Raw genomic sequence first — 72,089 nt, forward strand, 5'->3', positions numbered from 1 at the left:
TCGTTAGCAATGGTGATTTAATCTAAAGATTGGTTAGTGCATATCACATTAAACCGTGCAAATTATTATTAATTTTACACTTTTTCTCAAATTATTAACTTGTTAAATTATTAACAAGTTAACAACATCAGCATTGCGTGACTATGAGTATAGTGTGTATTAGCACATAGATTTCAATTTCTGTACAGTCTAATCTAATTGTCATGCCATTCGATTTTGATATTAATAAATTATTTTACCCCCAAAAGCAAATTATGCTCCCTTCAAACTGGTTTTCTTTAAAATACAAGTCTTGTGTAATAAGGCTATCTGTAATCAGATATATATCTTAATTTCATTCACATGTGTTTCATAAACACATAATCCTTTCAGGATTACAATCCGCCATCAAAATGATACATTTAGTTATTCTAGCTGCTCTGAGAAAAGGCTATAAACAATCCGCCACCTGCAGGATCCTCGCATGTGATAGCCTACTAGCTGGGACAACTTCTTTATGTTTACAGAAGTGACGTAATGACACAGTGCCATGCTCAAATTTCCCGCGAAAACCTACCCGTACCACTCAAATTAGAAAACATTATTATAAACTAACCATTGTGAATCGGGCTAAAATAAGTTTTGAATACTGGCTGGTTATGTACTTGCTCAAATATTGATTTTGGATAATTTTTAAGTTACGGACTGCAGCTTTAACTACATTAGTAAATTAACAATGAAAAATACTTCTAAAGCATTTATTAATCTTAGTTTATGTTGATTCCAACATGAGTCAATTATCCATTCATTCATTATTCATTGACTCATTCATAAAGATATTCACCTGCTTTGATACTGAAAGAATCAGACATTTTGAATGACTCGGTTAAATGAATGAATCAGTGGCTAAAACAGTGGCTTTTTTTCTATCATTTCATATTTCTATATTAGTGCTGTCAATCAATTAAAAAATGAACTAATTAATCACACATTTTTTCTGAAATTATTCACGGTTATTTGTGATCAATTGCGATTAATCACGATTAAATGTGATTAATCCGTTAAACATTAAAGTTGTTAAATGTACTTTTATATTGCAATAATTTCCCATTCAATCTCTAAATTAATGTAGAAACAACATAAAGACAGTATATTTTTAATATTTGTTTAATGGCATATTTTTTATGACTGAAAGCGAGTATCACTGATAACAATACTACTAATGTCTCTAGGAAATTTTTCCTAATATTTAACCACTGACTACCATCATTCAACATTACAGTATAATTGAGAGCTACCAATTTGAACATTTATTAAACTTTAAAAAATAACAACTTTAATACGAAATGATACAGCCTACAGAGTGAGCTGCAGTATTTGTGCATGCAATTGAAGAGCATGCACTTTGAGCACAGTATACCGGCTGACAGGAGAGGAAAATTAGTTATTACTGACCTGACAACATCTCAACATCTCAACCGCAGTTCACTGAAGCTCCTTATCATCTGTACCTTTTCCGCTCGACTAGTTCGACTAGCGCCTATACTGAGGCGAAGTGAAGTGCGTGTCTGAAAAGTATTCTGTTTGATGTGCTCGTAAAGATGTTCTGCATCTAAATAAACCCAATTCTTGTCAAGAAAAAAAGACACAGAAGCAGCAGTTGTGAGTGTGGTGACCAACCCTAACCCCGCCCCTGCGTTAACTGCATTACATATTTTTAACGCCGTTAAACTGGAAAAATGAATCACCTGCGTTAACTTGTTCATTTTGACAACACTATTCTATATTCAATAATTGTTATGTATTTCAATCTTTAATCTCATTACATTGTTTGTGCAATTGTAAACTGTAATGTAAATGCATTCATGGCATCTCTGAGCTGCATCAACCAGTCTGAATGGATTTTTTGTTTATACTGATTTATTTTGATTAGTAACAGCCCTATAGTGTTATTATATTATTCTAATTACATTTATTGAATAAATGTACTAATTTATATTCCAAAAAAAAGAACGCATTAATTTAGAAAGTTAGAAAGATTAATAAAAAGGGGGAAAATATCCCTCCCTGATGGAAAAGTTCATTTCTATCACTGCTTATATTCGTTTGTGATTATTGTTTAGCTTTTATCCTGGCTTCACTGAATATTGCAAAGTTTCCTCCTTTTTGTTGTTATTGAAATGACCACCCTCGGAGGAAGAGAGAAAGAACTAACAGCAGAAAAAGAGAGAAGTTTAAGAGCTCAAAAAAGCTTTCTCACCTCCTGCAGTCAGTGACGCACCTGAGACGGAGGTTGATCTATGGCGCTTTGGAGTCTGACAGTTAAACTATCAGAGAGACTTGGCATCTCTGATGGAGAAGAGCGTTTCCTGCAGATACTCGGTTATCTTCTCAGGGAGTGAAAGGAACAGCAGGCTTTACCTCTGCAAACTTTAAAATGGCAGTTCTTCTCCTTATCGATGCTAATTCATCTTTTTTATACTCTTTCTTTACGACGCTGCCTCAGGCTATTGGTGGCGGGAACAGAACGATCTGAGTGACAGGCAGTGGTGTAATGTAACAAAGTAATAATACTTTATTACAGTACTAAAGTATTTTTGGGAGTATCTGTACTTTACTTGAGTTTTTATATTTCAGCCAACTTTTACTTTTACTTCACTACTTTCCTAATTAAAATGTATACATTTACTCCGATACATTTCCCCGAAGCATATTCGTTACTTACTACAAAATAGTAAGAAGTCAGAAGAACACGGACTGCAGGAAAGCATGTTTGACGAATCAGTGGTCTGGCACTTGCAAGTTAGACTTCTAAAAACACCTTGGCTCATGTGCAAATAAGTGCGCACACAGCCGCGGATGATTCATTTCCCACTCAAGTCGAGGCTGGGGTGTGCGATATACAGCATTGTCTGCGATAATATGGTAAGTGTTGTAATGATGTGCGATCTGACATTATCAAGTAGGCTATATCACCAAATCACACACAGAGTGCACGCACGTTGATTTATTAGTCTGTTAAAACTCAAAATGCCAGGCATTCTAAATTGTAGACGGCAAAAATGGTTCTGTAAGCTTTTTATATTTATGCAATTTAATATAGTTAACTTAATCTATACCACACAAAGAGTAGGCCTACTGTTTTTCTGCAGATATCAGCATGATAACACATTTAATAATCATTTTATACAAGTTACATAAAGCAATAAGTGACTGATATTTTAGACATATTGCTTGTTTTTGCTCAATTTTGCCAACGAAAATAGTTCCAAACAAAGATCACAGCACTGTTTTGCATCTCTGAGCAATGGACGGTGTTTACTTATTGAATTAATCAGCCGTTTGAATGAATCGGTTGAATCTCAATGACTCACTGTTTGTTTGTTTATTATTTGACAAAATGTAAAATTTTGCTACTGCCGGTTTTAATTTCACATTTCAACTGTTTTATTTTTTTTTTTTCATGTTTTAAATTATTTCAAATATCAATATTCAGCATTTTTTGTTAACAAAAAAAAAAAACATTAGGCCTATTCACGCATCTGTAACTGCAGTTTAAATGCATCCATGAGATACATAAACTGTGTACATACATCTAAATGCTATTTCAGATGCAGATTCCAGAAATGGTTTCTTATGTTGGAATGAAAGACACCAAGTACCGGATGAAGTGCTTCTTATTCTTACCCAAAAATACAAAATGGAAGAAAGTTAAAACTGAACACAATCTTGCTACTCAAGCTGTGTATGAACATATACATATATAATTTGCTTCTCTTCCATTTTGCATTTACTTGTACTTTTTCTTTTAATACTTAAGTACATTTAAGATTAAAATAGATATGTTTCGTACTTAAGTACAACAAATATCACATACTTTAAAACTTTTACTCAAGTAATATTCTAAACGGTGACTTCAACTTCTACCAAAGTCATTTTCTGGTAAGATATCATACTTTTACTTGAGTATGGCTTCCAGGTACTTTAAGTACCTGGAAGCCATACTCAAGACAGGTTTGACTGTTGACAGGTTTAGGTGAAGGTGGAGATTTGTAAACAAATAATTCACCTAAAATGAAAGTTCTATCATTATTTTTTCACTATGATGTTGTTCAGATATGATAAGATATTTTTTTTTTTTAAAAAGATATTATAGTTTTGTTTGTTTTTGTTTGTTTTTGTTTCGTGCTGTTTTGTTTTCCAGCAGGGTATGTATGCAAAAATGTCCAGCATTAAAAGTAAACATTATCACTTTGAAAATGAAAATTGTCTGCTTAATAAGTGTAGACTAAATTGTAACCCCTCAGCTAACAAAGTTCATCCACACACAAAGTTGGCTCAGCTTCAGTGTTTCAGACTCATATAGAAATTCAAGTTCTACACACATCTTCATCCAGGCTCCATCTAAAGCATGTGTTCATAACCTCTGGCCTGCTACTGCCCCCTGCTGTTTGCAATTTAAACTTTGCTTAGGCTCTCACAGCAGTCATGTACTTGCATTTCTTAGCAACTGGCTGTCAAAAATGCAGAACGGAAGAGAAAAAAATAAATTAATAATAATAAAGAATACAGATTGAAGAGAATGTGTATAAAAGATTCATGTAGTATGACAAAACGCAATCTGAAATCTGATTTAAAAGCATTTTGTAAAGCTATTGCTGGAGTTATTGAAGGAGAGAATTATAGCATCTGACAGACCAAATACAGTCATTTAAAACCACTTGCATCTGGTCAAAGCATCACTTCCAAGAGACTGAAATTGCAAGAGATTACTGAAAAAGAGAAACATATAATGCCAATCAATCTCCAAAACCGAAAAGACAGAATTGCTTTTGTGCCAGCCTGAAGTATTTCTGTCATCTCGTGCCTGGAAGAAGAAGAACAAAACAGAATCTTTCAAATACTGGCTAAATGAAACTTCATAAGCAAATTTCAAACTGTTGTAATAGCTGTAGATGTAGTGAGATGCGTATGGATTAATGTGCTGATTCTGGCGTCATTGTGGGTGTTACAGAAGGTCATATGCTCTGAATGTGTACATCATGAATGCTCTTGAAATAAACAATTCATAATATTATGTATAACATCAAGAGAAGGAATCATTTCTGATGCTTCTATTTTACACTAGAAACCGGCCGTATGTAAACCACCACAAGTATTCAAATTTGGACAAAAGGTCTAAATTCACAGTTTATTAAGCAGTGCAATGAGACATTTAGCTTCAGTTATGGTATTTGACAAAGGTCAAAATAAATGAGAAGCGCTGTGATAATATATAGCACAATTACAGATATTCTTCTCTGGACAGGATTCCGTTTCTCTGATGATACCCAAGTGAACTGAACAAAAGCAGGTAATTTGTTCAATAAATTTGATTGAGATATGTGAGGAAAAACACAGACATGTTTGATTCAGACAAGATTAAAATCACAGAGTACATCTGTGAAGCACAAATTTACCTGACCTCCTCAATCGAGCTATTTAGAAAAAAAAAATAGCATATTTCAAGGACAAGCACTTTCAGATCTAAAATAAGAAGAACGACATTCTGCCGGACAGAAAAATGCCATGGCAAATACTGAAAACTTGACATTTCGTGATCTGTCTAGTCATTCCATAGGGTTCGAGCTGCTGCCATGCTATTGGCCTTTCAAGAGTCAAAATTAGAAGCATTTATGTAAGGCCACTATTATATTTGCCAGTAGCTAGCTGATTGTCATAAGGTCACATATCACTGTCTGCCGCCCCTTTCAATCTATCACTTTATGTCCAATTATGTGGGCATGGAAATGTGCCCACGAACAATAACAAAGCATTTCAAACTCTAAAGTCAGAATTCTAATGGCCGGTTTGTCACCGTTGGAAACTTCAAACAGCATGTGTCATGAGTGAGTTCCTGGATTTAGACTAAATCTGGACTATAAGTGGTTTCTTTGAGCATTGTTTAATAGTGGAATAAAGCAAGAGTCTTCAACTTTAAGTCAAGAACCCCTTGCTGGATTGTGAGACTTTCTTTCTTTTTCTTTCTTTCTTTGAGATCAAACAATACAGTTATGGGCATAAATTGCCAGTAACCATAATTATGATAAAACTTGTCTTTTAGAATCATGTGTTATGTTAAGGGAAGCAGAAACAATCATACTGGTAACACTTTACGTACAGCCTTTATGTATAATGCAAATAAATAAAAAAGTATTCATAATGTACGTTGTAATGCATTATATCTTTTCATAAATAACTGTAACCTAAGTTAAAATGCATTATAATACTTGAAAGTTTGTCATGTCTTTGAATGCATTGTATTTCCCAAAGGCGTAAGAATGAAATGTCATTATCAATGGGCTGATAATGTTTTCTCAGAAAACGTAAATGTTTGTGATCTCTCTTCTCTGTACATATCTATAATCTTTTAAAGCAATGTTTAAGGGTGAATCTCACAAAGAAATGCTGGGGTCATTTATTTTGTTTGCATTAAAGTAATAAGCATAGCATTTTTTTTTTATTTTTTTTTTCTCATTACAGTAATGAGAATGTGGGGGATTTTGTGGTAATGCTTTAGATTACAACCTGCAGAGAACTACGGAAGTATACTGAATCTACAGTGTAATTTCTGTAATTATAGTGTACCTATAAAGAACATACGGTATAAGGGAACAATGTGTTACGTTTGGATAATAAGGGGGTAACAACCAGAAGTGCAACCTGCAAAAAACTGCGTAAGTAAACTGAAGTTACAGCGTAACCTTTTTTGTAATTATAGTGTACCTCCGTGTAGGCATAGAGGAATAATATGGCGACGTTTGGGGAATAAAGGGGTAACAACCTGTAAAATTACAAATCATTTATACTGTAAGTATTTTGAAATATTACGTGGTATGGCCTAAACAATAATCTTGTGTTTGGGAGTGATTTAGAAAGACGATTCTTTTAATAATTTTATACTGGTATTGTATTATAGGTCTAGGTATTTTTAACTATTCTATTACATGAAACATGATGGAGATTACTGAACAATAAAACTGGACATCTAGTAAAATGAGTTAATGAGTTGCAGCTATAATTTATAATTCACAAGTCAGTTTACCTTATGAAAGCTTATTCGCCGATCTCAGCAGCTTCCCAACACCGCTATCACCAAATAACTTTGCATGATGTACCATCAAGATTCATAAAACAAGCTTACCTCTTTCCAGCTGTTCACAGAAAAATACATGATACAACATTTGTATTTCAGTGGATGTATACTGTGATGTTTTTATAGCAGAAAAAAAAATAAATAAATAAAAAAAGAGGGTTTGATTTGGCCATCAAACAATTAAAACTAGTTACTGGTTACTAAAACTAGATAGAGGGTAAATACAACATTTGCGGGCTGTAAATTAAAGTGGTGTTTGTTCCCCCCTTATTCCATGTAGTTACAGGGTAAGTGGCTACAACAAATTGCTCTATAATATATAGGCCTATAATGCATGACCTACTGTATAAACAATAGTAAGTATACTGAATCTACAGTGTAATTATATATATATAATTATATATATATATCAATAAACATGGTGACTGTTTTATTTAATTCAAATATTGTTTGAAATTTGTGTTTTTAAATTAAAATCACACACAATATTAAAACAGTAACAACACAGGCAACAGTTAATAAAAGATAAAAATGTATTACACCAGTTCAGAAAAAAGCAAAGCAACTCCATACTTATATAGATTATACAGTTGAACCAGATTCTTTAGAAAAGCTTGTTTAAGAACAAATTTAAGATTTTGTCTTAAGATGTTTTTCACCCACTGACAAGTTAAACTATTATGACCAAACCATCACGCCAATAAATACACAGTAATAAACACTGAAAGTCCAGATTAAACTGTGTATTATAGCAAATTGACAGGATTTTACCATCTCTGATTTTACCGTTTTGATTTTACCGTTTTGATCCAAGTCCTCAAGCACCATTTTGACTAGTTTGCAGTTCCCGGTTTCAATCGCCGCTCAATGTTGTGAGAACATACTCGGACTAAACCCTCCAGTTTTAAAAGAAGACATTCCAATCAGTTTCAAAAATCTCTCTCCTCTTCGCTTCGATTAGTTTTCTTGTATTTTCGACACATATTCCTGTCATGAGCACCGCAAACTCGTCTCAGGCGCCAGTTCCCGATCAGCAATGAACACACTCCAGACAGTTTCAAAGTTGTCCCTCATCTGCGCTTCGATAATTTTTTCCTATTTTCCACATGTTTCCATCTTAAGCACCGCAGACACAGATTTCACACAAAACCGTTAGCGTTTGAACCTCCACATTCCTAACCAGGGGTGCCAGGTTTTCACAATAAAACCCGCCCAATTGCTACTCAAAACTAGCACAATCGTGTTTTGAGGGGGGTTCCCTGGGAAAACCGCGGACTTGGCAACACTGTTCCTAACCCAGCACCGTTCTGTTACTTATGGTGCATTCAAGTCATGTTGGATACATCGTATTTACGAGTTGAACACACATGAACGCTACCACAAAGTCGAAACTCGAAGTGGGAAACTCGAAATTTTCTTTAAGCCCGAGTTTCCGAGTTGGGGGCATGTCAGTGAAAAAACGGATGCAATGCAGACAAAGACTAAAAATATGCAGCGTCGGTAAAGTTGTTGAAATGAATAAAATTATTATTATTTTTTGTAATATACAATAAAACTATATAAGTTACATATAAAAAATATTATATTATTGTATTATTATAATAGAATATATAATTATTCGGTTTATATCACCTCATAAATTAAAAACAGAAAAAAGAAAACACACAATGATGCACATTCTTCATTCATCATTTTGTAGATGTAGAGTTTAAAAAGAATTGTTGAATTTTATGTAGAAAAGTTAAATCGCCATCTTGACTTGAATGCACCCGACGCCTTGTCAGCTCGTAAGTACGAACGTCCCAGGAGGACTTGAACGCAGCATTATTGCTGATATCAACCCAAATTGTGTCAAATCAAGTCAGTTTCCTAACCCAACAGTCTCAACCGAGCGTTTGGATTGAAACAACAGGCTGGGTGCCTGTTTAAAAAGTAGGCCTATGTTTTTGCTAAATCGCTTGCAAATATAAGATTGTTGTATAGCCTACATACCACGTAATATTAGAATAGGTATATTAGTTTCAAAATATTAACAGTAGAAATTATTTGTAATTGTATTACCCCTTTATTCCCCAAACTTCACATATTATTCCCTTATACCTACACGGAGGTACTGAATAGGTACACTATAATAACAAAAAGGTTACACTGTAAATTCTGTATTCACGCAGTACGTTGCGGGTTGTAATCTAAAGCGTTACCAATTTTGTTATTTTATTTTCTTCTTTTGATTTTGTCCCAGTCGTTTCTTGATGATGTTTGTGAGATTCAACCTTAAATTCCTGCTACAGTATATTTGTGGTTCAGGTAACATTCCTGCATCAATTAACTGTATTTTTAACAGAGGATAAATTGACCAAACAAACTCTGTTTGAGGAGAGAAGCCAAACTGTTTAGATGTGAATGAGTCAGGTCAGAGAGGACAAATGCTCCTCGACACACTGACAGGTGCTTCACCGGGATTTCAAAAGCGCTCTATCTTTTTTTTTTTTCTGTCTGAGTTAGATGGCCTGAGGGTGTGGGTTCAGACATAGAGGCACAGGAGGCTTGGATGGGGAGAGCTCAAAGTCGGCGAGATCCCACATCGACTGCTTGAACGTATGCATTCATTTTAAACTTCACTTCTGGCTCTGCAGTCTCCCAGACCTAGTGGACATCTGAAAAACTCATTCTGAACTCTGAGAACTGTGTAAAACGACCAAGGCTGGCCAATTTTCAGTAATAAGCTTAATTTACATAGTGGTTGGAAATCAGAGCGAGCCGGTTCACTCGGCCGCGTGTTAACAGCCCCAGTGACTGCGCTCAGTGCTGAGTTAATGGCCCTGCTGACTCTCGCACAACTTCCAACATGCTAGAAATTATTGCTGGCAGTTGGTGGGATGGACTCTCATAGGCCTTAGTCAGGGCAGACGCCATATTCAATGATATGCAGGCTGTGATGGATAGACTGCAGTCTTTACAATGGTACTGAACGAACTGTGTAAAGGTCTACTGTCTACTAAAAGTGTCTTTGGAAAGATGTTTTGTCAACTGAACAACTGGCATTTTGTTAAACCATAGTACAAATCCACTGAACACAGTATACATCTATTCCTCACAGACTCATTTTCAGATATATAAAATCGATTTATCAATAATAAATGTGATGAAGACGAGCCCACCGGCTCGCCTTTGGGGAAAAATGTGAGTCCGTGAAGGGATCTCAAAGAACACAGTATTAATTATATTATATATAATATAATGGTCCCACTTTTAAGGTGGCCTTAACTACTATGTACTTAAAAATATAATTAATACTGTGTTCTTTGAGTTGCTATCCCTCCAAGGAAATGTTGTTGCCTCTACCAAGTCATGCGATTTAGGGCATAATCTTAATATTTTAAAGGCCAAGAAGTTTGATATGTTATGTGAAAGAGAATAATTTAATGTATATAGTTGAGAAATCCACTTATTACTTAAACTAAGCATTAGGAAGTTGGAATTGACCTATGGTATGTTTTTTTTTTTTTTTCATGCAAAAAAAAAAAAAAAAAGCTGCTGTTTTGCTCGTTTCTGGCATAAACATTTTCTTAACAAATGCATATAAAGCAAATGTAGACTGTTATCCATGGTGATTGTGTAACCAAGCATTTTTCTTAGGATCTTCTACTACACTTAAACATAAATAAATAAAATTCAATAAATCAAATATCAATGTGGAGGAAGTTGTCCATACCCATTCACTCTCTTTGTAGAGGATTTGTGCAGTGTTGAAAGCAACCAGAATACATAATACACACAATAAACTTTTATAAATAGATATATACATAATAAAAAAATTATCAAAGTTTATTTTGTGTATTATGTAGTCTGGTTGCTTTCAACTCTGCACAGATTCTCTACAATGCTTGGAAAGACAGACATCTTGTTTTATCTCAAACAAGAGAAACCAGTTGTTTTGCAAATCAGGAAAAATGACTTCCTTATGATTGTAAAAATGTCTATGCTCTGTGAACTGTGGGCAGCCTGGTTTTGATAAATGTTAGACATGAAATGCACTCTGGTGTAAATGTCATTGTGAAAGCATACACCGTTGGAAGTGTGAGAAGTGAGTGAAGTGCTGTATGTCTGTGTGACAGAATGAGGAGAAAAAACACTGGTAATTACTCTGGGCTGAAAAAAAAAAAGAAAAAGTACAAATTACCATATTAGCATACCCACTGCAGCTGCTTGTCTACAAATGCATTATCTGACTAATTAGCATCGAACACTGGTTCTCAAACTTTTCAGGCCAAGCACCATCTAAGTAAGTGCCCACTAGTCACTGGCACTGCTAGTGTTCACTCTCCATTTTCAACATTAGGAAAACAGAAATCTATTTGACTGCATGTGAAAAACACACACAATGCCACATTTTAATTATTTTAATTGGAACAGCAGTGATTTCTCTAATCATTCCACCCCAGCTCCACTCCAGACAGTATATGTGGACGCTCATTAGTCATTCATTTTCCCATAAGACTTTGTATATTTTGCATAATTATTTGCATTATTATTGACTTGACTGCAGAGACACTATTAAATGAGAATTGAACTGAGCTGGATGTACACCGTTCTCTCCAGAGCTGCTTTATAGATGAATTAAACTCAGACTGACAGACTTTACAGATATTAAACCGAATTGACTCAGCAATGAACTGATATAAAATTAATTTTCTTTGCATTATTGACACTATTTCCTTGTTTATCACGGTAAAGCTGCTTTGAAACAATCAGTATTGTATAAAGTGCTATGTAAGTAAAAGTGACATTGACATTACTTGTTGTGATGGGGCAATATGTAAGCAATTTAGGAGCAAGCATTTTGATGCTGCAGAAACGTTCCTTATTGAAATCACGCTCCTCTGGATGCCTGATGCGGTTAAGGTTGATGAAGAAACTGAAGAAGCAAAATAAGGAGTTTTTCCAGACAGTGATCTTGTGTACCCATCTCAGCTCACAGAAAAACATTACTGATTGCAGTTATCAGCCCCAGGCAATATTCCAATAAAACTGAACACATGAGTTGCTTATAGAACTAGATTTGCATTTCCTGAAGGAAATAACAGTGTTTGTAAGGCACAAAAAAAACAATAATGTTAAAGGTTAAGTGTGTAATTTTGCTATAAAGATGCAAATTTACCAAAAGAGATTTGTACGGCTTCAAATTTGTTACTGCAGTTATTGATTTTAATATGTATTCTAATATTATAATAATGATGTATCCGTTTTTTTAATTACATTTTATAGTTAATAAGGTAAAATAAGAGTTTGATTGCCACAAAATTATGAGAAAATGCTGTGAATAAATGACACAAATGTAAACAAGCAATGTGTTATGCTGCTCATTTCATATTTGTTAATATTGTAGTTAAGGTAATCGGAAATTGCAGTTTAGAAAATAATTTCTCATTTATATTCTTGTTTTAGCAGGGCAGCCAGAATAGCCAAGTTCCTAAATTGACACTCAACAGCGATGTTACACAGTTTTAGTGTTCAATCCAGCTCCTACATAAATAACGACAGCATTTTAGGATATGTAAAGGCATCTACGTTAGTGATAGATACATATTGTCTGTGTTCTTCTCACACAAGCAAAGAAATTCATTCAGATAGGGACATCTGTGTCTTCAGTTTATTATCAGACAGAACAAGCACATCACATTCTGACCTAAACACTTACATACAAAGAAACACTTGTGCTAGTGTTGGAAATGTTCTACCTTGAAGAAGAGGGGGAAAATAATTGCGGCTGAGCAAATAGAAATTTGTCCACTGCTCATTCTTTACAGCAAATTCAGGGTCGTTCCGACAGTACAAACACTAATACATAAATATCAGAAAAGTATCTGTTGAAAAATAAGGTCCCACTTTATATTAGGTGGCCTTAACTACTATGTACTTACATTTGAATTAATCATTTGGTACAATGCACTTATTGTGTACATGTTTTTACATTGTACTTGTATTGTTAATAATACATTTATGTAATTACATCTGTAATTAATTTATGTTATTACATTTGTAATTACACTGGTGACCCATCCCTTACACCTTAACCCACCCTTAAACCTACCCATACCACCAAACCTGTCTCTAACCTTACCCGCATCCCACCGCAATAGCTGCAGAAGTGTTTTGCAATAAAATATGAACACAATAACTGCATTGTACTTATTTTTGATGTAAGTACATAGTAGTTAAGGCCACCTAATATAAAGTGGGACCAAAAATAATTCCAAAAACAGAAATTAGTTTTGATGAAGAAAAAAAAAAGATGTTCATCCACCAAAAAATACGAGTAAACAGACAACATATTAAGGATAAATTCACGTGATTTAGCACACATGTGACCCTGGACCACAAAACCAGTCTTAAGTGTCATTTTTTTTCGAAATTGAGATTTATACATCATCTGAAAGCTGAATAAATAAGCTTTCCATTGATGCATGGTTTGTTAGGATCAGCAAAAAAATCTAAATATTGAGAAAATCGCCTTTAAAGTTGTCCAAATGAAGTTCTTAGCAAAGCATATTACTAATCAAAAATGAAGTTTTGATATATTTACGGTAAGAAATTTACAAAATATTTTCATGGAACATGATCTTCACTTAATATCTAATGATTTTTGGCATAAAATAAAAATTTATCATTTTGACCCATACAATGTATTTTTGGCTATTGCTACAAATATACCCCAGCGACTTAAGAATGTTTTGTGGTCCAGGGTCACAAATATGAGAACATGAACATATGTCTGCCTTGTACACCTCTAATGTCCAATGTATCCCCATTTTAAGTGATTGCTATTACTTAAAAACAAATGAGGGATGAGTCCAAATATTTTTTTGTGGTAATCACCATTATGTTAGAAAGACTGTTGATTGACCCCAACTTTTGTAGTGAATCTGGAACATTCTTTTAAAATAAAGGAGACTCTCTCTGTCTGTAATTCTTGTAAGGAAAGATTGGCAGTGTTGCTCCAAACCTGCATGCTGATGGATAGGAAATGAGTATGTTAATGAGCTATTGTTTTAAGATCCCTAGTGGCTCAAAGTTTTGTTTTCATTAAGGTCTGTATTGCTCTTCCATCAATTTGTCATGTCAAAGTCAAAAGGTTGAGTACCTTTCTCAACTCTTAATATCATTGCTGTGCACTGATCTGTCTGACATTTTGGACAGTATGATGTATGTGATGGAAAACGGGGGTTTTTTTGTTTGTTTTTTTGTTTTTTCTTGCCTTTCTCATTTAGGCAATGGGCATTAATCTAAGATGCAAATTTCGCCCTCAAGATTCACTTTTAGCTATAAAGTATATTGGCTCGCACTGCGCTACAAATCCAACGACATGATCAAAACTGACCCTTACATCAGTGTTTCTCAAATTTATTTTGACTATAAACTTCAGAACTTACATTAAGTTAACTACTCAATTGCACAGGGTCCCACTTTATATTAAGTGGCCTTAACAACTATGTATTTACATTTAAATTAATAATTTGATACAATGCACTTATTGTGTACATACATGTTTTTATGTTGTACTTATATTTTTTTTAAAAATACCTTCATGTAATTACATCTGTAATTAATTTCTGTAAATACATGTTTAATTACACTGTTGGCCCATCCCTTACACATTAACCCACCCTTAAACCTACCCATACCACCAAACCTGCCCCTAAACTACCCGTATCACACCTCATTAGCAGCAGAAGTGTTTGCAATACAATATGAACACAAAAAGTACATTGTACTTATTTATTGGTGTAAGTATATACAGTAGTAGTCAAGGCCACTTAATATAGCCTAAAGTGGGACCAAAAAAATCTAATCAAATTAAATGAAAATTGTAAATTCCTTTCCTACACTCTAAAAATGTTGGATTATTTTTTCTACCCAAATGTTGGGTTAATCTGGGTTTTCTTTCTCTTTTTTTTTCAGTATTGGCTAGTTAGGTTAGTGGCTGTCAATCTTTGTGTAATGCTGGCGGTCTCAGAGACAGGGGAGGAGAGTAGGATCCAAATGCAACTTTATTCAAAGAAAACAATAATCCAAAAACAAGGAGCAAAAACCAAGAATCACACACTGTTAAAAATTGTCCTGTTAAAAAACAGTAAATAACTGGCAGCTTGGTTGCCAGCAAGGAACTGTAAAATTAACAGTATCTTACTGTTGGGTAAAATTACAGTTGGTTACTGTTTATTAAAAAACAGTAAAGAACTGGCAGCTTGGTTGCCAGCAAGGAACTGTAAAATTAACTGTGTCTTACTGTTGGTGAAATTTACAGTTGACTACTGTTTTCGCAAATAATCGCTTTTTTTGCTCTTCTTCACAACTAAACAAACAATGTGTAAACTACAATACAAATATACTATGCCATTGTGTACGCTATTGAATAATGGCCTGCTAGTAAAAAGGACAACATTTTCTTCTTGGTTTTAATATATATTTGTACCCTTTGAAATAGTGACTTGAAATGTAACACAAGTAAAGCAGCTTTAAAGTGTTGATTCAAAACTTGTTTTGCTTTATTAAAAAAAAAAAAAAAACTTTCTTAGAAAAAACATTAAAGACAATAATTGAAATTTAAGGGGAAGAAGTGGTCATAACAGAAATAAACTCAACATATTCCCCAAATCAGATTCTGACTTACAGAACATTGGTACAAAATGAAAACAAATTGTAAAATAAAGCCCAAAGCTTATTACATTTATGACAATAAATGTACATTTCAGCTGTATAAATGATAAATAAATTGCTTTAACTCTTTAACAATTAATTCTAATAGGTAATGCAGGCTGTCCAAAAAAATAACTCTGGACACAAAGATTAAGTGAAAAACTTAGAGAACACCTGAGTAAATGTTTTTGAGTGAATAGAAATTAATGAATACTACATTTTTGTGACAAATGAGGACATAAATTTGTGTAATGACAGGTATTACAAGGAGCAGGTGACTTTTCAGGACATTACCCCATGTCCCCACTTTTCAAAAGGCTTATAAATCACACAAAATGGAGTGTATTGAAAATCTGAAATAGCACAAAGTTCGCCGTAAAGGGTAGGTTTAGGTGTAGGGCAATAGCACATACAGTTTTTACAGTATAAAAACCATTACGCTTATGGGATGTCCCCACTTTTCACAAAACAAACGTGTGTGTGTGATGTGAGTGTGTGTGTGGTCTGTGGTGTGTAATATTTGTATAAAGTCCAACTCAAAATCCATACATTTTTTTAAGTAGACTGCAGACACGAGGGTTCACGGTTTTCTTTTTCTGGGTGACCTTCCCCATCAGCTTTGATATGACTCCTCCAGCCCTGGTCCCTTTTCCGGATTTATCTCGATGAACCACCTGAAAAACAAATGTGTGTGTTTAGAATTAGTGTGGAGGGAAAAAAAAGATGGTAACACTTTATCTTAGGGTCTCTTAACTAGTTGCTTATTAGCTAGCATATTACTAGACTATTAGCCATTTATTAGCACTAATTAATCCTACCCAATACCTAAACTTAACAACTACCTTACTAACTATTAATAAGCAGCAAATTAGGAATTTATTGAGGGAAAAGTCGTAGTTAATGGTGAATAAGTGTTCCCTATTCTAAAGTGTTGCCAAAAAGGGTACTCACGGATAACATATAAATATTAAAAGTATATAAAATTATATTCTTGTATCAAGAACACTTCACTTTACTTTGTCAGGAAAGGAAAGCTTTCTTTAGAAGCTCCAACACTCAGATCTTTTGGACTGAATGATGTGTTTCAGTCTAGATTAAAGATATCTCTTTGTTCAAGCATTGACATAACACATCTTATACCCTACTATTTTAGCCATGTCTGACAGAACTGTAACATGCACATGATCATCATTTTAATGATGAAGGATGGGTCCTAGATGAATCTGCTTCCTTTCAAGGTTTCCACCGACACCTCACCACCGATAGACATTTTATTTCCTTGACATTCACCTACTGCTCACTGGGGCTCAAATATTTGACAGGAAATTTCTCTATTTGATGCTATTCCCTGTTTATTAGGGCCAAATGTTTCAATGAAACATACATTTTCTGTATAGCTGCTTTAAAAATATATGTATTGTAAAAAGTGATATAGAAATAAAATGTGAAGTGAATTGAATGTATGCATCCAAGTATCTAACCTTTGAATAATTTCCAACATGCATGCGTCTTCAGCTTGGTATTGAAGATTGAAATTGTTGTAAGTAGAAAAATCAGCTGCAAGCCCAGACAGAAAAGGCGGCTGGATGCCCTCACAAATGATGTGCTCCTCAAGGCTGATCATCCAGTGCTGGATTCTTCTTCCTGGTGTTTCACCTGAACCTTTAAAAAGAAAAACACATTTAATGTTTTAATTTAATTCACATTTAATTTCAGCATTGACATAACATTAATTTGACATTGGCAGATTACAATTGAATGCAAAGAAAACTAAAATCATTGTAAACAGTCACAGAGTTCAGCACTTCTAACATAAGAAAAGCATTTCAACATGGACTGGTCTGGACAGACCTTTAAGCCAAAATGTGTATACTGTAAATTGTGTATTGTAAAATTTATTTTCATTTATATTCAGACAACAAAGAAAGCCCATCCACTGAAAGTCCACACAAGTGCATGGTAAATAAAAACTCAATTTCAAACATGCTAGCTTTACACATGAAAACATTGGTTCTCATACTTAGCTTTCGTGTTTACATTTTTAAGTGCTCCAAGCATATGATTTCCGATTCAGAAATCCAGCTAATAAGTATTCTATCACTTTAAATACAAAACCAACATGGATTGATGCAAAAACATAACCAACATAAAAACAATATAAGCACAACAGTAAAAATCCCCCTTAGAATAAACATGTCATACTAGAACATGCTTACCCAAATTTGCAATCACAATGACACCGAAATTTTGAGTTTGTTTGTTTGTTTTTTTCAAACAGTGGAGGTTTAACGCGTTAGCAAATTCTGCAAACTGATAGCCTATTAGCCTATTAGCAAACAACACCGGCCATTTCAGCATGTTACAGAGACATCGATGTGATTTCAATGCAACAGTGTTTGAAAACTTAACTTTGCATAGGAATTATCTCATAACGAATGAAACTCACCCTGTAATTGGGAATAATATAATCCGAGTCACAGAGTCAGAAATCCAGTTGCACTCGATGATGTCGTATTTGGCGCGTTTATCACTGAAAAGAGCAAATAAAAGATAGTGTCACTTCCGATATCCACTATACAGATTAGTTGCAGTAGCAAATGTAATGTATTTTGTCTATGAAATCGCGCAAAGCAAAGGGGAATTTACCTGTTAACAAGACGGATGAAAGTCCCGGCGTGCTCACTGCAGTTTACAAAAATACTGGATAGTAATGTTTTATTTCCTTCGAGTTATAAATACAGTAGAATGCCGTTATATTGTGTCTATGTCATTTCACAAAAACGAAAAAAACAGTAATGTACTGCTTTTGAACATAACAGGATTATACTGTTGAAATTCTGCCGTAAATTAACAGCAATTTTTAACAGTGCAGGTGCAGATCTGAGGATGCTAACAATACACTCACAATCGTAATAACAATACACTCACATAGTAATGCCTTATTCTACATGACCTTATTCTACATTCCTTATCCTACCCAATACCTAAACTTAACAACTACCTTACTAACTATTAATAAGCAGCAAATTAGGAATTTATTGAAGGAAAAGTTGTAGTTAATAGTGAATAAGTGTTCCTTATTCTAAAGTGTTACCATTTCTACTAACACATTGGGTTGTAAACTTAAGTAAAAGATCCCCATGAGGTGAAGTAACACTTTCTACTTGAAAGTTAAACAAGAAGACTTTTTTGATGCGCTTGGAGGAATTTATTCGCAAAATGCATTTCCATCTCCTATTATTCGCATTAACCATTTTTCGCACAAGTCAAAAACCACCTCAAGGGAGCGTAAAAACTTTTTTGCGAATTAAGGGATTTTTATTCAAAATTTGGCGTTTCCATCACTCGTTTCTCATGCAATACTTCAAAATGCGCATTAAAACAGGGTAATGGAAACCCAGCTACTGTTAGAATGCAAAAACAGAGAGCAAATGCTTCTGACATTATGCCTCTGATAGACTCTGAAGAGGTTACTAAACAAAGAAGCCAACGGTGACCACAGAGGTGAAACAACACAGAATCAGTACTAGAATATAAACACATAAAGAACATGAAGTCCAGCAACACTGATCAAATATAGCGTCTCTCTCTCTCTGATGTGTATAATTTACTGGACACACAGATATGATAGAACTGCAAATAGGTTAAAGCTCAGTCTAACATAATTATGAATTATCATTATTTTGTCAGCCGGCCAGCACTAGTCAACAAGCAAAATAGTGGATCTAGACATTTAAATACAAAACTTAATAGATTTGCAAATAAGCAGACCAAAATATTGACCTTGATAATTAGAGTTTTTGGCTGGTCCTTTTCAGCGGTCTACGAGTGCTTGTTGATGTCTTTAGCTGTATCAAAAATTGCATACTTCCTTACAATGAAGTAGGTGAAAAACTGTATGTGAACAGAGGAGTATGTCAAATTCACAGCATTCATAAAACAGCAGACAAGATTCTAAAGTGCATATCAAGTAGACACTTTCCTATCTTGTGAGGCCAGAGGAGAGGATTTATGAATGGCAGTGAAGAAACATAATGGATCACATGACATTGACAACATGGCAAATGTAGTACAACCAGATTACTTATTTAAAAGAAGTACAGTACCTAGTTTCGGTAAACAGCCATAATGATTAAGATGGCCAGTCAAATCAGAGAAGGTGGCCTTAAATGTTCACAGAAGAACTAAGCTAAGCTTTAAAAGGTGTATGGTCTACACTACAGTCTCCAGGCTCACAGTATCCAATGTTTTCAAAACTCATAAAAGATGAATCACTGCCTGGCCAACTGAGATTCCAGTAAAGATTAAGATCTTGATTTCTCTGTAGTACCACAGCACATTGTGACTTGTGTTAACACTGTTAAAGTTAACATTAGCAAAAGTAAACTGTATATATTCCAACATTGGAATCCAGTGGCCTTTTATTTGCTCTTTTCTAAAATGCACTTAATTTATTGGAATTTAGCTTCATTTTGATTCTAGCTGTGTGCTTATTAATCTGATTCCAGTTTCAAATAATTATCATATGATTTGAATGGTGTTCTTATCTTTAGAAGCTGATCATAATGTTAGTTGTGTTTTATATATTTGAATATTCACTAACACTTTAGTATAGGGACCAATTCTCACTATTAACTAGTTGTTTATTAGCATGCCTACACTGTAAAAAAAAAAAAAAAAAAATCTGCTGAAGCTGTTTGCCTTAAAATTTTAAGTTGGCTCAACTTTTTTTTCTTTTTTTTTTTACAGTGTATTATTAACATATTGGCTGTTTATTAGTACTTATAAAGCACATATTCTGCATGACCATATTCTACATCCCTAATCCTACCCAATAGCTAAACTTAACAACTACCTTACTAACTATTAATAAGCAGAAAATTAGGAGTTTAATGAGGCAAAAGTCGTAGTTATTGGTTTGTTAATGGCAAGAATTGGACCTTAAAATGAAGTGTGACCAAATATTCTAGTATTCTCTTGTTAATTTATTAAGTTGATTGACATATCATTGCAAAGTTACTTACAGTTAGCTGAATGTCTAAAGCGGACTATCAAAATAAAGTGTAACTGTGACAACATTCCATGAAACCCTGAAACTGAGACATTCTTATCTCTCACTTGTGAAGATAAATATCCTTTGAAACCACATAACCTAAGGATTAAACAACAATAAAAAAAACACTGCAAAACTAACAAAAATATAATAAATGGATAAATAACAGCATGTTTGTCCTTCCATACTTCATCTTTAAGTTTCTCAAGAGTGATCGGATGCGATCACACATTTCACAAGATCCATTTCAGCTGTCACAAGCTGAGGACAAATATTAAGGCTTGTGTATATGCTTATAGAGGACTGATGCTGTTTTAGTCACAACTGAATACTGCATCACATGCCACACTCACGGCCATCGCTTCATGTGAAAAACACCCGTCAAATTCAGCCAGCAGTGACTCAGTCCACCACATTTTTATTAGCAGGTTTATTAAAGAAAAAAAAAAACAATATCCACTTTTCAGTTAACTTGCTAAAGCGGAAAAAAAGAATGTAGAGTTCTCTCGTATCGCAACAAGCTTTCATTTCCTTTCCTTCCCTTCCTTTTCCTTTCCTTTAAACAGGCTGTCTGAACCATTCATCAGCGCAGCCCTTAACCTTGAGTCATGGTGTCAGGTTGCTTGAAAAAATATACCCCATAGTTTATTCTGATTTCTCGTTTCTTGAGTTAACATGTCATGTAACTAAAGTCAAAAATTTTCTGTAAAATATTTGTATGATCTGGCAAGCCTAGTGCAAGTACTATACACACAAATACTGTTTCAATTCCTCAAAAACTGTTCTAGCCTCAGGGGTCCAGGCACTGAACTTGAGCTGCTTTAACAATTTATTTAAAGCTACATTTCATGCATCGTTTAACACTATATATGTGTGTGTGATTGAATTCCATTTTACATACAAATACCTACAAATAGGGTACAACGGGGCTAAAGGCCCATCTTAAGAAAAAATGTGCTATTCACTGCGCCTAAAATGTATAATTGCAGGAAAAATATATCCATTGTATTGAACATTAATGGAGCAGCAGATTTTGTGTGAAAATAAATAATTCAAGTTGTTTATTTTGTTCGTATCGTACCAAAATCGTATAAATGTATGAAGTGGCAAGAGCAGCCTTTTACCCCACACACGGTATTGATACTTCAGCTACAATAATGTTTTTTTAAAATAATGTCTAAGTTAATACTTGTTCAAAACAATCACTTTAGCAAAGTTTGTACTATTTTCTGCATATTTTGAAAAATAAAATAATTAATTTTTGTTCAATAAATATACTGTCATTAAAATATGTTAATATAAAAAATATATTTTAAAATACAGAAACAAAATCATTTTAATTAGTAAAGATTTTGAAAGCATTGAAGGAGATCCAATAATAATGGAATATATATTTACAGTAGCAACAACAAATTATATTTTTATTATATGATATGATTAATATCATGTTTTTAAATATGATGATTTCATTCTAAACATGCTGATAATTTCTAATATGGACACCCAACATAATATATGATTTACCATATGAATCTAACCATGTCATCCCACAGGACAAAATACTATAGTAATTTATAATGAATACTGTAGTGTTTTTGAACCATACTATAGTAAAGTTCTTGAATTAATTTGTTGTGGTAATTCTACAGATGCTGTGGTAATATAACAACTATTGTAATATAAACAAATAAAAAGATCAGACAAATATACACGTGCATCTTGAAAAGCGAATGTTTTGGAAAGTGTTAAGCCATGTTTTTGTGAAAATAATAATAATATCAAAGGCGCCTTTTACCCTGGGGCGCCTTTAGCCCCATTGTACCCTACTAATGAGATCACATTGGTCTGTGAGCAAAACAAGAAACAAAGATATCATAATCACCAAATAAAAAGACAGAAACACCAAAAATCTGCGGTACTGTGTACTTGTGAATTGCATATTGAAATTGTACGCAGAGCTCAAACCGTACAGCACTGAATCAAAAGTGCGGTGAGCTGTATGACTACAGGCCAGACTAAACGTCCCAGCGTGGCTGATAAACGTCGCCCTGCAGTCACACTTCTCTGACTTTAGCTGGGTGTTTTGTCTTTGCTGTGACAGTGAAGTTTTAGGCCCCTCAAGTGTTCACATTGTCTCAAGACAGCCTCTCATTTGCCATGACAGAACTGTATCAGTGGAACAGGGAGTACATTAGGAAAAGTGCATCTCTGCTGTCATTCACTGTCCTACAGGGCTTTTCCACCCCAAATCTATTCCATCACCACCTGTCCCTTTACCCTCAGCTCCAGCCATGTGTAAAAGTTAACTTATATCTGGATTACAGCATTCTTACAGAACTCAAAACCAAACTTTTAGAGATTGCCATTATGAACTGTATACTTGTCGTGTGTGTGTATTTATATGCAGTATAGTGTATATTTATATATGTGACCCTGGACCACAAAACCAGTCTTAAGTGTCAATTTTTTTCGAAATTGAGATGCATGCATCATCTGAAAGCTGAATAAATAAGCTTTCCATTGATGCATGGTTTGTTAGGATCGGATAATATTTGGCTGAGATACAACTGGAATCTGAGGGTGCACAAAAATCTAAATATTGAGAAAATCGCCTTTATAGTTGTCCAAATGAATTCTTAGCAATGCATATTACTAATCAAAAATTAAGTTTTGATACATTTACGGTAAGAAATTTACAAAATATCTTCATGGAACATGATCTTTATATCCTAATGATTTTTGGCATAAAAGAAATATTTTTATGACCCATACAATGTATTTTTGGCTATTGCTACAAATATCCCTGTGCTACTTAAGACTGGTTTTGTGGTCCAGGGTCACATATAGTTGTTTGTTTTTGTGATTTTGTCATATTTAGAACATGACTAAAAATCACAAATAGACATATAAAAAATTACTAAAATTCAAATGTAAATAATAAAAATGATTCAAGATATTAATAATATTAATAATATTAATAAAACTATAATATTGTCTTGCTGGAAATACTAGAACACTGCTCGACACTCAATTATGCATCCACTGTTGGTTAATTTTACATTAACTTAAACTTTCTTAAATGTCAATTCAGTTTTATAGTGCTTTTCAAAATACACATTGTTTCAAAGCAACTTTACAGAAAATCATGATGCTAATGTTTATAACAGTTTAATATCTTCATGCCTTATAGTCACATTTAGCAGATTAGATCTGGGCAATACAAATCATTTTACATTTTGTGTCAATTTAAGCAATAAAGCAGTTTAAATTTGCTATATAGTATATTTATCACTTTGTGTAAGTATAGGGTTTGTGGATAAAGTTGAATATACTGGCAGTAGTTGTAAGTTGGAGATGAAGATCATGAAGGTTTTGTTTAATTTATAACAATTTGGTGTAGTGGCAAGCCTAATTACTATTTTGGTGAAATGCTATTTAAAATTTACATTATTAAATTAAAACTTTGTCTTAATTAAATTAAGACATGGTTATAATTTTGATCATATCCCTAAACAGCCCACCCCTAAACAGTTTAAATGAGAAGTTAATGCCAAAATATTTATATATTGCACACTACATAATATATTTAGTCCCCTAGTGTGCAAACCAAGCTACTGGAGTATTCGAGCCACTCCAGTAAGATTTTGTATGAACAGGACAATTCAAGAATCAAACCTGCTACTAATGGTTGCAAGTCTCAAACACTGATTGTGTGAACAAACAGTATCTTGTAATATATTTAGAGTGAGGTCTGCTAGAGCCAGCTAGAGCGGCTGATGCAATTTGTCTTGTTTAATTTGTCTTATTTGAAGCATTTGGGTCACACACAGCCACAAAACTAATGGCAGCACTGAGCAACTTTCTAAAACTTCAGATACTCCACATAAAATAATAACAACAACAACAACAGGTTTACAGTACCAAACTAACTATCAAAAATTATGTTTGGGATATTCAACAGTTTCCAGCAAGAAATGGTCAAAGAATAAACCTGTCACAAATTTAGATTGGCTTATTTATTCACTCATTTTGCAGAAGAGGAAAAGTTTGGTGTGTAAGGAGGAAAAAAATAAATGTTTGCGTATTCAATAGTTCAGTTAACCTGCATTGAAACTGAAAAGCTACTGTGTCTAGATGCACATATTTACTGTGTTTGAGTGATGTTTGCCTGTGCAAAAGTCGGTCCCATGCCACTCGGTATTGCCAGACTATTGCTGTGCAGTTTCTTCTGAGTAGGAGGTACCTGCCATATTTAACTGCCAATAATAGACCTTTATGAGCAATCATTGGCATGCTTGAGCATGTAGTTCAAGAAAAGCACTAAACCTCTATTTCTAGCTGTTTTGGGTTGCCATATTTTTACTGAATCTCCTCTCCGAATTTGACCAAGTACACCCCTTTTTATTGACCACAGACAGTCTGGACCACAACTTCTCACCTGAAGAACAGCACCGTTTTTACAGTACAGCGTCACTGTAAAAGGAACAGGAAAATCCCCCCCGTATCTTTTTATTCAGGACCCGATCATGTTCAACCCTGCACAGTTTCAGTAGTTATACACTTGTGAAGGCCAGTCATTCTTCAACTATGCTCATTTGTCATCCTTTGTCCTCATACACTGGCTTCATTGTTGCAATAAATTTGTCAAATATTCAAACTGGATGAAATACTTATACTTGAGGTTACAAGTCCATGTTAATTTAACCAAACAAAAGGCAAGTTGAAGAACCCTTTAAATTTTTAGGTTACAATTAGGCCAGAAACATACTTGACGCAAGTACAAGTGAGTGCTTCACCGACGCAATGCAAGCATGTGGTCCTGTTATGAACTGGGAAAACTAGGAAAAGCAACAACGCATGAAATCCATTTTGCATAGCTAAGTGCTTTCATTGACGTGTAGAGTATTTATGACCTTAGTTGATTATAATTTTTCATTAATCAGCTTCCATTTCTGTTGAGGTATATAAGGACAACATAATGATAGTAAGCAATAACAATAAACAGCGATTAGTGTAATAAAAATTAGCTTGATGAAACTGACCACAACTTCTGTCCTCACCTACAGCTCTGTTAATGATAACACCCACTATTTTTGCAACAAGAACGTCTGGATCTGATGAATGTTTTACTAGTGTGTTATTATCATTAGCCTCTGTTTGCTTGTGTGTAATAACCCTCCATCCTTCATTTTACCCCCTACCATGACTAAATCTGAACACAACATCAGTAGCTCGTTTCCATGACTTGGTGAATAATCTCTGAGCGAAAATTAAGAGAAAACTGAACATGAACCTTTACATTATCTTGCACAATGAAACACTTAAGAGCAATTAAAATATTGTATGTTTAGTTTTATAAATATACTCTTAATTATGCATTTACTAATCCCTAATTGGTGCACAACACAAGATTAAAAATGTCCTTACAGGCTAAACATTCAGAGACATGGCATATATTGAATCCACAATGCATATAAAGTAATTCTACACTCTTTATGTTATTTATTTATTTATTTATTTATTTATTTATTTATTTATTTTTGCAAGGATGCCATAGAAGAAACATTTTGGGTTCCCAAAATAACATTTCAGTGATTAGTTCTTAAAAGAAACATTCTTTGCACATTGTGCAATTAAAAAAAAAAAAAAAAAAAAAACTTCCATGGATGTTAAAGGGTCTTTATGGAACCATATGCAAATAAACAACATTTAATTTACAGAGTGTAGTGGAAAAAATAAAACCTTGATGCTACACCATACAATGAAACTTTGGAGAATTCTGTCCCATTCAGACACGTAAGCATTATTTAGGCACTAACAGCAGGTGATGAGGCCTGGTCTTCTGTCCCAGTTCATCTCAGAGGTGTTAAATGGGTTTAGATCTGGACCAGTCAAGTTCTTACATATCAGACTCAACGAGTAAGTTCCATATGGACCTTGCTCAGGTGCTCAGGGGTTCTGGAAAAGGGCCCTCCTCAAACTTTCGCAATAAAGTTATAAATACAGAAATAAAGAAAAATACAATTCTCTAGAATGTTATTAATTTGCCATATACTGCATATTTTCCATCCATTCTTTCAAACTTCATCCTGAGACACTTTTTCTAAAAGCCAAAGTGTGTGTTTTTATGTCACATTTATTTATTTTTTGGTTGGTTGTTTTTGTTTTTTTTTACCCTGAATATTGGCTGCATTTCCCAAAAGCATTGCATCATATGGAAAAGTGGTGAACCAATGAACCAACCCAGCCTCATTAGAAAAACATGTCTGCAATATCATTACTGCACAATGATATTATTTTGCTTCTTGACCATTTTGTGACACTTTCAAAGTGATAAGACCAGTAAGCGGTACTAAAAGCATATTCAGTTTTATTTAAAATAGATGAACATGGCTGTATAGTTTATGGCTGAACGGTTCATTCTCTATTGCGTTTAAAAATAACATACCACCTACACTAACGTCTACCCTGAACCTAACATATAGTGTTAAAAGCATGCCAATTTAGTTTGCTTCTACAGTACAAGTGTTTAAGCACTTTTATCTTAAGTCATGTTCCACGGAACTCGCACCTGAGCATTGCAAATGCTTGTACCAGGTGCACTACTGAGCAAGTTCGCTGTGGAAGAAAAGTCACATATATGAAGTTGATTGTTTGTTAAAATGACAAATCTTTGGACTTGGTAAAAGTGTTTTGAGATCATTATAACATAGTGTTGTGCAAGTAACTGCATGGAAACTGGTAATAAATCAATAACCTGCCCCTGTAATCATAATTCACATAAAAAGGAATAAAAGTTGTTGTTTTACTGCCTCTAGTGTTCATTTCAGCCGGAAACTGTGATCTGTGAAAACTGAATTGTATGTATTTTACTGGCAAAATGGTATACTGTAGCTATAGGCATCATTTTTCAATGAACCTACTGTATGTTGGATGAAAGTCCTGTAATCCTGAGTGAATACATTACAGCTCAAAATGTGTGGTAGAGGTTTAGATGAATCTAACAGAACTTAGTTTCTTTTTAACACATTTTGGCTGTCATCTGAGGGGCATCACCAATAACTCTCCACTGTTTACATGCTTTCATGCCAAGACACTGCAGGATTTACAATCACTGCAATGATAATTCAGAAGAGGAAATGAACGCGATACCTGCACTCAAAGCCGCTGCCAAAAAAGGCAGAAGTGTTGAAGGCCAAGGAAGAATCTGAGGGGGAAGATCTTGTTTTTTTTTTCTGGGCCAAGCTGCCACAATATAAAATATTTGTGCTGACCTTCTATGAGCACAGTTCCCTCTGTGGTTGCTACAAGCTTTTATGTAAAAATTGGTAAGAGACAAATACACAGTGTTCTGCCATTTATACGAAAAAAGAACAACAGATTAGTAGTAAAAAAAAATATAAAAAATTTAAAAAAGCTAAAGAAACAACCAGAAAAGGCACAATTCAGTCAGAACTAATTGCCACTATTGTGCCACTGTGTATAGGGTATTATTTATCATTTGAACAACTATAATCATTTTTGTTGCAACATTATTATTAATTAAAGGGGAAGGGGAAGAAGAGAGATGGAAGTCTCCCTTCTAGTTATAGTTTATCTCTGTATAGCTCCGGTTCACACTCCAGTACAGTAGGTGGCGGTAATGCACCATTGAAGTTGGATGCCAACCGCTGTTAAACATCAAGAAAGAAGAAGAACGCTTCCGCGCATGCGTCTACTATGTCAGAGCACGTTGACGCGCCACGCGCCGGATGTTGTGAACGCGCTCAGGACAGTTGGACATTGCGGTGGATCAGAGGTAAAAAAATTATATGAATACAGTTCAGTTTCTTGCACAGACCGATTGTTTCGCATCTTAAGACCTCAATGTATCGTCACGAGCTGCAGGGTTTAATTTTGTTTTGTCTGTGTATGTTTTTTTTTTTGTCTCTCAAAGCCGTGAGTCCCATTGACTGCCATTATACAACCTGATCTCACAGAATTCCTGAGACCAGAATTCCACAGAAGAGCTGCTAAAATGTAAAAACTGTAACTTGAATGCAATGTAAGTCGCTTTGGATAAAAGCGTCTGCTAAATGCATAAATAAATAAATAAAATAAATACAATTCCGTGTAATGTTAACGGACTTAATTAACCTCCGAATCTGTGGTGGCATCACGGAATCGCCGAAAATTCCGTGCTGGGCTCACAGAAGGCATCAGCCGTGGTCCATGCACGCATTCACTGGTTCAACACCAGCGCTGCATCGAACCACGTAAAAAGAGTGACTCCGATGCAGTTATACTTTCACTGGAGTACCTGACCCCACCCCTACCCTAAACCTACCCGGTTCTGAACAATAATGATGACGATAAATGTCCCAGTATCGCGTCGGCATATTGATGCTAAGGGTTTCCGTGCGTGGAGCACGGCTGATGCCTGTCACTGACTTACATTGGTATCACTTCTGTGAGCCCATCACGGAATTTTTTCTGTGAGCCCATCACGGAATTTTTTCGGCGATTCCGTGATGCCACCACAGATTCGGAGGAACATTACACGGAATTCTGTGAGATCATGTTGCATTATATGACTGACAGACTGCAACGGTTTGAGTTAAAAATCTTTGTTTGTGCTCTACTGAAGAAACAAAGTCACCTACATCTTGGATGCCCTGGGGGTAAGCAGACAAACATCAAATTTTCATTTTTGGGTGAACTATCCCTTTAAAAATAAAACAACCCCTTTTGAATCTAGATTTGTTTTGTTAGCGAGAATCGTGCTTATCAATGTGTAACATTCCTGACAATGCTCTCATATTCATGTGGTGTCACTGTGCCGAAGGATGGCAAACACAATTACATTTCTGAAAGGTCTGGAGTGAAAACCTCATCCTGTCTGATGTCTGTGAACTGATGATGTGGTCCTGAGTCTGCTGTGAAATGGCCCCATGTCAGATGTGCGTGATGAATTTCAAAGTCCAGGGTCAAAGTGTGCAAAGAGGAGATGTATCATGGTGTGAATGACTGAGGCAGAAACATATCCACCCACTGAGGCTGAGCAGAAAGCACCGTGCAACTGAATATCCAAACACTCATGCTCTCATGCTGTTGCTGTAAGAGACTGTTGAACTCAGCTCCTGGAACACAGAAACTGAATCCAGTCATGATGAACATTAGAGCAGAGGTTAGTTCTCCAGCTGCAGCTAACAAACATTAGCTTTTACCATCTGGTTAAACGATTCTGCCTTCATAACCTTTTAATGCACATGGATAAAATACATTTTGTTGTATGGGAACTCCTGCTTTCTGAGACGAAGAAGAGATAAATAAATGTTTTGTTTGTTTGTTTTTTTTTTTTTTTAACCTTCTTCCTTAAGCATACGTGTGTGCGTGCGTGTGTGTGTGTGCGTGCATGCGATGTGTAAAGAAAATTAAATACCACTTGTGCATAGAATTTTTATTTATTTGTTTGTTTGTTTGTGGATTTTCTACTTAAGCTGTATTAAGGAACCTGTCTTAAAGGGGTGATATGACGTTGCTAAAAAGAACATTATTTTGTGTATTTGGTGTTTATGCGGTTTAAGGTTAAAAAAACACATTATTTTCAACATACTGTACATTATTGTTGCTCCTCTATGCCCTGCCTTTCTGAAACGCACCGATTTTTACAAAGCTGATCGTTCTGAGAAGCAAGGCGTGCTCTGATTGGCCAGCTATCCAGTGTGTTGTGACTGGCTAAATACCTCAAGCGTGAGACGGAAATGTTATGCCCCTTACTGTATTGTAATCGGAGAAATGACAAACAACAAGCACTACTCTACACTTCTCAAAACTAGTCAGTGGCAAATTCTTTAAATTTGAAAACATACTTACAGGCTGTGAGTCATAAGCGCCAGACTGTCCTTGCAAAGTTGGAATTGCCCCACTTTATAGAAACAGCCTTTGAGCAGCTGGCAGGCTACTCCCAGGTTCAGGAAATAGTCCTCTGTAAAATGTGCAGCACACACTCTAATATTTGGGTTGAACTGTTCTGGAACAGTGTTGTAAACACAACTTAAGCACTGATTTCTAGTTGTGTCCACTTTTGGAAGCCCAAACAAAGTAGTTTCGCTTTCACAATGAAACACAGCGTCTCCAGGACATGGCACCGGAGGCAGCAACAATACTACAGCGAGAATAAAAGTTACACCTTCTTTCATTGCGTAAACATTTGGGCGGTGTTTTGCAAATCTTCCCACACAGTGACGTAGACATGCGGGGGCGTGTTTGAATGTCGATTCTTAACTTTTATAAAGAATATCTCTTTGGGTTTGAGACTTTAGTCTTTGCAACTTCAGGGATCTTATCTATGCACAAACAGCTTGTAACAATCCAAAGAGAAAGGAAAACTTGAAATTGCATCATATGACCCCTTTAATACTTAATACAGTATAGGAGTACTGTATTAAGTACTCCTTTTCAATTTTACTTCAGTAAAGGTAAAAAAAAGGATTTGATTTTTAATGAACTAAAGTATTAAAAGTAAAAACAAGTACAGATCTATGAGTAATTATTTGGTAATTTTAACATATATTTTTAATAGTTTTATATTATATATTTTGTATAATCGTTCTACTCAAAATACCCAGTGTCTGTTGGGGGGGAGGGGGGGGGTGTCTTGTCATAGACTATCAAAACGTTAAATATATTAAAATATCAATTTAGCTTATATTTCATTTTCACTTAATGTGTGCAAACAAGTGGGGGGAAAAAATAAATAAATAAAATGTTTTTAAAAATATAGTCAAAACAATATGTGCATTGGCAACCAATATAGTGCAAAAACAGACGTCACATATGGCAAAATGTATAGCATTTTAAGAACTCTCAAAAGTACAATAAAATGCTTTGGAATATAGTGAAATAAACATTTAAAAAAGGTCAGAAATGTTCAGAATCATTTAGAAAACAAATTACAAAAAATATTCTGTGATGTATGTCCACAGTTACTAGACAAATAAACTAGCCATAGTGTGGGAAAAAGTATTTTAAGTGAATCAATAAGACCAAAAAGTGCCCATGGTTGAAGAAACGCCCACATACAGAATTTTTTTTTTCCTGAATGTATTAGAAACTGTCTCTTCACACTCATCTCTGCCATCATCCATCCAGAGAACATGTTGTGAAGCCTCCGCACATCTCTCCTACAGTACTTCATCCCTCGCTTCATTAAGATTCCACCCAGTTTGATGGGGGAGTTGTCAGCCCTTATGGACATATATTACTAATGTTATGAGCGTACTTCACAGAATACTGTGTCCCACAATGTGTTTAACTTGACCTTTACATTTAATTTGAAATAATATGCAACCATGTCTGCAAACATCACTACTGTCAAAAACAACTTTTTTGTATACTTGTATTCTGAATAGTAATGCAATAAATACACTAGTATTCCAAACACAGTCTACTTGTTTTTATACTACTTCCAGAGCTGTGGAGTCTGCAGCTGGGCAGAAGACAGACCTGAATCATATGAGAGTAACAGTAAATCACTACTAGAATAGGTGCAATTCTGAGATTGCTAGTAAACATGCCATCGCTTTTGCTTGCTTGCTTGCTTTCATCAGGGCCAGCACACACAAAGGGCTGAGAGAAGGCAACATTACAAAGAATTCTGGGAAAATCAATTTCAAGTTTGACATGCAAAGGACGTGTCCCACAAAGTGCTGTCCACTCTCCCCAGAATAATGTCGGGCCTGTTGAAATATGGGCTGAAGCTTTTAGCAATAATGAATTCTGATCTGGTTTGTTCATGGAATGTGTGTTGATTGTAAGAAAGTAAAATACTTTTTAAAAAGTCCTTTTTCAAAGTATTTTACTTTTGAGTCTAGGCACCTCGGTTGGATTTTTTTGAAGGTGCTGTGATGGCTTTTTCTAGATTGTAAGACAAATAAGCTGAAGAACCAAACAGGTACTGGATATGTTTTCCAGGACATTATCAGTTATATTCATGGACATTTCTTTTAGCCCTCAAACACAACACAGTGCAATGCATAATTCAGAATATGGGTAAAATATTCATGTGGAAAATCAACACAAAAAATCCCTTATTGTATACAGTACATTGGGTCCTATTTTTAGAAATGTTTCTTAGTGTATGGAGGATGTGTAGCGTAATTTCAATAATTAAAAAAATAAATAAAATAAAATGAACCAGAATTATGTACGTTTGTGCTGTTGTTTTTCTTTCAAAAATTATGTCACTAAAAGCATATTGCAAAACCAACCTGGTCTCATGGCATAAACGCACCTGGGGGCACTTTTTAGCAAGAACGTTTTTACGTACCTTACTGCACGTTGGCCCAGCATATTAATATTGTTTTGGAATCATAACATGATATTCTTCAAGCAATTGTGCGAAAATTATGCTTTATTAATCAAAACTCTGTAAATTTGTGTGATAAGGAATAAAATGCGTCTGAGTTTTACTGTCTCTAGTGTTCATTTATTTTGGAAACTGCAGTCAAGTCAAGTCACCTTTATTTATATAGCGCTTTTAACAATACAGATTGTGTCAAAACAACTTTCCAATATCAAAATAGGAAAATAGTGTGTCAATAATGTAAAATGACAAAATTAAGGATTTTGAGAAATGTAGCATCGCATCATTTGCTCACCAATGGATCCTCAGCAGTGAATGGGTGCCGTCAGAATGAGAGTCCAAAAAGCTGATAAAAACATCACAGTAATCCACACCACTCCAGTCCATCAGTTAATATCTTGAGAAGTGAAAAGCTGTGTGTTTGTAAGAAACAAATCCATCATTACTGTGTTTTTTTTACTTTAAGGGTGAGTAAATTTTGAGCAAATTTTATTTTTTAGGGTGAACTATTCCTAGATATATAATGATGGGGACATGAAAATGTGTTACACAGTAAACCTGACCCTGAACCTGACCAAAAGGTGTTTGTCTGAAATAATTATACCTGTGAGGAGAGATACGCTGATTAACCTTCCACTGGCTCAACTGAAATCACTTAAACTGTTCATCTGCCCACACTGCAGTTACACTAAATTCAGTCGCCCCCTCAACAGTCTTCAACATAGCACCAACAAGACCCCATTACACCTTTTGTCAACCAGCACTAAACCAATCGCATTCAGCTGCCCGTATGCAATCCATCAAGACACAATTAATGCTAAAGGAAGTGGGCACCACCTTGCAAGACACAGACAAATGGGCAGAATCTGAGGGGAACAACTATAAATAGCCAGAAGAAGAATTCATTACTGCTAATCAAGTATCCTGTGTTTCATTCAGGACAGGTTTTTTTTTTTTTCATTAGACTAAAACAATAGGGAAATTCTAGCAGAAAAAGGAACACAAGAAAAATGTCAATTTCCTAGTGTTTTGGTAGCATATGTCTAACTAAGTGCAAATAGCCCCCCTTGTTGGCAGAGGCTATTTACACTAACTCCGCCCACCAACGTGTGATTGGGCTGGACAACACTACAAAAGGTGACTGTTCATCCGTTTTAGTGGTGTAGATGGTAAAATGTGTAGGCTATCATAGTCTTTTTGACGCGATCGACCAGAGTTTGAATCCGCCTTTTGCCGAACTTTTTTCCCTCCCTTTTCAAATCTCGTAACACATTGAAAAGGCATTTATTTTCAATAAAAATGAAGGAAATAATGAAAAAGTTGAAAATGAAGTATCGGGTAGGGTTAGGGTAGGTGTACGGAGGGCTTTCTTGTCCCAATAAGGTGGCATCCATTTAATAATTTGAATTTAATTATAATTTACACTTAATACGTTATTATTGCGTACTGTTTTATAATGTACTACAATACTCAGGTGCAGATAATTGCCACTGTTTGCAATAAGTAGTATAAATAGCAAAAAAACTATTTTGCTATTTTGTAAATATAGAATCCATTGCTGCACTTAGTGTAAACAGCACTCCATATGAAATGAACAAAACATGATGATCAGCATGATTTGAGAATATTCTAGAAAGCATTTTGCATATTAAAGAAAGGAAGGACATTCTTACAAAGACATTTACATGCTCATTGGCAGAAATTTTCTTTCATTTTTTAGTGACCTTTAAACCCTAGAATACACGTATTTTATTTAATTTGAAATCATAACCGTCCTTTGTTATCCATTTTTCAGAATCCAAGATTTTACCTAACATCTATGAAGCCTAACCCAATGCGGTCTCAGACATTATGGCTTTTCTTAAAGCTGATCTTCAGTTTTCGGCTGACACAACCTCATCTAGTGAATAACAAACCATAACCGTGATGTGCACTTACTTTTATGGTATGTATTTATGTAGATTTTTCAATTTCATTCCAATTATATGAAGGCAAAATTCTGTTTACGTGTGCATCAGTAAGCAACGTATGGCTGTAGATGATTTTTATGCAGGCTTTTATGGTTGTGACAGCTACTTTCTGAAAGCGCTAGCAAACATTAGCAGCGTGACTATGGATGCAAAGTATTTCTACAAAATGCAAACAACATAATTGAGGTGCTGCAGTTTGAAGCACCTGGCAGAGCTCAGACAGGCAGTAAAATTCTGGCCGAGTCCCACACTGAGGCAGTGTTTGGACTGGTGTGGGCTGAGAGCGGAGGAGCTCAACATAATAGTTCACAAGGGCTTACAAGGTCAAAGATGCTATACACTTTCTATTCCCAGTCACAGACTTTCACATACGGTAGCTGCCGCCTACTTATGAGAGCACATTTTAAGGGCAGCGTGACCAGATTTTAACATTCTCGACAGAAAATGTGAGTGGTTTTTGTCCGAGCAAAATGGCACAATTCTATAGGGAGCTGCAGGCAGTTGTGATTGTATGTGGCTGTTCACTGGCCCAAATCAAACGCCTCTCCAAGTCTTTTCACACTGCACTTAACCCTGGGTTATCATCTTTTTTTTAAATGCTGCTTGTAACCCTGGCTAAAGCATGGGTGTAATTTGGAAGAGAATTAGCAGCGCTTTTAACCCTGGGTTTTGAAATCCTGCTCTGAAGCATTAACCCCTGCAAGAGAGAAATAATCCGCTGTTCAAACAGGTCTCATATGATTAATAGCACTGACACTGCAAATATGCAAATAAGAGTGTTACTCATGTACAGCGTAAAACCTGAATAACCAAGATTAATTGAACAGAGACTGAACGGTGTAAACATGGGAAAAGATAATCCACGATACTCTTACTCAAAACTAACGCTTATGATATGTATGACTGATATGGCTAAAGTGCATTATTTATTTATTTATTTATAAAAAAAAAAAAAAACATTAAAATGTATTAAAACTCATTTTGATATTTTTTTTTGGCATAATGTTAACAATGAGTGATACAGTTGTCCTGGTATGAGTATGATAATGAAGAAATAAGTCTAATTAAAATAATAATTATTATTAAAAAAGAAAGAAAACTGAAGAAAGAAAAGAAAAAGAAACTAAAGAAAGAAAAAATAATGTTTATAAAATTGATTCTCTGCTTATTTAAAGAGTCAAATCAGGTGCAACCAATGTGAAAAAACAAACAAACAAACAAACAAAAAACAGGAAATTATATCAGGGTTGGTTATTTGACAATGTTATTAGAAGGCAAGGTTAATTCAAGTTGTAAAATATCATGTGGTATGATTCTCTGATATATATATATATATATATATATATATATATATATATATATATATATATATATATATATATATGTATGTATGTATGTAAATAAATAAAGTTAGTTTCCTTTTATATTCAGAAACTAAGATGAAGATGTGTACATTGACATATTCAATGTGTAAAAAAAATATGTTATTACTTTTTAGTTAATGGATACACCATGACATTTTTAAGTTTATATATTAATTGAAACTTCTCTTGAAAACACAATTAAAGTTCACCATGTGAAATCAACATGAATACATATAGTACATTTCTAAGAAGCTGTTTTAAATGAGCTTTTTAAAAGATTTTTCCTTTTCTTTATCATGAAAGCTCATACTGTACTGTACTGTACTGTACTGTGTATGTTGTTGACCCAGCCCTTACTAATTATAGTTGCTGTCAACAGATGTATATTTCTTCCTTTATCTGCATTCGGTCATGTGGGGGCAACTTGACTTCTTTTTGAGATTTTGTTGACCTTTATGAAATGAAATCTGAGGGGGATGTCAGCTTTTGAGAGGACATCTGAAAGGTTTTCTGTCAGAGTGAGTGGCGGAAAGGTAAATAGACTGGAAAAAAAAAAAAAAAAGCTCAGAGAAAAAGCTGAAGTGACATAGCCTGCAGCGATTATAACCTTCAGTTCATTCTCTGCTGGGACTGCTCCAGACATTACCATGACACACCGAGAGCCGTGTTGCTGCATTGATGTTACACTGACCCCAGCAATTGTCTGCATGACCTCTGACTTCCGTGTTGACTCCACTCATGAAAATGTATTGAATATACTTTACAAAGACACCTACACAGCGGTGAAGGACAAGGAATGTGATTTCTTTTTCAGTTCTCTTTAAAGCCAGATTAGTGCGCATTAGAGGAGCAATCCACGATAAAATCTGACATAATGAGTGCAAGTTGCTAATATCAGCACAGCAGCCAAATGAAGAGGTATTTGGCAGGCCTATCAGGAGCTGCAGTGTGCATTTTGTCAGCAGTGTGTCAACATAACAGCATCTGCCCTTATATTGGAAGTGCTTGTGCAATGCTCCCCCCAGTGGATCAAGCTGTTATTAAAATACTGAACAAACACCATCATTCTGTAGATGGACGTTTCTTCAACTAGAGGCACTTTTAGCCTCGTGAAGTTGAATAAAAAAAACTTGTTCAAAAGTCACGTAACAGTCTCATAAGTTTAAATAATTTGTCTAGTTTTAAGGTCTGTAAGAGGACAAACTTAGATTACAAGAGAAATTGTTAATATTTTACATTTTTTCCGACCTGCAATGAACAAATGTCATTTCCACCACATCTCAATATACAGCTGTTATTTAAATATAAAATAACTTATGCCACTCAAGAATGGTCTAAGATCATTTTTATAGTTTTACCAGTTTTTCCACAATGTACAATAATTATACATTTGTCAATGAGATAAATTAACTGCCCTAAGGACCAAATGCTGAACTGTCACACTCTGAAATGTAATATTGGTTTGGGTAAGAGCTTATTAGAAAATAAATAACTTGAATTTTTATATTAAGTAGAGCATTATCTCATCAATTGTGGATATATTGTGAATGTGTGATGAGAACTTTTAAAATATTTTTGAAAAATGTGTGGTGATGGAAATGACAGGGTGTTGTGGAAATGACAATGAATTAACGTGAATGTAGAGAAACAGCAGAGATATTTATTAGAAAAAGTCTTAAACTCATCACACTCATTAAACTCAATTCACAAAGTCATTCAACAAATCAGTTGTACTTTGTAACCATAAATGTCATTTCCACCACAGAGGGCAGTGTGGTGGAAATTACATTTCTGTAGTTTCCCTGACTAGCTTTGAATTAATACTTAGCATTTCATGTATGCAAAATACTCTTATTTAACTTAAATTTTTTAGCTTTTTAAAAACACCCTTGAAGGTACAGCATGCTTGGAAATGACGTAGAATAAATATATGAACTGATCAAGCAATATGTACCTTGATTTTTCTTCACATGTTGTTGATGAAAATTTTAATTCCCTCCATGTCCCACATGTGCTCCGATGTCACTGAACATTTCCATAGAAACCACCTAAACGATCTTTCACACAGACTAAAGGGACATTACAGTGTTGTGGAAATGACACTAATACTGTGTGACAGCTATATTTTGTATAAAAAGTAATATTGATAGTGGTCTCACATTAAATACTATAATGTATTTTAATTATTTTACTAGTGCTTAATTCAGGTACATTAATAGTTGCCAGATAAGTCATATTTTTAAACTGTATTTTCATTGTTGAAGTTTAAAGTCTGGGTGTGCGACAAGGAGAAAACAGTGATTTTGACACCTATAAGGAGGTTGAAAAGTATGAAAAAATCATAATAGAAAGGTAGTAAAAGGTTTTTAAGGTGGTTTTATTATTAGTTTGACAAAGAAAGAGGAATTTGTCCAAAATTATATGTATTTTTAAAAATATGACCAAAGAACATAAAAGTGCCCATATTCTAAGAATCACCCATGTACACTTTTCCTCAGAAACACTCAAAATGCTTTACATTTAAAAGAATCAAAAATACACTAATAAATAAATAAATTAAAATCAGTTGGAGTACATGTGTTGCCATAAATGCTTGTACTTATATTGAACCTGTACTTATCTATATATCGATAAGCTTTAAGAGTTTCACATGACTGGGCTATAATGGTATTGGTATCCAATGCTGAAACTACATTTGAATGCATGTTAATTTAACATTTAAAGGGACAGTTCACCCAAAAATGAAAACTATCATTTACTGTACGAGTTTCTATCTTCTGATGAACAAAGAAGATATTTTGAAGAATATGGGCAACCAGTTGCTGGTATTGACCTCCATATTTTATTTATTCATTTGTTAATTTCCATATTGTTTGGTTACCCACTTTTCTTTTTTTCCTGCTCAACAGAAGACGTCTGTTTAAAGACAGCTAAATGGCATTTTTCAAGGGTGCAGGGAAGAGCTCAGAAATGTATATGCAATAAACTTGAAATAAACTTGAATAGTAATGTGGGAGTAATTTGTACACGCAGTTAAAGGGACAAAACTCACTAAAGACAATACAGATGTAAAAGGACAGCCTTATGATTCCCTCACCTGCAAAATCACATTTACCCCACGGGTTTAAAATTTGCATTCAAAGTGCATAACATCCCCCAATCACAATAACTGATCAAAATATCCCCTATATTTCTCCAAAGCATCTGCTTTGATACACACACCGATACAGTCTACATACACATATAAGAATTTAGTACCAGGAATGTCCAGATTCATGGGAATCAGCGTAAAATGAGCTGTGATTATTATCAGACCAAGATAAAGTTGTCAATTTGTTGAATTGCATTCACTTCATCATCTTAATAAAATGCCCAAAACTTATGGTTTGAATAACTGTGCATGCCCTCAAATATGGCAAACCGATACTTCAATGATCAAATGCCACTTAACTCACTGAATTACACGGAAAATTACTCTATTTTTTGTATTGCCCTATTTCTTAAATATACCTTGCTTGAGCTGGAGAAAACACTGCAAACTGGTTCAAGTTGAATTACATACAATACTTTAAAAAAGTATGGAGCAGGAAAACCCTTTCCACACTAGAGGGAGACACAGTCCATGTTACACCTGCTCTTCTGCGACCAGCTGACACTGGAAAGGCTTTCTCAGGTGAGCTGAGAAATTATCCACAATTTCAGCCTATATTAGGTTTAAGCACTAAGTTTTCCAAAGTCAACATAAATACAGACTTCTCAATATGTAATACTTTGTGAAACTGCTTTAAAAAGTCACCCATTTTCCATAACGTAACACTTGAAAGCCAGAACTACATTTACATTTAGCAGACCCTTTTATCCAAAGCGACTTACAAATGAGGACAATGGAAGCAATCAAAATCAACAAGAGAGCAATCATACGCAAGTGTTATGACAAGTCTCAGTTAGACTAACGCAGTACACGTAGCAACGTTTATTTTTTTAATTATATAAGCAGACAGAATAGAGCAAGCTATCGTAAGAGGCCTTTTTTGCTTTTGTTAATTGTATAATAAAAAGAAAACAAATAGACAGAATACCAAAAGAACTAGTTTTAGTACTGCTTTTATTTGGTACAACTATTAATTTGACAAGTTAACCGTCAAAGATGTCAACATTTATTGCTAATTTCGCATTTCACATGTAAAGCCCTCCAATACCCAGTATAAACATATACAAAGAACAGTCGTGTGCTTGAAGCAAAAAAAAAACACACAAACAAGCTCCTAACCTCAAGAAAAGCAAAAAGCTCAAGTAACACAGTACACCGGCATGTTAAGCACATCATACACAAGTCCCTACCAGCTTGAGAAGACCGTTAATATCAGACAGTGACAAAGCTGTGGTCCAAACAGCGCACAGATAAGTGAAGAAGAGTTAAATCAACGTGTAAAACCACTGCTATATACAAATCAAAACCTGCACTTGTTTGTTTTCTGAACATGGACCCATGATGACACCTCATTTTTTCCCTCTTATGTGAACTCAAAAGAAAAACTAAGTCTTTGGATAAGTAAAAAACCCCATCAGAATCCCCTGTAACAGAAGGTTTCAGTTTTCTTCAGAGTTGACCTCTTTGTTTTCTTTGTTTTTTCGAACCTCTTCCAGCTTCTTGTCCTAAAACAGAAGCAAAAAGTATGTTATTTTTGTCGCCATAAAAACCCATCTATGAAAACACAGCATCACATTTACCTTCTCTTTGAACTTCTCGTTCATGGCTGCCATGATGGCCGAACGGTTTTCTTTGTTGGCTTCCATTTTCTGGTTCAGCTTCTCTTCTGCCATCTTGCTGAAATTGTTGTTTTCTTCCAGAGCTTTCTGAAGCACCTCCTTCTCATGCTCACGCTTCTCCGCTAAATGTTTCAGAACCTCGGCTTCATGAGACTAGAGAAAAGAAAAAAAAAAAAAACATGCATTTAGTTATACATGACACTTTGACTGCTTTTAATCTGACAATTTCATATTCCTAGCTTCAATTAACAGAAATTTCCTTGTATAAATACACACACATACAAAAACATGACTCTTTATAAGTGAACTCTTTGCTCCTGGAGAAAGTTCCGTACATTTATTATTGTCGAACATGTTTTAGAAAGACTTAAATGTCATCTTGCACGCCCTGAATATTTCATGTCTGTGAGAAGTATAGGGATGCACCTTGCGTCTCTCTTCTGCAGCCTCTAGTTTTCTCCGGATCTCCTCCAAGGAAAGGTCCTTCTTCTTTGGAGGCGAGAGAGGGAACTCACCCTTGGCATCTGGAGCAGGACTCCCAAGGATAACCTCAAAAGCTTGTCCCGAGGCACGCTTGTCCAGCTCCTTAACCTGAATCTCTGAAAACAAGCTTTACTTGTTAACTGCAGAATTCAAGGATCATCTCTGCCTCATCTGCTACAAATATACATGTGTATAAATACAGGCCTTACCACTTGAAGATGCCATTGTTGCAGAAGACTAGAGGGTCGACGTATGCCTGAAAACTAAATCAGTGACATTAGTGTTAAACATCTTGTTTGTTCAATAACATACACATAATCCTGATCATACTGCACAAAAAGTTACTCAGCCACATCTAAAAGAGGAAATATGAAGAGATATATATATATATATATATATATGTTATGACTGGTTTTGTGGTCCAGGGTCATATAGAAGTCGCTGGGGTACATTTGTAGCAATAGCCAAAAACACATTGTATGGGTCAAAATTATTGATTTTTCTTTTATGACAAAAATCATTAGGATATCAAAGTAAAGATCATGTTCCATTAAGATATTTTGTAAGAGTTCTACCGTACATACATCAAAACTTAACTTTTAATTAGTAATATGCATTGCTAAGGACTTCATTTGGACAACTTTAAAGACAATTTTCTCAATTTAGATTTTTTTGCACCCTCAGATTCCAGATTTTCAAATAGTTGTATCTCAGCCAAATATTGTCCTCATAACAAACCATACATCAACGGAAAGCTTATTTATTCATCTTTTAGATGGTGTGTAAATCTCAATTTCGAACAATTTACCTTTATGACTAGTGTTGTGGTCCAGGGTCACATGCACACACCTTTTTTTACATTGTATTTATCTATCGTTTTCATTTATTTATTTATTTAAAGAAAATAAATGGTTTTTTCGATGCCTCCTGATGTGCCCAGCAGGAGGTCTTGTCACTTTTTTGTCAAACTGGGATCCCAAAGTACAGCCAACTAATTAAATAAATTTAGATGACGAGAATTTAGCGCGCAAATGTTTGCACAAGCTTCGCGGGGAAAAAAAAAAAAAAAAACTGGCGCGTTTTCTTCAAAAACACACACAGCCCCCTCCCCTAAACACTCCACCTGCACGTGCGAAAACCACAGACTTGGGGACAAACAAAACTACATTTTGTCGTTATAAGTCAATATATGTGTTCTTGCACTTCAAAATCGTTGGTCATTTTACAGCATTTTGTAGAGAGACAAAGGCGCTTTTATTAGAGACCAGATCCAAACAAAGACGAGCTCCGCCCTGCTCTTATACTAACGTTACACCTCATGATAACTCCTGCACACGACAAAAACATTCGCGCTGTACTCGAACCTGATGCATTATAAATGCAAAACCACGGTGGCACGAAGATGCATGAGAAAGCTTAGCGTATTATAGGTCAGATATCGTGACTTTTCAATATTCTTATCAAATTATACCACTACATATTTACTTAAACGTGACAAAAACCTTTAAAAGCGGGTCGGAGTAAACCATGCAGGTGTTTTTATAAACTTCAGGCATTAACAATAACCGCTCCGTGTAGACTAAAGACCAGCATACCTCCCTTAACTCTTAATATATGATATGCATGCCACAGAAATATAAATCTACACTTCAATAACTCCACTCATGCAGACGCATCGCACAAATTTATAAAATCGTGAGCATTTTACCATAACAATGCAGGCAACACCCACCTTCACACAAAAAGATCCAGCTTTGAATGATGACAAAAGCTCGCCTCGCGCCGTTTTCTCACTTCAACGCAAGTCAAGTTCGCGCATAAAAGGATCGAATTTATGTCGTCACTTCATGTTCTTGACGCTCATTGGCTGCTGCGCTCTCTGGCTCCCGGGTAATGTAGTTCAGTCTCAAACAAAACACGAGGCGGAATAGATGTATTTTTGGTATTTTTGCAACTACTGCAAGAATATATCTGCTTAAAATAGTGTCTGGTCAAACCAGCGTCTTCTGTTGGTGATGAATGTTTTGAGTGCTCTTGTTTTATTGAGAGGGTTATGTAACACCGGCTGATGCTGGTGTATTATGTCTACTCACAAACTTGACTTTGGTAGTGAATAAAACGCATGTAAATAGATGTTTATGTAAAAGGAATGTCTGTTAGTTTGCTCTTTTAATAGTAGCCTATTTAAAATAGTAAGCCTACTTGTGATGAATGCTTCTTACCAATGCATTTACAATAATTAACTTTTGTTGCAAGCATTTCGAATAGGGATCTATTGTGTCAGTGTCAGTCAATATGATCAGTATTACTTACAGCAAAAAAAAAAATGATGGTTGTTTTTGAGAATTAAAATGATAACCAGAATCAAACTGATTTGTATTTTATGTCATTTTACAGGCCAAGTCTGCCTTTTTTTTTTTTTTTTTTTTTTTTGTCATAAGCCTTGACTGATTACCTCATCTTCCACATTTGGAACTGCATAATGTTGCAGGGCAAAGGGAAAGTGACTCATCATATCAGCATGAAATAATTCCAGTACAGGGATTTAGTATAATACCTTTACCTGAGCGTGCTTTTAGTCGCCTTGCGTTCACTGATTTGACACTGGAATCTATTATCAGACCATAGATGAAAACATTAATGCTGTGTTGCTCAAATATGTCTGAAGTGATCTGAAATGGATTGTGAATGTCCATGCTGCTATGTTCTCAGTGTGGCACGTGTCTGTTAGAAAATGGGTTGGAAATCTGAAAATAGCTCCTGGTTATTCTTAAGCTCTTCACGCTCTCTGACAGTTGTTACATAGGAGTTTCGGAGAGAAGGATGAAAGTAGAATTCGTAGCTTTGTAAAACAAAGCGTTTTAATGTTAGGATATATTTAGCATCTCCTCCTGTTCCCAGACACAGCACAGCGAACTTCAGTATTGTGCTAGTCATGATGCTGTGAATATTTACAGTAAAATCTCTTGATTTTGCTTCTGATTTGGTTCACAGTTCACGTCTGAAGCACAACGAATGAAGTTAAAGACTCAAAGCTAGAGGCGTGAGCAATTTGTAGTAGTTATGCTTGCCTTAGCAAGTGGCAGTAATCAGTTTATGCACATGTATATTATAATTATCCCGATTCTTTTTTCTGTCAGTCTGTGGCAGTCAGCATCTATCAGTACCACTGCATGGTTCATATGTAATCGTCTGAGAAATGCTGATCTGTATAATGTGTGTATGCAGGCACACTGGTGGAGGAACAGATGGTGTTGGGCGGCTCCATGCCAACAAACCACAAGCCCTGTCTGTGTGGGGCAGAAACAGGCAGGCATGAAGGGACGGGTGAATTTTGGTGACCTAAAACAGCAGATAGTACAATCAATGTAAACAAAATGTACATGAAATCAATCATAAAATGTATTTATTTTATGTAAACTCCATGGGACATTATCATACGTGAAATCAGATGAAGTCTGGGTCATAATTTTACAGTATACCATGAAATGGTAAACAGAGGCATTGGCAGCCAACTTGTTATAACTGAGCAGGTGATATGACCAGGGCCTGACGAGGAAGGGTCTCCCACTGATTAATTAATTCTGTACACCTGCACTATAAGTACTGTTTTAATCTTCAAAATCACCATCACTGAAAGTACAACAGGTCAGAAAATCTGGTGAAGAAGAGAGATGCCATTATGTAAAGCCCGAGTAAAACCGTGTGAAAATTAACATGCAATATGATGTCTCCTAAAAATTACTCTGCAGCTGGAAGGAAGGGAGGTAAAGGGAAAAGTAAGTGTGTGTGTGTGTGTGTGTGTGATCTTTTCCCTTTTCCTCCCTTCCTTCCAGCTGCAGAGTAAAAGCACACTGGCTGATTTGATTGTAAAGGACTTGAAAACAATACATAAAGACAGTAAGATTTACCAGCATACTACTGTTGAATTGAACTATTTCAAAAACATTCCTGACATTGTGATTGTAAACGAGGCTTTGAACTCCGTATTTGTCATTGAGGTCGGCTATTGTTTTGATCTGTATTTGGACACCTGCTATCTTTCCAAACTGCTGAAATATCAGCCATTGGTTGAAGCCATCCATCAGCTTGACTATCAGTGTAAGCTAATTACCCAAGTATTGGAAGTTTAGGTCATGTGCAGAAGAATGTGATTAGAGGCTTGCAGTTGGGTGGATTGCAAAATAAAATAAAAAAAGAAAGTAAAAAAACTTGCAAAATTTCGTTCAGTTTCAGTCATTATAGGGAGTATGCAAAAATATGGAAACGAATATGTCTATCCTTGAGTGTTGAATGTTACAAATATAAGGACTTGTGAATGTATGTTAGCCGTACCTCTCATCTTGGGGGGGGGGGGTTGTACAGGCATATATGGTTTATGAGGACACAAATGTGTATAATAACATGGGTACTACAATGTAAACATGGTTTATGAGGACACAGATGTGTCCCCGTAAAACAAAAGGCTTAAAAAACATCCAAAATGGTGTTTTATGAAATTAAAAAATTGCCAGCAGTTTCCTGTAAGGGGTAGTTTTAGGTGTAGGGCAACAGCACATACAGTTTGTACAGTATAAAAACCATTACCTGAATACATACAGACTCATGGGACCTAAATTGAGGTCTCCACGGGTAAACAAGCTAATAAATCACAAAGTTTTTTGAAAATCTAAAAATGCCTGTAGTTTCCTGTAAGGGGTAGGTTTATGTGCAGGGTGATAGAATATATACGGTCTGTACAGTAGAAAAAGCATTACGCCTATGGAGAGTCCCCACAAGGATAGCAAACCAGACGTGTGTGTGTGTGTGACCCATTTTTTTTATCAGCACAGGCCATTTCCGCTGTGTCCCAGGGGCAGTGGTGTTCTTCAGGCTCATTCTCTAAAACCTTCTATTGGCCTACATGGTGGTCACATTTTGCTACACAGAAACTGCTCATTACTGTAGATATGCAGGTTATAAACCACAGTGGTTTTGACAACTTGAATCATGAATCCTATTAAGGTGTAGAAATCTCTTGCATTAAGTTTTGATGGTTGGCCCAAATGAATAAAAGTTTTGTTTTGTTTTTATTTCTTTGTACATATGTGTGTACAGTGCGTGCATAATTATTAGGCATGTTGATATTCTGATCATATTTTTTTCCAAGCATCTTTTTACCAATTCCGAACAACATCAATCTTATTAACAACTATTAATTTTGTATGTAACCATTTATAAGTGATATAAAATTGTCCATGAAGGCTGGAAGTGAAAAACTCATTATATTCAGGTGTGCATAATTATTAAGCAGGTTTTCTTTTACAGATAAATTGAGCAAAAAAAGAGATTTAACTCAGACTGAAAAGTGAAAAATTATTAAATCCCCTTGAGAAATATAAGAAATTACAAAGTTAAGGCATGACCATTGGACAACAAAATGCTCATTGGGTCAAAAGTAAAAGACTCAAAACAAAACCCTGAGGAATACCCCTGGCAGTCTGTAAAGGCGCCTTTCATTCACACCCATTGTGTTCTATCAGTTAGATACTTTCTGAACCAGGATATATTCCTATATATTTGAGTCTGGTTTTCAATATATCATGATAAACCATATCAAAGGCTTAGATTAGGTGTGTCCAAACTCAGTTCTGGAGGGCCACTGTCCTGAAGAGTTTAGCTCCAACTTGCTTCAACACGCCTGCCTGGATGTTTCTAGTATGTCTAGTAAGACCTTGTTTAGCTGGTTCAGGAGTTGTTTCATTTGTGTTGGAGCTAAACTTTTCAGGACGTGAATCGCAGGAGCAGGATTGGACACCCCTGACTTAGATCAATACAGAGTGATGCACAATAAGAGCCTCAGCAAAAAGACCATATATTTTTTTCCTAAAGCTTGATGTGATAAAATATTATGTTCAGTTAAAAATAAAGACAACTTTCACTTAATAAGAGTTTCAAAACCCTTCAAATCAAAGTTTAGAAAATCAGTTTCCAATTAACCATTTTTGTTGATCACCTTCTTTAAATAATTAATGAACTAAACCAAATGTTTAATAACTATGAATTAAATGCATAAGTTATGTCCTAATTAAGATACAGCTATCTTTTCAGTAAAGCAAATTAATATGAAAGTTGCATGATTTTAATATGTTAGTGTTTATGCTTATGCTACAATAGGGAAAAAAAATTATTTGATCACCTGCTGATTTTGTACATTTGCCCACTGACCAAGAAAACAATTGGTACCACACTACGCAGTGAAGAACTGAAATCCTGCAGCGCCCGCAAGGACCCCCTGCTCAAGAAAGCACATGTACAGCCCGTCTGAAGTTTGCCAATGATTCAGAGGAGAACTGGGTGAAAGTGTTGTGGTCAGATGAGACCAAAATCCAGCTCTTTGGCATCAACTCAACTCGCCGTCTTTGGAGGAGGAGGAATGCTGCCTATGACCCCAAGAACACCATCCCACCGTCAAACATGGAGGTGGAAACATTATGCTTTGGGGGTGTTTTTCTGCTAAGGGGACAGGACAACTGCATCGCATCAAAGGGACCAGGGCATTAAAATGGGTCGTGGATGGGTATTCCAGCATGACAATGACCCAAAACACACAGCCAAGGCAACAAAGGAGTGGCTCAAGAAGAAGCACATTAAGGTCCTGGAGTGGCCGCGCCAGTCTCCAGACCTTAATCCCATAGAAAATCTGTGGAGGGAGCTGAAGGTTTGAGTTGCCAAACGTCAGCCTCGAAACCTTAATGACTTGGAGAGGATCTGCAAAGAGGAGTGGGACAAAATCCCTCCTGAGATGTGTGCAAACCTGGTGACCGACTACAAGAAACGTCTGACCTCTGTGATTGCCAACAAGGGTTTTGCCACTAAGTCATGTTTTGTGAAGGGGTCAAATACTTATTTCACTCATTAAAATGCAAATCAATTTATAACTTTTTTGAAATGCATTTTTCCGGATTTGTTGTTGTTGCTGTTGTTGTTGTTATTCTGTCTCTCACTGTTCAAATGAACCTACAATTAAAATTATAAACTGATAATTTCTTTGTCAGCAGGGGATCAAATAATCCCCCACCCCCTCACTGTATATTAATGCTGTCTACTGCAGAGAAACATATGTGGATGGGGAGGAGCACTGTTACTGTGTATCAGTGTACAGTATGTTGCTAATAATGGTTCTCCCTAGTGATGTTTCACATGTATCAGTGAAGCTCATTGGATTTCTTTTGCTATAGCAATTGCTCATCTCAGAGGAGCTCTCAGAGCGGTCGACTTAACACAGAATCATTGTTTCCTTCTGGGTCGGCATACAAATAAAGTTGTCTTGTTTGTTTCGGAAAGCAGAGCTTGACTGTGTTTTTTTGTTTGTTTGTTTGTTTTTGTTTTGTTTTTGTTTGTTTTTTTCTCTGGAAATGAACCAGACAGCTACAAAATTTCTGTCTATATTTTACAACTGGGCTAACATATCACTTTGTGAAGGGAGGATGCTAGAAAGAGGATAAGTAATGCACTGTCAGTTTGATTTGTGCTCTACAGTTTCAGATCTAAACTACGGACAATATTAAATGCTACGCATTCTTAATAAGGATTTTTATTTTTATTTTTTTGCTGTTTTAAATAGATCTGTTTAAACAGTCTGTCAGTTTAACTTATCTGAATCCGTGGTCCTTTGAGGAAGCAAAATCAGTGTATTAACTTTGCAACAAGTAAAAATGACTGTGTTACCCACACTTTACTGCTCATATGCTCACACTAGACTTTAATTAGGGTCAGATTACCCTATTGGAATTACTCAGTTTCTTCTTCTTCTCCAAAAAATGAATCGCTAAACATGCGTCAGAACTCGCACCAGAGCTGGCAAAATCGTACATCTGATATGGGTTTCAGAAGTGGGTGTGGCAAAATGGCTCAATAGCGCCACCTATACAATTTCAAAGAAGTGTCCGTCAAGCCATGTTTCACATCCATGTGCAAAAATCGGTAGACACATGTAAAACACCAATACCTACAAAAAAGTCTCCTGTTAGGTAGTTCTTACACAAAGTTTTTGCCATTTTCAGGTGTTTTATTTAAACTAACTCCTAAAGATTTAAACAGATCAACACCAAATTAGGTCAGTGTAATCTAAAGCCCTTTGTGACATTAAATTGCAAAGATCTTAAGTTTTCGTTGAAGGTCGTGTCTGTGGCGGCCTGACAAACTTCGATGTTTCGCCATAAAATAGGAAGTTGTTATAATTCAGGCGTACAACGTCCGATCTGCACCAAAATTCACAAGTGTGATAAGACTCCTGTCCTGAAGAGATCTACATGCCCATATTCAGTTACAGTCATAGCACCACCTACTGGCAACAAGAAGTGACATGTTTTATTCTCTAACAAACTGCTAATGACATTAACATTATGTGAAGTGAAGTGAAGTGAAGGGACGTGTGTCCAAGTATGGTGACCCATACTTGGAATTTGTGCTCTGCATTTAACCCAGTTATATATATAGTTATATATAAAGTTATATTTGAACAGTCTACTCTAAAGGCCTTTGTGACGTTAAATTGCGTAGATCTTGAGATTTCATTAAAGGGCGTGTCCGTGGCGGCCTGACACAATTTGATGTTTCGCCATGGAAAAAAACTTGTTGTAACTCAGCTGTACAATGTCCAATCTGCCCCAAAACTTCACACGTTCGATAAGAGTCCAGACCTGAACACTTCTAAAGGCCAATATTCTGTTATAATAATAGCGCATATAAATAACTTTGACATAATCCTCCTATATTTATTACTTTAACCGCATATTGCTAACCGTTTGCTGTTTTCCTAAAGCCACCGGGTGGCGGTAAGCCTGGGTGCGAGGGCCCTTTCAACGCTGCTTGCAGCTTTAATTTCATATAGATTTGATTTGATTTCATATTATAAAATACTTGTTTATAGAAGATTGCCGCCAGATTAATAATGTACAATTTGTGACAGAGTCAGTAACACAAGATATTCTGAGTGGGATGCTGAATCAGTCAACATTACCATCAACCACAACATCCCTAAGAGTGTGATGTCACTCAGTCAGATGAAGCCATGAGAGGAGGAGCACTGTGTTGTGTTATAAAATGGATAGTTCTGGTCCTTGATTATGATTGCTTTGTAATGTATCTGCTAACTGCCAAGCTTAATCATCAAACACCATTTTGATATTACAAAGAAAAAGATGTTTTCCCTGGTGGTGAGTTTCTCAACTATGTTACAGATAAACTGAATGGATTGACAGGTAACAAACAGTAGTTGACAATTTCACTATTTTGACAATGGTCAGTGGAGATAAATTATGAGGATATTTATAAAATGTCTGCAAAAAGAAAAAAAGTGGGTGCATAAAATATATTTGTGAGAATATAGTATATATAAAATATGATTTTTCTGGTGAAAATTGTTTTTAAAAAATTGTTAAAAATTGTTTTACAACGTCATTTGCATGTTTTGTAAAATATTCTCTTTCAAGTAACTCTTCTGTTACTTGATCTTTTTATTTTGGTGTGTCAATCTGTTAAATTACTTAGTATAGGAAATTATGAAATGATTAAAATATATATCTTTCAAAACATGTTTCACTCTAAAACTGCGAGAAAATCAAAACCAAAAATCTGAAGATGTTGTGTTTCAAATTTGAGGTTGATATCTCAAAAAATGAGCTTTCAGTGAAATTTTGTTTGGGCGTAGTACCAAGCTTTTCCACTAGATGACCATCAAACCCCATTAGTAACCATATAAGGGCGGCTCCATTTCCATATATAGTTTGAGTGATCTGAAACATGTTTTTCCATACTTTTCTCAATATTTATGACATAGACATCACATTCAGAAGTATTGAGGGTAGTATGGCAGTATTTGATTTCAATTCAACCTTTAAAAAACACATAAAGGACATGCGACAAGAACCCTGGACATACAGGTGCTGGTCATATAATTAGAATATCATCAAAAAGTTGATTTATTTCACTAATTCCATTCAAAAAGTGAAACTTGTATATTATATTCATTCATTACACACAGACTGATATATTTCAAATGTTTATTTCTTTTAATTTTGATGATTATAACTGACAACTAAGGAAAATCCCAAAATCAGTATCTCAGAAAATTAGAATATTACTTAAGACCAACACAAAGAAAGGATTTTTAGAAATCTTGGCCGACTGAAAAGTATGAACATGAAAAGTATGAGCATGTACAGCACTCAATACTTAGTTGGGGCTCCTTTTGCCTGAATTACTGCAGCAATGCGGCGTGGCATGGAGTCGATCAGTCTGTGGCACTGCTCAGGTGTTATGAGAGCCCAGGTTGCTCTGATAGTGGCCTTCAGCTCATCTGCATTGTTGGGTCTGGTGTCTCTCATCTTCCTCTTGACAATACCCCATAGATTCTCTATGGGGTTAAGGTCAGGCGAGTTTGCTGGCCAATCAAGCGCAGTAACACTATGGTCATTAAACCAACTTTTGGTGCTTTTGGCAGTGTGGGCAGGTGCCAAGTCCTGTTGGAAAATGAAATCAGCATCTCCATAAAGCTTGTCAGCAGAAGGAAGCATGAAGTGCTCTAAAATTTCCTGGTAGATGGCTGCGTTGACTGTGGACATCAGAAAACACAGTGGACCAACACCAGCAGATGACATGGCAGCCCAAATCATCACTGACTGTGGAAACTTCACACTGGACTTCAAGCAACATGGATTCTGTGCCTCTCCACTCTTCCTTCAGACTCTGTGACCTTGATTTCCAAATGAAATGCAAAATTTACTTTCATCTGAAAAGAGGACTTTGGACCACTGAGCAAAAGTCCAGTTCTTTTTCTCCACAGCCCAGTTAAGATGCTTCTGACGTTGTCTCTGGTTCAGAAGTGGCTTGGTAGCCCTTTTCCTGAAGACGTCTGAGCGTGGTGACTCTTGATGCACTGACTCCAGCTTCAGTTCTCTCCTTGTGAAGCTCTCCCAAGTGTTTGAATCCGCTTTGCTTGACTGTATTCTCAAGCTTGCAGTCATCCCTGTTGCTTGTGCACCTTTTCCTACCCAAATTCTTCCTTCCAGTCAACTTTTCATTTAATATGCTTTGATACAGCACTCTGTAAACAGCCACACCTTTCAGTAATGACCCTCTGTGACTTACCCTCTTTGTGCAGGGTGTCAATGTTCGTCTTCTGGATCATTGCCAAGTCAGCAGTCTTCTCCATTATTGTGGTTTCAAAGAACAAGAGATACCCGGAATTTATACTGTAGGGATGGTCATTAATTGAAACTCAAATGTAAATATTCTAATTCTAATAGTGAAATGAATGAACTTTTTGTTGATATTCTAATTATATGACCAGCACCTGTACGTTATAGTTCATGCAGCATCAAAAATTGAGAACCTATTGTTTTTTCTTTAGATTCGAAACACTTTTTTTTAGATTACACCTTTTTTTCCCAAAAATAGAGTGAATGTTATCTTTTTAACACTTGCCATGAACATGAATGGAGATTTTTCATGATTTTTCATGATTTTATATACAGTGGGGCAAAAAAGTATTTAGTCAGCCACCAATTGCGCAAGTTCTCCCACTTAAAAAGATGAGAGAGGCCTGTAATTTTCATCATAGGCATACCTCAACTATGAGAGACAAAATGAGAAAAAAAAATCCAGAAAATCACATTGTAGGATTTTTAAAGAATTAATTGGTAAATTCCTCTGTAAAATAAGTATTTGGTCACCTACAAACAAGCAAGATTTCTGGCTCTCACAGACCTGTAACTTCTTCTTTAAGAGGTTCCTCTGTCCTCCACTCGTTACCTGTATTAATGGCATCTGTTTGAACTCGTTATCAGTATAAAAGACACCTGTCCACAACCTCACAACAGTCCAACTCCAAACTCCACCATGGCCAAGACCAAAGAGCTGTCAAAGGACACCAGAAACAAAATTGTAGACCTGCATCAGGCTGGGAAGACTGAATCTGCAATAGGTAAGCAGCTTGGTGTGAAGAAATCAACTGTGGGAGCAATTATTAGAAAATGGAAGACATACAAGACCACTGATAATCTCCCTCGATCTGGGGCTCCACGCAAGATCTCACCCCATGGGGTCAAAATGATCACAAGAACTGTGAGCAAAAATCCCAGAACCACACGGGGACCTAGTGAATGACCTGCAGAGAGCTGGGACCAAGTAACAAAGGCTACCATCAGTAACACACTGCGCCGCCAGGGACTCAAATCCTGCAGTGCCAGACGTGTCCCCCTGCTTTAGCCAGTACATGTCCGGCCCGTCTGAAGTTTGCTAGAGAGCATTTGGATGATCCAGAAAAGGATTGGGAGAATGTCATATGGTCAGATGAAACCAAAATATAACTTTTTGGTAAAAACTCAACTTGTCGTGTTTGGAGGAGAAAGAATGCTGAGTTGCATCCAAAGAACACCATACCTACTGTGAAGCATGGGGGTGGAAACATCATGCTTTGGGGCTGTTTTTCTGCAAAGGGACCAGGACGACTGATCCGTGTAAACGAAAGAATGAATGGGGCCATGTATCGTGAGATTTTGAGTGAAAACCTCCTTCCATCAGCAAGGGCATTGAAGATGAAACGTGGCTGGGTCTTTCAGCATGACAATGATCCCAAACACACCGCCCGGGCAACGAAGGAGTGGCTTCGTAAGAAGCATTTCAAGGTCCTGGAGTGGCCTAGCCAGTCTCCAGATCTCAACCCCATCGAAAATCTTTGGAGTCCGTGTTGCCCAGCGACAGCCCCAAAACATTACTGCTCTAGAGGAGATCTGCATGGAGGAATGGGCCAAAATACCAGCAACAGTGTGTGAAAACCTTGTGAAGACTTACAGAAAACGTTTGACCTCTGTCATTGCCAACAAAGGGTATATAACAAAGTATTGAGATGAAATTTTGTTATTGACCAAATACTTATTTTCCACCATAATTTGCAAATAAATTCTTTAAAAATCCTACAATGTGATTTTCTGGATTTTTTTTTCTCATTTTGTCTCTCATAGTTGAGGTATACCTATGATGAATTACAGGCCTCTCTCATCTTTTTAAGTGGGAGAACTTGCACAATTGGTGGCTGACTAAATACTTTTTTGCCCCACTGTATGTATGACTCACTCTCTGACTCTGATTACTCTTCTTACAAACTAATAAATTACAGTTGCTCTGTAAAATATTTTAAAAAACTAGAGTCTTTAAGTTTTCAAACGATATATAGTTTGTCAGGATTGCTTTAGGTTCAGATATTACTGTTTAAAACATGTAATGCCAAGTGGGCCCACCGGTCGGCCAGTGACAGTTACAGTTTTTTACAGACGCTAGGACACATTTCTCAATACTTAGGTCACTTTTGCAAAACTCTTCACACAGTGAGCACAACAGAAGTCTATGTGGGCTAAACTGAGGATCAATTATCATTGCTTTGGCACAAAATGCATTCAATGACTACATCTCTCAAATTTCATGAATTCTTTTCTCACTCAGACACAACAACTGCCAAAACTCTTTGTACGTACAGGCCAATTTGCACATGCTTACATACTGTTTTCAAAACTGTTAAACTTATGTTCAAAACAATAACTATTATGTACAAAACTGAATAAGACAGCAATTTGCTACATTCCTACAGTAATATTTTAATGAAATATATTTTAAATTTTAAAATTAAATGCTATAAAAACAATTGGACAATTGGACCAGCCACACCTGATTCTCATTGTAGATGAACATCTACACAGGTGTTACTCTTTCAATTTCATTACAAAAGGAGACAACTTCTGAATAGTTTTGTATTGTGATGTAAACATGGACCCAGCCAGAAATAGAGAAGAGGCTGAAAGAGGAAGAAGAGTGGCTGGGAGGGGGCGAGGAATACGTATGCGTGGTGGAAGGAGAATAAGAGGAAGATCAAGGGCTGTAGTCTCAGATGAGATCAGAGCTACTGTAATTGATCATGTAGTAAATCATGGTCTCTCAATGAGAGAGGCTGGTCAGAGAGTGCAGCCAAATCTGCAACGCTCTACAGTGGCATCTATTGTTAGAGTTTTCCGGCAAACTAACAGGTAACTTGAATTCTGCAAGGGCATTTGACTGAGTTGCACATTACAGAAGTAAATAAACTTGTGTGTAATTGTTTTTGCATTTCTGCTTAGGACTCAACGGTTACCTCACACAGGTGGGAGAGGGAGGATGCTCACTGATGTGCAGGAAACTGCCATTGTTGATATGGTCATCAGAAACAATGGGATAAAACTCACTGAGATTCGAGACAGAGTCTTGGCAGACAATGTTACTTTTGCAAATATTCACAGTGTAAGCATAACAACAATTTCTAGAGTCCTGAAAAAACATCAGGTCAGGATGAAACCGTTGTACACTGTTCCTTTTGAGAGGAACTCTGAACATGTCAAGCAACTCAGGAACCAATATGTCCAGGTAAGATCACAATAAAATACAGAACTGTTTTTGAACAAAACCAAACACGCACAAAGACCATTTTTACAAATTTACTACTGTAACAGCTTATGTTGCCTTGTGGATTTATTTTAGAGAGTCATGGAGATTGAAGGCAGGCAAACACCCCACATTTTCATCTTTGTGGATGAGGCGGGTTTCAACTTGGCCAAAACACTGCGACGAGGGAGGAATGTGATTGGGAAGAGAGCCACAGTGAATGTCCCGGGCCAGAGGGGTGCCAACATCACAATGTGCGCAGCAATATCCACTGATGGACTGCTGTTACACAAACCACTAATTGGGCCATACAACACTGAACGTCTCCTTGCGTTCCTGCATGATCTCTATGGAAGGGTTGTGCTAGGTGAGGAAAGGGATGCAGAGAGAAGGAATCAGCCAACATTTATAATTGTATGGGACAATGTGGCATTTCACCACTCCCATGCAGTCACCGAGTGGTTTGCGGCCCATCCCAGAATGGAGTCACTTTTCCTCCCACCTTACTCTCCATTCCTCAACCCCATAGAGGAATTCTTTTCCTCATGGAGGTGGAAGGTTTATGACCACCATCCACATGATCAAATGTCCCTCCTGGACGCAATGAATGCTGGATGCCTGGACATATCAGCAGAAGATTGCCAGGGATGGATCAGGCATGGCAGAAGATTCTTTCCTAGGTGTATTGCCCTAGATGACATAAGATGTGATGTGGATGAGAACCTGTGGCCAAATGGAGAAGACCGAGTAGATTAGCGTTACTATTGTATCTGTATCAGTGGATGGTGTGTATACAAATTGTTGTATTTTGAAATTACTTATAAAATAAATAAACAACATAAAATATTGACCAATTCTGCATCATGTCTGATTCATTCCAGTAACATATATTGCAGTGAATTATAAACAGAGATGTGTCCTTGTTTTACACAAGAAAACATTGTATAATGCTACATGTTGTTAGTGTTTTTTAGGTCATTGTTTTGTGGGTGACAAAGTGTGTTTGTCGGCTGTCGACCTTTGCTAGTGTTCTGGAAGAATGAGTTGATTTGAGACCTGAATAAAGTGTTTTGGTAGTTGTAGTGCATTTTGAATGTGAAATGAACTGCTTTGCCAAGCTGAAAGTTGGTTAGGAGAACTGTGTGAAGAGTTTTGCAAAAGTGACCTAAGTATTGAGAAATGTGTCCTAGCGTCTGTAAAAAAACTGTAATGGGTTAAAAGAGGCAAATTTGAGTGTACATTTCAAAATTCTGACTCAGAATCAACAAACTCACTATTGTTGAGTTAAATCGAGCTATAAAGTCCAAACCAGGAGATATAAACTTGCATTTGTGAGAATAAAAAGTCGCAATTGTGAGAAAAATAGGTAAATGTTATATCAAATGTTATAGGTTTAAATAATGCAATAACTTCATGCTGTAACTGTAGGGCTAATACAATATGTCCCCTATATGAACTGCGTATGTGAATATTATGTAGACCTATTGGTTAAATCAAATAAATGTTTTAAAAGTAGAATAATCATAGCAGTTTTCATCCATTTAAACATCTGCGTTTAGCTTTAAATGGCGTCTTTGATAACAATATTCTATAATATATATATATATATATATATACGCATAAACATGTGTATGTGTGTGATATAGTTATATACTGGGCTGTACCACTCCTGTTGCCAAACTGTCTGTGAGCTCCAGTCATGCAGGTGGTGATATCACTGCTACAGGACCTTAGTGTGTGTGTGTGTTCTGTTCACAGCTTTGTGATCCAAATCAGGACAAAGGATGAAGTCACCACCCAGAATTTCCCAAAATACAGAAGAGGGAAGAGACCTGCTACATGAACAAAACAGCTGAAATCAAATCCAATCCTCTCAAAAAAAATCCATTTGAATCAGTATTACAAAATATAAATATATGAAAACATGAGCAAAATCTATTCAGATCATCCTCTGTCAGTAATTAGTGCCACGAGTGTTTGCTCTGCCCCACTCCATCAGGAATGGTTTGATCTGTTGAGTCAGACAGTGAAAGGGTGTAAACGCGCCACATGAGGGACTTCTGAAGGGCTTGAGGGTTTGATCACTGCTGGAGATACTGCAGGTCTCTGAATCAGACTCATTAATGACTGCCTGTGTCTGGTCTGGTTTTGGATGTGTTGGGCAAAATTGTTGAAAAGAAACTGACTTCAGCAGTCTATAAAATGAAAATTGGAAATACATTAAAGTAAAAATGGACTCAGATTGAAATAAATGGTAACACTTTGTTTTAAGGACCAATTTTTACTGTTAATTAATATATTGGCTGTTTATTGGTACTTATATTCTGCATGAACATATTTCAGATCCCTTAACTTTTTTTTGGAAAAGTGTGTGAAAAATTGTGTTTTATGTTCGGTCACAATAGTGAGCGGTGGGATAATGTGTGTACTGAAATCACATATTTCTGCAGTAATAAAATTTTTATATATATCTTAGCCCAGTTATTTTAAACTGTTTGATCACATTCCAGGGTTACTATTATGAATTAAAAAAAAAAAAAAACCTTTTGACAGGAACACCGAGATAAAAAACAAAAAAAAATCAATCATCACCGCAATTCAATCATTCAATCATTAATTTTTGTAAAATATAACATCACATTTTTATATTAATGCTACAAGTATTACAACATCTTTATTTTTTGTAATAAAGATGTTGTAATTTTTTGTAACATTTGAATTTTTAATTTAGTGCAATATTTTGTCATTGCAACATTTTATTGTCATTTTCACTAGCAACTGCAACTGGATTTATATTGTATACCTAAGTTCACTGTTATCCCATCGGTCACTATTGTGACCATCAACATGTTTACTCACTCTATGACCACACTCAACTAAACTAAATACAGTATCTCACAGAAGTGAGTACACCCCTCACATTTTTGTAAATATTTTATTATATCTTTTCATGTGACAACACTGAATAAATGACACTTTGCTACAATGTAAAGTAGTGAGTGTACAGCTTATATAACAGTGTAAATTTGCTGTCCCTTCAAAATAACTCAACACACAGCCATTAATGTCTAAACCACTGGCCACAAAAGTGAGTACACCCCTAAGTGAAAATGTCCAAATTGGGCCCAATTAGAAATTTTCTCTCCCAGTGTCATGTGACTCGTTAGTGTTACAAGGTCTCAGGTGTGAATGGGGAGCAGGTGTGTTAAATTTGGTGTTATCGCTCTCACTCTCTCATACTGGTCACTGGAAGTTCAACATGGCACCTCATGGCAAAGAACTCTCTGAGGATCTGAAAAAAAGAATTGTTGCTCTACATAAAAAAAAAAAAATGTTATATAATATTATGATAACATATGCTGTATATCGAAAGGAAGGCTAACAGCACAGTGCATTTTATGTACAGGTAGGCTACATTTCTTAAATGAGGAAGCTGAGGTATGTGAATGATGTGTAAATGTCCCATGCAGCTCCCTAAAACAGTTAGTTTCTTCTGGATGAGACAGTATTCTAAGAAGATGTTACTATAGCAACCGTGCCCATGAGACACTGCCTTGCACGGCTGAGGCTGTGTCAACTTTCAGGGGACAATAACTGAAGAACAGCGTATAATGTCAAACTGTAATGTCTGAGAAGTGATTTGGATAGATAAGAAGCATCCATCCTTCTGTCAGGACAAATCAAAAGACAATCACTGCTGTGATTATATTTGGGGATTTGAATTGTACACTGATGCAGACACAGGAGTCTAGACAAGAGCAGTCTAGAAACACCTCAGCAGGGGGAGAGTCTCGCAGAGCTGCTTTACTCTTCTTCAAACACACACTTCCTTCCACTAAAGGAACAGAGTACAAACAACGCCCCAGTGAGTCGTTATCTAGTTTATTCAATTCACATGTATTCTCATATTACTGATGTCAAGCTGTCAAGTTTATGACAGTTTAATATCCTCCCCAGTGTCTTTCTCTCTCTCTATGTCTGTGTGGTTAAAGATGGTTTCTTCCACAGCTGTGTGATAAGAGTAAACATGTCTCAGTGTGTGAGAAAGAGGAAAGTCTCCATCTAGTGGACAAACGGGGAACATCACCTCAATCATAATAAAACAAACGACATTATAAAACATTCAGAAGCAATCTGTTCTGGGATAAATGACATTCTTCTAGTTCTTTCTCAAAACAAAACTTTGTTTTGTTTGTCTCCTAACAGGATAAAACATTAATAGGCTACAGAGGTTTGTTTAAATCTCAGCACTATGTATCATGGCACGATGTATCGACTGTTTTTTTTAATAAACCAAGCACATTAATGTTTTGATATTATCTCCTAATGTGATTTCAGCCACCTTTTCTCACAGACACAGTTCTTGACATGTTTTTGAGCTGTTTTTATTGAAATACAAAATCTTACAAACAGCTAAAGATGAAATTTACAGTAACAGATCAAAACTGGGTGGCTCTACACAATATAAATATACAGAATCTTAATTTTGCAAAACATAAAAATATGGAGCAATTAATGAAACTGCCATGAAATCACTGTTAATTTGCGATATCATCCTGTGGTATGAACACTTCATCCAGTAAAGCTGTTATTTATTCAGTCCGATGGTTTTTAGCGATGTGTCACGGAGCTCAAACTTACAAACAGTGCTCCTCTTAACATTTATCAATGTTCAGCGTTATTATTGAGACATTGTTCTATTGCATGAATATAATGAATATGAATATTTTGTTAAATGGCGCACCTCTAATTTGGCCCATTTACTAAAAAAGTCAGAAGTCAATTTTTGATGTTTTTATGCCCATGCAGGGCATGCTAGTTCAGTGTGTGCTTGACTTGTTTGACAACATTTTTTCTTCAAGTTTGCATAAGTCGAGACAAGTTCTAGCGGATTAGGAATAAGAGTCTTCCCATCATATTTTGTGAGAATAATTCATTTGAAAGGTCAAACTCACAGACAAGAGTCACAGTGGCTTCAAAAATTATTTGGACATTTACAACACGCTTAAAAAATACCTCTGTGGATCTTGCATTGCATACAAAATATCAAAGAAAGTGTTGTTTATTTTAAAGAAAGAAAACACAAGCACATTTTCAAGCAAATGTTCAGGCTTGAAATGATAAAGCAGTGGATTAATATGACAACAGTTGAACAATTGAACAAAAAGAAAAAGCATTCTCTTGTGAGAAAGAAGTACACTTTTGGTATACATTAAAAAAAGTAGCTATCTAGCACGGAAATAATATACTTTAAAAGTATATACTTTTATAATATAAGTGTGAACTGAATGTGATGTTTTCAAACACATAACTGCATGTTTTTTAGCTAAAATGTATTATAGTTTACATTTATATTAAATGCAATTGATTGCACATAAGAGTGCCTTTTGACCAACTTAAGTAGGACTTAAGTATATTATCTTTAAAATGTCGTTAAGTGTACTGCTGAACTGTACTGCCAAGCATTTATGGTAAAGTAATATATACATATACCACAAAACCAGTCATAAGGGTAAATTTTTCAAAATTGAGATTTATACATCATCTGAAAGCCGAATAAATAAGCTTTCCATTGATGTCTGTTTTTTGTTGTTGTTGTTTTGTTTTGTTTTTTATGATAGGACAATATTTGGCCGAGATACAACTATTTGAAAACCTGGAATCTGAGGGTGCAAAAAAATATTGAGAAAATCGCCTTTAAAGTTGTCCAAATGAAGTTCTTAGCAATGCATATTACTAATAAAAAAATAAGTTTTGATATATTTACAGTAGGAAATTTACAAAATATCTTCATGGAACATGATCTTTACTTAATATCCTAATGATTTTTGGCATAAAAGAAAAATGGATAATTTTGACCCATACAATGTATTTTTGGCTGTTGCTACAAATATACCCCAGCGACTTAAGACTGGTTTTGTGGTCCAGGATTACATATTTACTTGAAATATAATATCAAAACAACAGTTTACTTGTTGTATTGATATTATACTTCAAGTAAATATATTTTTGATGTACCAAAACTTCATCGTTACATACTTGTTCGTGTGCTTTAGTGTGTAAATCAGCACATTAAAATAAGTGTACTTCTTTAACGCATGACAAAAGATTACAACATAATGGTTACTCTGTTAACGACTGCAGTGAGATTTCTTTTAAACCTAATGCAATGACATCAAATACACTAATAACATACAGTATTAGGGGTTGCTAAACATTCCCTTGAAGTAGTTTCAATGAAAGATTGATTAGAAAACAGCAGTTTACCTTAAAATATCTGAAAGAAATAGTTAATTATGGCTTGAGCCTAAATAGGCAGAATCAGACGTACAGACAGAGCAATAAACATACTTTCACTAATATCTAGATCTCAATTCTGATTTTTGAGAAATTCACTATAAACAGACAACCTGTTGTAGTTTGCATTTGTAAAATATTGAATAGAAACACATAGGACATTTAATCTCCCAAATGTATAAATAAAAGCTAATACCCTCATCCTACCCCAAATTACACTATATACAAAATCGCATGCAGATCAGTGACGGCTCGTGCCAGCGAGCGCAGTCCCGTTTGTAAGGTCACGTCTGTGGTCTCTAGATTGGCACGTCTGTTAATGTGCTAATAGCTGTGAACAGACGTCCCGTCTCAAGCTGCTGACTGGCAGAAGGTGACATTGAAAGCTGTGTTTTCAGACGCGATGCACACTGTGTGGCAACAGCAGAGCCGACGCCAGTTCCCCCAACATATGCTTATGACACACTACCTCTGTCTGCCGTCAATAGACACATATCCCATACCAATCTTTCAAAGAGAGAGGAAACCTGCCTCTACCTTGATTATTACACTTCATAACTGTAATATTTAACATTAAAAGAAAGCTTTTATAATACAAAAATGCTATGACACATATTCTGATATGTGAAGAGATAATTAATGCAGGAGTACAGACCAGGGCCAATTGAAACACAATAAAATCTGGCAACCTGTTTACTCAGCATAACAACAGATTTCCCTTTTGCCTGAAAAAAAAGAGGTATTATAGAGGTAAATTTATAAATCGTTATTGGATATATATTAACAACATCGCTGGCAGCTATCATACAAAATGACATTATGGCTATAGGTTTGGAGGCCATTGTACATATTTTTTTTTGAAAACAGGGACTGAATTTAAAATATTTAAAATACATTATTTCATTAAAGGTTGCATACATTTGTTAACATCAATATATTTCAGTAAAAAAAAAGGAATTTAAAAAATATACATACTACTTAGATTTACATTTAAATGACACTTGAAAGGTTAAGTAAATATTTGAAAGTAAATATTATATTAATATAAATATTATGATATACATGTTAAATATTATAATACACCTAAAAAGTACTTGTTTTTCAAATGGTCTGGGCTGCACTAGAGCCAGTGGTTTCTATAATCTTGGTTGATTCGCCCCTTCTCTTCAGAGATTCATAGTCTCTGGCCTTCATGAACGCAGGTTTGTGTGTCTGTGTGTGTTTTCCTCATGGCTTAAAAAGGCCGAAATGCACAGATTTATCATCATTGACAACAAGCCTGCCTGCTTATATTTAGCAATAAAGTTGAAAAGAAAATGATTACTGTTCATCTACATCACATTCATCATAATTAGCAGATCTGTCCACACTGAGACGTGCCTGACAGATGTCCATTTCCATTTTGACATGTTACAGCTACTCCAACCACTTTTATTTGCATGTCTATTTGAAATAAAACGAGTTTGGTTACACATATCATATGTATGAAGTGATTCCTGTGTATTTTAGTCATTTAAGTGTAGTATTACTATTACTATAGTATTTCTTAATAATTAGAATTTTGGCTAGTATTTTATATTTTCAGTTTTCATTTGTGTTAGTAATTTTTTATTATGTGTTTTTGTCATCTTTATTTGTTTTTGCGTTTTAATATACATTTCTATTGATTGACTGATTGTAATTGTAATACTTCAACTTATTTTAATTGCCAAAGCAACTTTAACTCTAATTTTCATTTTAATTTATTTATTAAGTTTTAGTTGTTCACATAATAATTACATTTTATTTTATTACAAAAATGATGGACCCATTTTATATTAATTGTTTTTAATGATGCTGTACTTCCATAATTATTTGATACAATATGTTTTTACATTGTACACTTACATATACAAATATCTTCCTGTAATTACATCTGTATTTGATGTCTGTAGCTGCATCTATAATTAATTGGAAAATGTTTTTTATTTTTTATTTTTAAATGAGCACATAGTAGTTAAAGACACCTAATATGAAGTGGGACCAAAATTATTTTTAATATTTTAAATTTTAGCTTTAAAAATAAGAACACTGGTGGCTTCAAAGCCACGTTCTGATGTTTCTGCTCACTTAATGCTACTCCTACCTGCTTAATCTGCAGTGAGAGTTTGACTGACCATAGACGGACAACACCATGTGACCAGTGACTGAGTAATCTGAGACATCTGCCCTATCGTCTCACTGGAATAACACACTCACAGACCCACAGCATGTGCAGTAATCCAGTCTTGTCCCTGAGGTATCGGCACCTTTATATTTCCTTTTCCTCCTCTCTCCATTAGTTATGTTGGACAGGCGTTCACTGAGGGAGGTGAGGAGGAGTTTTCAGGATCCCTGTTTCTCCTCTGAGCTCTCTGGAGGGAGCGGAGCCTCCTGTGATGTTGGAGACTGAGCTCCTCCAGGACCGTCTGCAGAGCAAACGCCAGGTTAATGCACAGAGCACCAAATCTGTGTGTGTGTGCGTGTGTGTGTCAGTGAATCTGGTTGACCTGTGAGCGAGAGCTCGGCTAGTTTGAGGGGCAGGTCCGAGGGACTGACACCTGCAGGAGAGCCCAGGATGTCAGGAAGAGCATTACGTCGACCTGATCGACCCGATGACGCAAAATCCAACACCGGCTCCACCTCCGTCATCTCACCACTGCCATTCTACAATCAAAAACAATAACAGCTGTTTTCAAAAAGTAGTGGGTCACATAAGAGTTTCTTTAAGTGTTTTAAAAGCAACAATGCAATTGGTTTGCAAAACAAAATGCAATGAAACAGAACAAAAAACAAAAACTAAGCAAAATGAAAACAAGAATCTAAATAAAAACAAAACTTTCATGCAACAACACATTCTGAAGTTTAACAATACTACTATGCAATAATGTTTGCTTATTATACACTGAAATAATAACCTAAAAATGGTAATGTATAAATTAACTGTTTTGCATATTTAACATCACTGAACCAACCTGTATAGATTCATTTATACCAGCAAGTTTTATAGGTTAAATCAGGTAAAACTATCTCTATAAGGTAACAATTGCAAGTTACCACTTTTTACAGTATATGATACATATTTAATGTATATTATTGCATATAGTGTTATATCTGTTCACACCAAAGCCTACTGAGGATAGTACACATACTTGAACAAGTGCAGAAACTGTTGTTTCTATGGTAATGGATAAAAAAAAAAACTCTGCTAGACAAACGTGTAACCATCTCTCTTCTTGTTTGGCTCTTTGTGAACTCTCTGCCCTTGTGTGTTTTCACCGATTGTTTTGCATTACGGCAATGAAAATTGGAGGAAATGTTCATAAAAAAGTAGGAATGTAGTTTAAAAAAGAATAAATAAACTTTAAGTAACAAGGCTTGGGATTTGGTGCAAAAACATGAACTATAGACAGTATGTTTATGGTTCTTTTTTTTTTCTTCTTTCTTTCTTTGTCATTTTGAAGCTTAACGCTTCAATTGCCACTCATTGTAATTGCATGGAAAAGAGTGACCATTCAAAATACCTGTTTTTTTTTTTTTTTACTCAGATGATGGCAAAGCAGGTTTGGAACTACATGAAAATTACTTAAATATGAACATATTTTTAGTATAACAAGCTGCCCGATCAAAAATGTTGATACCTTTACTCTTAAAAATAAAGGTGCTTCACGATGCCACAGAAGAACTTTTTTGTCTAAATGGTTCCATAAAGAACCTTTAACATCTGTTTCACAAAAGGTTATTTGTGGCGAATAAGGTTCTTCAGATTATAAAAATGTAAGCAAGAGATTCATTCTTTAAAGAACCTTTGACCTGAACGGTTCTTTGTGGAACCAAAAATGGTTCTTCTATAGCATCGCTTGAAGAACCTTTTGAAGCACCTTTATTTTTAAGAGTGTTCTCCAAACTGACATTAACTTCTTTCAAAAGTTGGCCCTTGTCTGAATGCATCCAGTGTAATATTATGCAAAATATAACTTCTATGTCTGTAAGATTCACCCACAGAAATGTACAAACACACACAGAGATGGCAAGCCATCTGTTCTCACTCTGGCCTCACACCAAAAGAGTTCATCTAGTTTACTGTAGGTCTGGAGGGCATCATCTCCCCATCCTGTCCTCTGTGGGAATGCCCTTCTTGCCAAAACTTCAAACTCAACAATCCTTTTTTTTTTTTTTCCATTTACATGCATTCATTTAGCAGATGCTTTTATCCAAAAAGATTTGCAAAAATAAGTGTAACAAAAAGTAATGTAAAAATACAAAGTTAGCTAGAAAAGTATACAAGTGAGTATGTTAGAAGTATTCTTAAATACAACATATATAAAATTAATTATATACAGTGCCTTGTGAAAGTATTCATACCCTTTCATGTTGCTGCCTTATGTTAAACTGCTTTAAATTACTTTTCCCCACATCAATCTACACTCCCTACACAAAATCAGCTTCTCTAGATAGCAAAGGATCTATCTAGCAATAGCTATAGTAGTGATGACTTTTCTTGAACAATTTGTTCATTTCGAATCTTTAATTTTAACGAATTATCTCAGAGAGTGATTCATTCATTTCGTGTTGACCGTGCACACGCAGCAACGTGATTTTATTTGAAAGATGTGACATCAACACTTGACATACAAAACACAACAATGATAACACTCAACAAATAAAAACAACACTTAGCCTACTACATAAACCAACATTACAAATTAAACAAACAGCACAAATGGCTAAAAGTGAACCAAAAACAAGTTCAACAGCACAAATAAAACCAACAAGTTTATATTCTGTACACTGTAAAAAATGACTGTGATTTTAACGGTAAAAAACTGAAAATGCTAAAAACATGTTAAATGGTTAATTTGATATTTTTTTCGTTGAAATAACTATGTTTCTTCTTAGTTTTTTCTTATCAGTTATGTTTATTAGGGTTGTATGTTACATCTAATGTTGTTAAATTAATGTTTATTGCATATTTCAGTTTGAGTCTCACCATGATGGTGTTAGTGCTTGTGTGAATGACACTGTGCACCTTCTATATATGTTGTTATTATTTAAAAGCTGCTTGTGATGGGCTTTGGTTCATCATGTGACTCTCATCACCACCTGCATTTGGTGGTTATCAGTGTAATACAAAGGCACAAAACAGATAGCAGTACATTAATAGGTTGGTATATTAACATTATATCAGTTAATGAAATTACGGTATTTAACTGTAAATTTAAGTTAAAATCTAAAATGTTGTTATCGTAGTTTTACGGTAGAATTCTGGCAACCACAGCTGCCGTTTTTTACCGTAAATTTTAAACACAGTAAATTTGTTTTACAGTGTACAGCATGATCTATTCGTGCTGCATTGCATGCCGTTTCATCAGTGATGAACATATTAAGACTTAAATTAAACTCCTACAGTCATTCACGATGAACAAATAAAACCAATCAAAAATAAACAGCAACAGCAACAAAACTCATACTGCACCATTCATAAGCTGTAAGCTTTAACACAGTGTGAATTGTTAATGCCCCCACAATCCCATAATGTTAAAGAGGTGCATTCAAAGGTCTTTAATTACTGTCCCTCTATTTATAGAATGTTAGAGCATGTGCATGTGTCTCGTCCCCTTGTTCCGCTTCCATGGCAACCGCCACATTATCATCCACAGAAATGTAAAGCGCAGACTTCATCATCCATTTACACAAAACTGTCATTAAAAATGAATAAAATGACAACAGAATAGATCAAAGCTATTAAATGCAGATGTGCTAGAGGTTGGCAGGTCTTTTTTTCTTTCTTTTTTCTATATTACAGTTAATTACGGAGGTCATTTATCTCAAACCATTTAATGTACAAACTCCATTTTTTGTTGTTGTTTGTTTTTGTAAACCTTATACTTAAAAAAAAAAAAAAAGATTACAGTTTAAAAATGTCCCATTCACTCCCATTCTGCCATTTTACAGTTAAAAGAAAAGAAAAAGAATGAAAAATCATGTCATGTGAAAGCATGGGAAAGGGAGAGAAATAAAGAGGCGATTAAATGAATACTCTGGGGTGGATTAAACATCTCTCTGTCTGTTTAACTCTTAACTCTTTTTTTTTTTCATCTCACCTTCTTACATTCTCTCAGTTTTTCTTTCTAAGCCTTCTGAAGGATAAAAGTCTGCTTTCGCACTTTCAGGCAGATTAATGCCCCTCTCTGAATTACACACACACACACACATTGTCCTAATGTCCCCACAGACCGTACAAACAGAAATGTACTACTTTGTGGGGTCCTTTGGTTACAGAAAACCTGTTTGCATTGTTACACTTTCAAATAAACATAATTTACTATTTTTAATAGCAGGTAATGTCCCCACAATGTCAAAAACTTCAGGTTTTACTATCCTTGTGATGACAGTTGGTCCCCACAATGTAACATAAACAAGAACACACAAACAGAGAGAATGAGCAAAGCACCTTTATAATTGTTCAATTAGAATAAATAAATGTGTTCCTTTTACTTTAAGCGCAAGTCCCCTAAACGTCCTCATTAAGCATCTATTGTTTCCATTCAATGTTTTCATCGCGCCGAACATTCCTGCAGATTTCCGCGTTCAGTGTGAAAAGGCCTTTACAAAGTAATCAAACATCCTGAGATTTCACCGGAAATAATAGACCTGATCTTCTTCTTCGGCAGATAATTCGAACAGATCTATTTTGCCTGATTAAATAAACAAAACCTGAAGATTTTTTTTCTTTTGTTTCCCTTTATTTCCTATGTTAACACTTGGTCCTTCAACCATTTATGACGGTATCTGTTCCTCATTTTTAATCATAATTTGTCTGCTCCTCGTTTATTTTCTCATTCTGAGGCGCTACATCGCTTCTAATGACCGCAACGAATAACGAGCAGCTCTCGCTCAAATACAGCGATCTTCATCAGCACCACAAGTTGCTTAGAAAAACATCTGCCAAACAAGAAATTGTTAAAAAAAAAAAAAAAAAAGCCGCAAAAGATAAAGAAAACATGGACAAATTCACTCATACTGTACTACAGAAAGAGAGAGTATATGTGTGTATTACCTGCGTCTGTGTATCTCTTCTAATAACGAATCTGTAAGTTTAACTGCTCCAAGCACAGCGATGTTAGCTTTTCAGTTGCGATTGTGTCGCGGAGCTTCAGTTGTGCGCGCCTATGCTCCGCGTGCACGTGAGTGACCGTGCTTTCCCTCGAATAAAAATTTTAATTTCGTTGGGGAAAAATATTTTTTATATTTATTCAATGTCTTTTGATGTTTTGGTTCTTTTGCTGGTAGCCCATAGTAAAACATTATCATTGTTATTATTATTATTAATTTATATATATATATATATATATATATATATATATATATATATATATATATCTTCATAGAGTGGGGAACTATGATGTCACTTTGTAGGCGAAAACCCGGAAGCGAGTGCATTTGAGCACTTCCGGTTCCATAGTCCCAGAGTCAATGGTTTTTTTTAATGTGATTTTGGTTAAATCCCTTAAATAAAGTCCGTGATTCACACAAGCTGAAGATACTTTCACGTTTTATTCTACGACATAAAACACACCAGTTACACCCCACTAGTGATTTTTTAAAACGGTTATGTTTCTTAAAAAAAGACTGCTAAAGCTGCTAAATGGGACTACAGGCACTGTCGGAGACATTAAACGTCATTATGCCGGACAGTTTATCAATTTAGTATTTTGCAGTTGTAGTATAATTTGTAATACAATTAATTTTAGAATAACCAATGAATAGTACACAGGGATACGTTTTAAATTACAATATTCATATTAATTAAGGATTTATTCACTTTTAATGCACCTAATTTCGAAATGTACAGAAATACGTGCTTTAAATGTCCTTCAGTTAAGATTATTTCATTTATTCAATACTATTTATTACTAATGTCTCATTTCAGTTTTAGTAAACTAAAGTTTAGCTTTTAAGTTCTGGCGCTTTTATTTAGGCTTCAAAATTCGTCAAAGTTATATTATTTTGTGAAGATTATCTTGATGGACAAAACGTGGAATTTTCATGAACTATGATTGAACACAGAGTTTATTTTTTGCGATAATCCAAAAACCTGTGGAAAAATCCCATTGGCTTTTTGTCGAGGGAAACCGCATGCAAAGTGACGTCATAGCATAGACAACATAGCAAAAATAATTCACCAAATACAGTGAAAGAGGAGGACACCAAACAACTACAGATCACCAGAAAGCCAACCAAAAGACAACTGGAGTGGCATTTCACAGAAGGTAAGAGTATTATTGTGTCACCTATACATCCGAGCATACGAGTCATTCCTGGTGTTTGGTGCCTTTTGAGTATCATAAAATGTAGAAAATCAAAAACAGTTTTTTTGTGTGATCATGATAGGAAGTTGTAAAAAGAAACTAAATGATTATGATCAAGCTGAGGAAAATAAATGTAAACATTTATGAAAATCAGTCTGAAATGTGAAATTAAAAATGTCCACCCTGTCAGGGACATTAACAACAGTTAAAAAAAAAAAAAAAAAAGAAATATATATATATATATATATATATGCTTATCTGGTGATAAATTTGTCATTTTTTTATTTTCAGATACAATTGTATAAGCAAATATTTGCTTACTTTTTATACTATTGATACTCAAAAATATTTTGGACATTTTTTTTTTATTACTTTTTTTTCATATTTTCTATAATAGAGTGAACATACTGAGGTTGACCATATCATATTTACATGTCAGACGTGTCAGCTTTATGATTTAACTGTCATTTCATTTTGCTAGCTTTAATTTGAAGTCAGAGTAGTCAACATAAGAGAGTACACAATAACTTGAGGGTCACACTAAAAACTGTTAATATAATTTAAAAAAATCTATATATAGAGAAGTATTACATATAGAAGCATATATGTATATAACAATGTGCAATCAACCAAATTTAAAAAATTTTAATCACAGTAATCATTATTCTGATAACAATAAAGTAGATCCCATACTTTAACAGTTTCTGCCCTCTTCTTCTTTTGACAAAGGATCTGAGACTGCCACTACCCCTGCAGCTGTCACTGTCCCTGAGACTGACACTGCGCCTGAGACTGACACTGCGCCTGAGACTGACACTGCGCCTGAGACGGACAGAGCGCCTGAGACTGACACTGCGCCAGAGACAGACAGAGCACCTGAGACCGTCTTTATCCCTGAGACGGAGAGTGCGCCTGAGACGGACAGTGTGCCTGAGACGGACAGTGTGCCTGAGACGGAGAGTGCGCCTGAGACAGACAGTGCGCCTGAGACGGACAGTGTGCCTGTGACGGACAGCGCACCTGTGACTGACAGTGCGCCAGAGACAGACAGAGCACCTGAGACCGTCTTTATCCCTGAGACGGAGAGTGCGCCTGAGAAAGAGAGTGCGCCTGAGACGGACAGTGCGCCAGAGACGGACAGTGCACCTGTGACTGACAGTGCGCCTGAGACAGACAGTGCGCCTGAGACAGAAAGTGCGCCTGAGACG

The 72,089-nt window shown here is 35.5% G+C and overlaps 2 protein-coding genes and 1 long non-coding RNA gene across 4 annotated transcripts in view; 1 reads left to right on the top strand and 2 right to left on the bottom strand.

The window, feature by feature from the left end:
* Positions 1 to 16,344: 16,344 nt before the first annotated feature.
* LOC131526385 (uncharacterized) lies at positions 16,345 to 18,576 on the bottom strand. 2 transcript variants are annotated; one of them, XR_009267441.1, is made up of 4 exons: positions 18,461 to 18,576; positions 18,261 to 18,344; positions 17,296 to 17,476; positions 16,345 to 16,488 (listed from the first exon to the last, which is right to left on the bottom strand). It is a non-coding gene; the product is annotated as an uncharacterized LOC131526385 (long non-coding RNA). The 2 variants fall into 2 exon arrangements; XR_009267440.1 differs by having other exon boundaries at positions 18,261 to 18,497.
* Positions 18,577 to 40,635: 22,059 nt separating this feature from the next.
* stmn1a (stathmin 1a) lies at positions 40,636 to 43,635 on the bottom strand. Its single transcript, XM_058754628.1, has 5 exons — positions 43,533 to 43,635; positions 42,010 to 42,063; positions 41,744 to 41,916; positions 41,279 to 41,470; positions 40,636 to 41,203 (listed from the first exon to the last, which is right to left on the bottom strand). Exons 2-5 carry the CDS (start codon positions 42,023 to 42,025, stop codon positions 41,138 to 41,140), a joined length of 447 nt encoding a protein of 148 aa, XP_058610611.1. The 5' UTR covers positions 42,026 to 42,063; positions 43,533 to 43,635; the 3' UTR covers positions 40,636 to 41,137.
* A 26,054-nt stretch (positions 43,636 to 69,689) lies between these two features.
* LOC131525697 (uncharacterized) overlaps positions 69,690 to 72,089 on the top strand; it is a 5,370-nt gene continuing 2,970 nt past the window's right edge. The window contains exons 1-2 of the mRNA XM_058753601.1: positions 69,690 to 69,756; positions 71,611 to 72,089. The exon at positions 71,611 to 72,089 is cut by the window's right edge and continues 401 nt beyond it. Coding sequence (XP_058609584.1) covers positions 69,690 to 69,756; positions 71,611 to 72,089 — 546 coding nt within the window. The remainder of the gene's footprint in view (positions 69,757 to 71,610) is intronic.

Source organism: Onychostoma macrolepis, chromosome 19 (assembly GCF_012432095.1).
Source record: "Onychostoma macrolepis isolate SWU-2019 chromosome 19, ASM1243209v1, whole genome shotgun sequence".
NCBI lineage: Eukaryota > Metazoa > Chordata > Actinopteri > Cypriniformes > Cyprinidae > Onychostoma > Onychostoma macrolepis.

Bases quoted from the DNA above. Each gene is read 5' to 3' on its own strand.
- stmn1a (XM_058754628.1), bottom strand. The intron at 41,471-41,743 runs GTGCATCCCTAT...TCTTTTCTCTAG, and splicing joins CTGCAGAAGAGAGACGCAAG to TCTCATGAAGCCGAGGTTCT. The intron at 41,204-41,278 runs GTAAATGTGATG...CTTCTGTTTTAG, and splicing joins ACGAGAAGTTCAAAGAGAAG to GACAAGAAGCTGGAAGAGGT.